We start from the raw sequence: 71057 nt of genomic DNA on the forward strand, positions 1-71057 counted from the left end.
GAGACTTGCGTAGAAACTAAGAAACAGCAGAAGTTGTAATATATGAAAAGGGGACTTTTCCCATGCTATTGGGAGGAATGACTTAAGATTGTAGCCAAGTATGTAAACAAATGTTGGCCTGACATCTGCACAGATTACAGAGAGGATTAATTAGACTAAAATAAAGCTAAAGATGGTACACCTTTTCTACTTCTGCTATTCACAGCATTCTTGTTCAACATCAATCAACCCCAATTATTTGCACTAGGCACATTTGTCATGTAGCAAACACTACCCATTTTCAAATTTCAAGTTGTACAATAAATCACTCTAAAACCAACTGACTCTTTCTCAAATGAACCTGCTTACGTGGGTCATAACCCATGTTTTAAATTGCGATTTGTGTTTGTGACATCTAGTGTTGTATGTGAACTACAAGAATTTTTTTCCCCTCCCAGTGAAGCTACCAGGTTTTCCTTCTCTAAAATGCAGAAGCAAGATTTACACAATTCAAAACTTGAAGCAAATTCTTTTTTTTTCCCCCCTCAATAAGCAAAGATGACAACTTGATTGAAATTGGACAATAGCTTAGTTGTTAAAAGTCCCGTTAAACAGGGTTTGGATTCTTTCCCTCATTGCACCCCTTCCCTGCTTCTTCCCTCTCCCCCCTCTCCCCACCCCACCAAAAAAAAAAATTAAAAAAACAAAACAAAAAATATAATAACAAAAAAGAAATCAACTTGATTGCAGATTAAGAATGGTAAGATTGATAACGCCAACTTTCATCACAAACATCGTTCTGGAAATATAAGAACTGAGCATTTAAATCAAGTGAAAAGCATACATAAAAAGAATAAATCAACTAAAAAGGATTACAGCTGAATGATTTTGGAATAATCGCGAGTAAGAATATTGTAGCCAGTAGACATTCGAGTATCGGCCGCAATCACACAGTAATCTGCACCTGCAATCGCCACACAAGTCCTGCACATATTCCAAATTCATCATCAGATAATCACAATTACTCTTGTAAATTCGACAAATTTGGGAAGATTGCCAGATTGGGTGGACTGGAGAAGTAGTACCCTCCATTGTTGTCGTACGGAGACCAGTTTGCTTGCTGAATCGGCATCGTCGAATCCAAGATATGAAAAGAAAAAAGCTGGGATTTTCAGAGAAATCTATGAACGATTGAATCGCTTAATCCAAGTTGTTCCTCCCTCTTTCTGCTGTTTTGCTGCTTCTGTTTATATAATCTATTATGGATTTTCTTTTCCTTTCTTTTCTTTTCTTTTTCCTCAAGACAAAGATGCAAAGAAAATTCGAGTTGGAAAAAATGAAACGAGGTCGTTTCGGTCTTTTGACACAATCCGTGGGGTAGAACAGGATTATTAGAGGATTGATGTAATTTTCGATCGTCTCCCCTCTAGTTCTTTAAATTACGTTGACCTCCACTCAAGTTTCATGTTCTACAAGTGTCTTTTAAGAATGGCAATTGGGACAGGTATCTGCAGGGGCTAATGAGGTGGGGGTGAGGGCGGCGCAGGGGGAATTTTTTCATCCATTTAGAAATGGGGCGGAGGGACGGGGATACCCCCGCCCCTCACCCGTTAAAAAATGTTAATAAATATGCAAATATATATAATATTTAAATTAATTAGTTACAATCTTATAATAATGATATTATTAGTTATATATATTATTTATTGTATATTAGCATATGTAATATAATTGATATTATTAATTATACTAATAATTATATATGTCTACTAATAGAAATTATTAATTAGTTATAATAAATTTACTAATATATTTATACTAAATTTCTAATAATACTTGATATAATAACATTTTTTTCTCAAAAAAATATAATAATAATTTAGTAATTGTATTTGTATCAAAAGCGAAAATTTAACTACTTTAGTTGTATTTGTTTTGTCATGTTAGATTGTATTCAAATAATTTTTATTTGATAGTTTTTATGAATTTTAATTGTAAAATTACATTGGGTAATAACTTTGTAATGTATTGATATTTTAGTGCTTGATTATTTACTAAAATTTGACTATAATAAAATTATATAACAAATTTTTATTAGTTTCGCGGGTGCATCCGTGGGAGAAGCTAGGCGGGTGAGGACTCCGCTCCCCGTTGCCATCCCTAGTATCTTTGCAAGCAGTACTCGAATAATTGTCTTGTTTGAAAAAAGTTTTTGGGTTTTTTTGAGATTATTCTTTTTTACATTTTTACCACTATTTATTTCACATACATGACATCTTAAAAAAAAATTGCTTTATTAATTTTTCTACAAAAACTCTCCAAAAAATCTAATCCAAACGCCCTCTAATTTGAAATTTAAATTTATCAACAGTACAAAATGAAAGGTAAAATATAATTATATCTCACTAGAAGAAGAAATTAGTTCTTCCATATAAAACGAACTATGAAGAGCCGGTATAATTGCAACTTAACCTTTGCAATTTGTCATAGTGAATTTCACGTATTTGTTATAAAGGATAGAAATTATAAAGAGTAGAATAATAAGAAAAAAAAAAGAGCAAATAAATTTGGCATTTAACTTTGTGGGAAATGGGTTCAAATCATTGATTTTGATTCCCATACCATAAGTTGTATTCTTCTATCAAAACTCTTATTATAATTTTGACTTTTCTTGTATCAATAGCAATGTATTGTTGCTATTGTGTTAAGTATAAACACACCATTATCATATTTCTCAAATTTTCTTGATTAATTTAGAAATTGGAGTAAGGATTTGAAAATATAAAATCTAATACAGCAAGTAATAATCAAAATTTTTATGAAAAGATAATGAATATAGAATCTTCATCAGTCACTTCTTGTCTCGTAGTATAAGACTAGGAGGGTGTGACCGCGCTACGCGCGGTGGATCAATGCAATTATGCCCGACGAAGAAACATGTAAACTGTATAGATTGTTGAGTTTGGATTAGGATAAATATGGAATTATTAAGGTGAGAGTTCAGTGGGGAAGTGAAATAAGATGAAATCATATAATGAAAAGTAAAAGCAAGAAAGGAGTAAATGTAGGAGAGTGGTGTATATCATAGCCGAAAAGTGTTAGAATGGTCCAAGCATTAAAAGTTATAAATGGAAAAGCGGTAGGAATGGTTTGTCAGTTGTTGATGTTTATTTCATTTATATCTAAATTTTTATTTATAAGGTAGAAGGTGATGATTTGATAAATTGGATATGAAATGCTGGATAATGGTAAAATATATTGCGGCAAATTTTTTGCTTTTGAATAAATAAATTTTTTCGTAAAATAAATGACGGTTATATATGAAGTTATTACTTGAGTTTGCCTTTTCAACTACCAAGGAATGAATATTCTCTTAAGTCACTATTCCAATGGAGCTAGTTGCCCCTGCAGAAGGGAGTTCTTCATTTTATTATTCCCAAGTGGAACTAAAAAGAAAAGATGCGAATGGTGGAGAACGGAGGTAGAATAAGACCACAATCTTGAGTAGGTTAGCTTTGAGTAATTTCCCGTTTGAAAGAATGCCATCACCAATTGAATACCTTCTTAACACGGTTAATTTATAATTGATTTTTATCTTTTTTTTTTAGTATTTTTAGCTATGAAACCATGTTTATTGATTAATCACAAAGCATTAATAAATAAGGATAACATAATTTATGAATAATGTTACAGATACAAAAAGTTAATGACTAATTATAATAATAAACTGGCTAATTATAGTAATGGATATGAAATACAGGGTACCAAGGGAACATTTTTTCATCTCCATTGCTGTCAAATATTAAAACAGTAAAGACGGTCTTCGATTCTGGAATGAAAATAAGGACGTCATTGTGTTGGAGTTGATGTTGAAGAATGAAAGCTTTCCAATTTTTTTTGAGCCGCTTGCCTTTCATTCCAATTTCTATTATGTTATCTCCAGTTTTGAGAGCTATAAATGTAGTTTTTTGTTCATTGAGAAAGTAGTCAACAAATCGTGGGATTTGCTGATTCAAAAAGTAAAAGTTAGGGAGCCGAGTTGAAGGAAATAAGTTAGGTAGAGAATAATTTTAAGGAAAATATGATAAGGGAGAATACGATAAGGATTTTTTTACCAACGTATACGGGTCGGCTGAGTGAAAGCTTTGATAGAAGCATACTGAAGTGGATGAGTCTTGTGAGAAATGAGGTTGAAGTGAAGATGTCACAACTATTTCTTCATGAGTTGGTGGATCGGCACGAGCTGCACATAAGAAATATTTTTGTTGGAATAAATAATGTAGGATTGAAACATTAGTATGAAATGGAAAGGATAAAGATGTATTATGAATGTATACAATCTTGCTGAAGATGAAGGTTTGTTAGGGGGACTGTCCAGCTGAGATTAACTTGTTGTTGCAATTCACAAAAATTAATAACATCAAAGAATAAATTCCCAATATGTCGAAGCAGTAGCATGTGATGTTCGTTAGTAATATTCTGTTCACAATATTCATCCCATCCTGCTCCAAGCTTGTCAAATTGCCAAATAGCTTTACCGGCAACGGTGGCTTGGGCAGAACAAAGAAATTGCGGTGGGTTGGACAGAACAAAAGAAATTGCCACAGTTATTCTTTCAACAGCCGTCGACAGTGAAGGAATGATGGTTTTTTACAAATGCAACCCAAGTGTAAATAAAAATTGACCTCTTGACAAGTGCAAACCAATTCGTTGTGGCTGGTAAGAAAAATATAATGGGAGGGCAAAACTGGAATACATTTGTTCTGATAGTCAACTAAACTGAGTTATTGCAATGATGACAATCACTTCCCAATACATATGGGAAAAGGCGGAACAGAAATGGTAAAGTGGTCCAATCGTATACCACCAAAATGAAGACAATAAATGTACCATTCATTTACAAAGACAACGGTCAAAAGAAGCCTAAAAATCTATTCTCTAACATTACAGTTGCCTCTCTAGTTGAGAGCTTCCCTCTCTAGTTTGAGAGCCTTGCCTCCTCTTCTGTAGGAGTAGAAGTCTTTGCGAGAATCTTAAACCCATTTCCTCCAGCCCCTGGACCTTTGTTTATAGTAGCTCCTCTCCAGTCTCGTCCCTCTCTCTTGGAAAAAACAACAAAAACATCCTTCTCTTGCTAAAATTCCGTTAATTCCTGCATTTTTTAAAAACTCTTGTTTTTTCTAATTTCTTGGCTCTGGGTTTTGTTCATGCGTCCATATTGAACAATTGAATTTGATTTCCTTTGTGCAGGTCGGTCAAGTAGCAACTCATCGTGGGTGGAGCCTGATATACCATTTAATATCTCCTCGAAACATGGCTGATGATCTCGTGGAAGTGTTCGACAGATTTGATCTATCCAACAAAGAAAGTTCAGGTATTACACTGGACGGGGTAGATGAGGATTTAGGCAAGGAAGAATGCAGGAAAAGCCTTTTTGGAAGAGTAATGGGAGATAGAAATGCCAACTTCACGGGAGTGAAGAACTTTGTCAATCAAGTGTGGGGTTTCCCAAAGAACATGGTGGCAGTTGAATTAGGGGCAAATCTATTCCAATTCAATTTCTCTGATGCGATGGATATGGAAAAGGTTCTGGTTGGAAGACCTTACACAATAGATAATCAGCTCCTCAATGTTAAGGTGTGGGAAGAAGGAATTGATCGCCGAATGGAGGCATTTCAAAGTGCGCACATTTGGGTTCAATTATGGAACTTGCCAGTTCATTGGATCACTAAAGAAATTGGGATAAAGATTGGTGGTATTTTTGAAGCTGTAGAGGACATTATCATCCCTTTGGGGGGAAGCAAAGAAGGGAGACATATAAAGCTGAAAGTTGTGTTTAATACTTCCCTTCCCCTGCTTAGAGGAACTGTGGTCAAGTTAAAAGGAACGAGTATATGGGTGGATTTCAAGTACGAAAAGTGCCCAGACTTCTGCTATGGATGCGGTTTGATTGGGCACAATGACAAAGTTTGTAGGTTCAAAGCAGGTACAAACAGGGGTAACTTCAAACCTCAATACGGGGCCTGGATGAGAGCTATGGCCAAAGGAACGTCCCCAAAAAAGAGAACAGAGTATCGATCAGATTTCTCTAGGGAGCCGAAAGAATCGATGACTCGGGCTGCTCAGAGGCTTCTATTTGATGGAGAATACATCGTTCAACAGTCTTGGGGCTTGGATTCCAGGCGAACTGAACAGGATGAACTGAAGACTGTTCGGAAAGAGCGGGAAGACGACTCAGTCTTGTCAGGGAAAGAGGGGGAACCAAAGATCCAAAGTCAAATTTCAAATACGGGCGGGGCGGACTTAAGGTCTGGTAAACCCGAATCTGAAAACTCGAAAAAACAAGATGAAAGCAGATGGGCCCTTGGGGAAGCCAAATGTTGCACTAGACCAGGCCCAATTAGCAGTCCAACTCTAAGAAGTCCTCAAACTAAGGAGGATGTCAAACAGGACCGGGTGGAACTAATGGAAATAACGGTTGAAAACATCAGAACAGAAGAGAACTTCTCCTCTCTCGGAGATTCCGTCGTAGTGCCAGCAGATGCAAACCAAGGAGTAAGCAGACTTAATCCTACGGGGAAGGCGATGGGTTTTAAAGGCGGGAAGCAGGTTAAGGTAGCCAGGAAAGATGGCAAAGGGCAACAAGGTCAGTTGGGTAGAATACCGCTATCAGATGTGGACATGAACATTGAAACTATTTCGGTGGCTGCAAAAAGGAAACCTTCAGAAGAGGAGGAAGAAGGCAACCTTATGCAAATTGATGAGGGCTTGGCGAAGAGGTGTAAGCGGAAGCAAGAGTACGACGAGCTGCCAATTTCTGAGGTCACGGAGGCCGGCCTTAAGTGGTCTCCCAAGATCACATGATAGTTGCGGCGTGGAATTGTCGAGGGGCAGGGAGCTCCTTGACTATTCCCTGCCTTAAGGAGGTAATCCACCTTCACTCCCCTAATATTATTTTTTTATGCGAAACTAAAAACCAAAAAATTTTTTGAATGGATTTAAAAAGAAAATAGGTTACGAGGAAATGGTTTTAGTGGACCCTGTAGGTAAAGCTGGTGGTCTCGCTGTTTTTTGGAAAAATGCTACCAATGTTTTGGATGTTTTATCAACCCCCTTTACTTTGGAACTTCTGTTGAAAACTGATAACGATGCTGAGACCTGGTGGTGCATTTTGTTTATGCTAGCACTGATGATAATATGAGGAAGAACCAATGGGATTTTTTGACTAATAGGAGCAGAACCTGGGGTAAAAATAAAGTCTTAATTGGGGATTTTAATGACATTATTTCCAATGATGAAAAATGGGGGGGCAGGGTGAGGCCTAATTGGACTTTCTCTGACTTTAAAGGATTCATTAACAACAATGAGCTCCTGGATATTGGTTTTGAGGGCCTCCCTTGGACTTGGAGTAACCTGTGGGAGGGGGATGGAGAAATTAAGCAGAGATTGGACAGAGCTCTTGCAAGTAAAGAGTGGTGTGAAGTATTCAAAGATGCAAGAGTGACCCATATTGAAGTGGAAGCATCTGATCACAACATCCTCCTCCTGGAGACAGAGCCTAGAATCAGAAAACCAAAAAGAAGATTCCACTTTGACTCCAGATGGTTGCAATACAGGGAAGTGGAGGGCATAATCCAAGAGGCGTGGGGTAAAAACCAAGTGGGGTCTAGAGGAGTGAGAATCAGCAGGAAGATCAAACAGTGCAGAATGAATCTGTCAGCCTGGAGTAGATCGCTAAAGCTAAATAGCAAAAAAGAAATCAAAAGGATCAAAGAGGAGATTCATGCTACAAGGTCCAGGAACGGTAACAATGCTAAAGAGGCCATTAAAATGCTTAGGAAGCAGCTTTCTGAAGCTTATAAACAAGAGGAACTTTATTGGAACCAGAGGGCTAGAATCAATTGGCTTCAAAGTGGGGATAAGAACACAGCTTATTTTCATGCTGTGGTGAATGGCCGAAGGAAGAGGAATAGAATTACCAGGCTTGAGAAGGAACAAGGAGGATGGTGCACAACAGAGGAGGAGTTTGGAGAGGAGATTACTCACTTCTACAATCAGCTTTTCACATCTTCGAAGCCATCAGACTTTGATGAGATATTAAATGGTATTCCGAGGACTATCACTGAACAGATGAATTTGCAACTTACCAGACCTGTTACTGAGAAGGAAATCAGAATTGCTGTGTTCTCCATGCACCCAAACAAATCCCCAGGGCCTGATGGTATGTCCCCTGTGTTTTTTCAAAGATTTTGGAATATTATCAAAGTTGATATTATTGATACTATCCAAGGTTTTTTTCATACTGGTTTCCTCTCCAAAGCTATCAATGAGACTCTGGTCACCCTTATTCCTAAAATAGACAACCCCCTCAATCTTGCTCACTTTAGGCCTATCAGTCTATGTAATGTTTTTTACAAAATAATTTCCAAAATTTTGGTGAACAGACTCAAACCTCTTCTTAACTCTTGCATTAGTTATTCTCAGGCAGCCTTTGTTCCAAATAGGCAAATTCTTGACAATGTCATGGTTGCTCACGAATATATGCACTGGCTGAAATTAAAAAGGAAGGGGAAGGAAGGGTACATGGCCATTAAGCTTGATCTTTCCAAAGCCTATGATAGAGTCGAGTGGAAATTCCTTTATGCCATTTTCTGTAAAATGGGATTTGCCCCTCTGTGGATTAGATGGATGCATAGCTGCCTTTCCTCTGTGTCCTATTCTTTCAATATTAATGGTGAGAAGCGAGGGTATGTTATCCCTTCTAGAGAAATTAGACAGGGAGATCCCCTTTCCCCGTACCTATTCCTGTTCTGTGCTGAAGGGCTTTCTAATCTCCTAAACAATGCTGTCAGTAACAAACAAATTTCAGGTGTCAAAATTGCCAGACAAGGCCCCAATGTATCCCATTTGTTTTTTGCTGACGACTCACTCATTTTTTGTAAAGCTAATGGTGATGAAGCAGGGCACATAAAAGAGATACTGGAATGCTATGGAAAGGCCTCAGGACAACAAGTCAACATCAACAAATCAGCAGTCATCTTCAGTAAAAACACAGGCAGCAGGGAGATGGAGGAGGTGCTACAGAAGTTAGGAGGAATCCAACAAGTTACACAAGGAAAGTACTTGGGCCTACCCCTAGTGGTTGGAAGATCGAAAAACAGTGTGTTCAGATTCATTAGAGAAAATTTGATGTCTAGAATGCAGAACTGGAAAGGGAAATTGCTGAGTAATGCAGGGAAAGATGTGCTACTCAAATCAGTTGCCACTGCTCTGCCATCCTATGCCATGTCCGTGTTCAGATTATCAAAGAACCTGTGCAAAGAGCTAAGTGGTTTAATGGCCAGATTTTGGTGGGGAAATGATCAAGGGGAAACAAGAATGCATTGGAAGAAATGGGAGGATATTGCTGATAGGAAAGAAAATGGTGGTCTTGGATTTAGGGATCTGCTCTGTTTTAATGAAGCTTTGCTTGCCAAACAAGTTTGGCGACTTATTACCTGTCCCAACTTGTTAGTAAGTAAAGTCATGAAAAACAGATATTTCCCTAATTCCAATATCTTTCAATCCAAAGTAAAAGCTGGAGCATCATGGATTTGGCAAAGTCTGCATAGCTCTTTAAAGTTGCTTGAAAGTGGAATCTGGAAGCAAGTTGGGGATGGATCAACAGTGGAAATATGGGAAGATAGATGGTTAGATATTTCAAAAAATGGAAGAGTCTCCTCCCCAAAACCAAATGGCTACCAACTAACCAAAGTTAGCAGTTTGATCAAGGGGAGGAAATGGAACAATGACATCATTCAAGGACTGTTTTCAAAGGAAGAGGCAGAGGCGATCATGGCTATTCCCCTCAGCGTATTCCAAAAGAATGACAGATTCAAATGGACATTTACTGATAATGGTTGCTACTCTTCTAAATCTGGGTATGCTAAGGCCAAGGAGAGATTCAAAGAGAGCAGTGAAAAGAATAAGGCAAAGGTAAACTCCAGTACAAACAAGGAAAGATCCAAGGTCTGGAATCAACTTTGGGGACTGAATATCAAACATAAAATTAAACATTTCTTGTGGAAATGTCTTCATTGTATCCTCCCAACCAATGAGGAAATTTTTAGAAGGACAGGCAAGGGTGATCCGATATGCAAATGCTGCGGGGAAGAATCAGAAACGACTGAACATGCACTTTTTCACTGCAAATCTAGAGGGCTAGCTTGGGCAACATTTCCTGTCTCTTGGGATGGCATTGAAGAACATAACTGGAACTTTTGGAAATGGTGGGAACATATGCAGGGTGCCAGAGCAAGGGAGGATGGGAATAAACACATTGAAATTACAGCAAATTTCCTCTGGCAAATTTGGAAGGCAAGAAACGGGTGGAACTTTAACCAGGATCTGAAAGGAAGTGACCTGATATCCAAAAAAGCAATGGAAGAATGGATAGAGTTTGATGAAGCAGGAAGGAATTCAGAGATGACCAATGGTACGGGTCCCCAACCAGAGGACAGACAGAGCATGTTAGTTGGACTAATGGAACAACATGTTTCCATTATGTATACGGATGCAGGAATGAATCAAACCAGAACGAAAGCAGGAGTTGGAATCATTGCTAAAACTAACAATGGCAGGATTCTGACGACTTGATCTATCCCGCAGCCAGGAGGTAGAGATGCAGCTGAAATGGAGGCTATCACTATTAGAACAGCATTGAGCAAGGCTATTGAGGAAGATATGACATCCTTATTGATCCTCTCGGACTGCAAAGCAGTGGTGGATAGAATCAATATAGGAGGCCAAGGTCTAACCTCTCTGGACATGCTCATTGAAGACATAAAGCAGTTGAGTCTTTCATTCTGGAAATGCTCCTTCTTTCACATAAGGAGGGAAATGAACCTGTGTAGCCATAGGCTAGCTAAGTTTGCTATTAACTTGGTACATGAAACTAGGTGGAAGCAATCCTTCCCTGTGTGGCTTAACAAAGAAGCCCACAATGATTTCCTGGCAGTTGCCAGCCTTTTGTAAATCTGCTATGCAGACTAATCATTGAATTATATAATACAGCTGAAGTTTGACAAAAAAAAAAAAAAAAATTTACAAAGACAACGGTCTTAGCATTTTGGATTTTTTTTTTTTTTGCACAAACACATTCAAGGACGACCACAAATTGTCCAATAACATTTTGCCACATCAGAAAAAAAAAGAACGGTCTCGGCAACACCCCCACACACTTAGTACATATGTGTTAATAAAGAGTAAAATTTTGTGAAACATCCCAAAAGTTTAGCTCAATTTCATTCCAACTTAGGGTCTTCATCTATTTTACCCAATTGCATAGCTGCCACGGCTAGTTTTCAAAACCAAAACATGAGGACTAATCCGGAACTGAAACAAAAACCTGGGGACTAAAAGCGGTAAATCCCGCAAAATATTAAACTTTGATGCCCCCGAATCTAAGCCCTGTCAGGTTGGAACTCAAAAGAAGTGGAGTTGTGAAGTACTCAAAGTTCTACAGCTTGTTTGAAGAGGAAAAGAGAGAGATAGATAGAAAATTCAATAGGAGAAAAAAAAAAGGGCCGGAGGATAGTAACTAAAGCATGGGTGATCTAATTGCTTGGTTATTATCCTTTTTCATCCTAATTGCTCTTCTTGGTATTATCCTCTATCAGGTAAATTATAAGCTCAGAAATATTTTTTTCTTGCATTTCTTTTGTATTTTTTACAATTTAAGATTCCCTTTGAGGTCATTATGAATAGGATGCAATAATTAGATTTCTAGAATGGGTTGCTGCACTCTTACCTGGGACGTCCTAGGTTGTAGAATTATGCAGTTAAACTTAGATAATTCTTTTTGAAATTAGCAGAATAAGAAAATAAAAGGGATTATTGACCATGCATATGATAATCTCTAGTTGTTTTGATTTGGGAGGTTAAAGATTTGATTTTTAACATAGCAGCCTTATGAATTAAGTTGGCCCCTTCGGTATGGAGCATTTTTTTTTTACCATAAACATGATCAATTAGAGCTGGAAATTTATAAAATGGACGTGTTCTTGGATCTTGAACTGTTCCAGAATTGACAAATGATTAATGCAGATGACGGGAACATGTTTAATGGTTAGCTATTAGTATGTTAGCCAACAAAAGGGGTATTAAATGACGGAATGATTTTGTGTGATGGGAATATTTAATTCTTGGCTACCTAAGCGATGAATGAGGAATTGAGGCGATGGAGATTATTAAGTCTGTGTCTTGAGTGTTCTTGTCATCTGTTGCAGCAACTTGCTCCTAAGACTATTCAAGGTGAGTCAGTTGGAAGAGTGCTGTCTGTACATTGTGTTTGCAGAGAGGCTTTAGAGATTTGTAAGGAGCTAAGTATGTGAGCTGTATTATGTAATGTTGGTCATCGTTTCTTCTTTATTGTCAATGGATATGCACATGCTTGTATTGAACTCAGAAGCTATCTCTGCATGGTTAGAACTTGAATTTACTAGGTGTATAATAATTGTGCTTCTGGGTTGAGTGGAGTGCGAGGGGGAGATATCAACAAGTGTGCTCTGTTATTTCCGCTTTTAAAGCATTTTTTATGGACTCCCACTGATTTGAAAGACTAGTAGTGTAACAGTGATTACTAAGGTTACATTTGCAACACAAGCTCGGCTGACGTCAACTATATGGACAACTCTTCTAGGCATACAGGTTTTAACATAAAATCTGGTTGATAATATGCTCCTATGGTATTATATGCCTTGCTATCTTTTGACAGGGTTTCTATCTTCTTCCTCCCCATGTGCTCACTATATATAGATTAGTTCATTGTTATTTGGTTTTAGAAGAATCTTACAAATGAACTTGTTTACTGCAGCTCATGTGCTTGGCAGACCTTGAGTTTGATTACATAAACCCATTTGATTCAGCATCTAAGATAAACAACGTTGTTTTGCCAGAGTTTATCACTCAGGGAGTTCTGTGTTTCCTCCATCTTGTGACAGCACACTGGATGATGTTTCTGCTATGTCTTCCATACTTGTATTACGACTTTAAATTGTAAGTTTTTACCTCTAGAAGGTAGAGAAGAATATAAGTTCAGTGTGAAAAATTTAACACTCTTAAGTTTTTCAGTTAGGGAATACATGATATCTTCATTAACGGTGTCTTATAATGAGCAATTTATGTTGATGAGGTAATTATTTCATAAAATTATCATATTGATGAGACTACTGCAGTTTAATACATGCAAGCTTATTATCAAAACCAGCACAATTGACTGGATTCAAGACTTGGATTTCTGTGAATCTTGTTAGCATTGTCAATTCAAAGTTGAAATTAATTGGTTACTGAATTTGTCGGACCATGGTTTGGTAGTTGAAGGTTGAAATTAGATTTCTTGATTTGGATTAATTTGATTCCCATTGGTTCTGGACAAAAAAGTTTAGTGGCAGAAACAAAGCTTATTATATTTGCTTCATTGTGTAGTGTATTTTTTCAGTATTCCTATGCTTTAATCCTCATGTAGTAATCTTGCCTTTGTCAGAATATACTTGTTTTTGTGGCTTAACATAGGAGACATTGTTGGTGCTTGATCTAATTGTGTAATTATGCATCTGAGTTTATCATGAGAAGTAATTGACTCTAACAATGCATTTTGTCTCAACAGTTTGAGTGCATTTAGTTTTTGCTTGTTAAGTTGGTATGTAACATATGTAAATTATTTACATTTTGGCATGGGCTGTACAACATAGCATTCTGAAAGTCCTTGTTATCGCAATCTAAAAGGACGTTAGATTGTGAATTTAGTGATCAATCTAACTGGTCAATTCCTGGAGAGGCAAAAAGTCATCTTGCAAAGAGTACTTGAAACATCATGCCGAGTAAAAATGGCCTTTCTTGATCTGTCATGGCTGATCCATGGTTAATACTTTCAGCAAATAGTTTCTTTTTCAACGTATTTGGATATGCAATCCTTGAGCAAAATTAGCAAATAAGCCACATGTTAGGACGCTCTTGGCAGGAACTCAAGGAGAAGGGGATTTTGTTAATTTTATCTCTAGTCTACTAATGCTTTGTCTAAGCAGAATGAGTACAAAGAAGAAACTACTATGGGGTTGGGATGATTTTCCTTCTGCTACTTAACAGTTATTAGATTGAAGAAATAGGAAGAATTTGCAGGGGCGGAAGATGTCTCTTAGAGATCATATAGAATTTGTGCCTTGCTGTGATAGAAGGAAAACTGCTTTGTTCTGACTTGACAGTTTCATATTCTTGTTTTGGCATTCAACTCATATAATAATCTGCGTCAATTTGCATGAAATGCGCACCTCCTCTTGATTGTTAAGTATTGATTTCCTAGAATAAATGATGGAAGATTATGATCCTTTTTAAAATATTGAGAGTGAACAGTGTGTCCAAGTTGCAAGCTAGGCCTCCCTCTACCTTCCCTATTGTGTTTTTCAATTTGGCAGGTGACAGTTTGTGCAGATGGCTGATGTTAACACATGATTAGGTACACTGAACGTCGCCACTTGGTAGATGTAACCGAGATCTTCAATCAGCTTCCCTGGGAGAAAAAGATACGATTGTATAAGCTGGGATATCTTATTGTCCTTATGGCATGTTCAATATTCTGGTATGCATTACGAGTCACACTGCCACTATGTATCATGTAGCACATGGTAAAGTATGATTTAATACTCATTTTCACCTTGTTCTCTGTCACTTTTAGGATGATTTGGAGCATTGTGGAAGATGAGCATTATTAAGGAGTCAGCTTGCAAGTCTACCCTATGTATGTGATACTGTGTTTTTATGGTCCGCTAGTTTTTCTCTGAAAGCGTAATGTCGGAGTTTCTTAGTTCTTAATTTGTTGCTTTTTCAGACACAACTATTAAAGGTCTAGCCTGTTAAATTCATTATCCTTTAAGTTGTCATCCTCTTCTCTGCAGTCACTGCTAATTAGTTTTATGTATGGTTTCTTTTCAGGTTCTTGGTCTGGATTATCTCTATGATTGAAGACTAATGTTTTGGCGTGACTGTAAGACCATCGAACTGCTGATTAGTGTTCTTTATCGTGGGCTTTATGTGCAGATCTTTCGGTTGGGACCTGGAGATGCAAGATAAAGCTTTCTGCTCATGACGGCCCTGATTGATGTATTTCACAGCCAGATTTAGGCGAATTTTATCTTTTCAAATTTAATTCTGCATAGCCACCTTGTATTTGTACCCTGTTTTGGGAACCAAATACTGTATAGCAGCAGGGAAACTTGCGAGTCTTCTTGCTTTGTGGATGTGACCCAAGACATCTTGAAGAGGGCAAACATTAATTATTTTTACCAAGTAATTAGCTCAAATCCATAATCAGAATTTTTCAGAAGATGGGCATAGTAATTTTCTCATATTGAAGAAGGTGAGTTGAAATATTTGTAGTCCTCGTAGGTTAGGTTGGTACTGGCACTTGATTCCTCTTCACTTTGAACTGGACAATTTTTTGTATAGATTTTTTCTTGCAGATCATTCACTAAAACAATCCTTACATCGACAATAATGAGATTTAAACATAATATAGGCCACACATTGATAGTGAGATTCAATTACACGACTTTTTTTTTTTTTTTTTGGTAAAAAAGTGATCTTTTCTTACCAACTTGGATTGGCGTCCATACAATAGACAAATGCATGAGTTCTTGCAGCATGCTAAGGTTAAAGTTGGACATTGGTGATTACAAATGCGAAATTACGTGAAGGTATTTGACTGTTCAACAATTTGTTTCTATTTTCTCCGGCATCAATAGGACCATCATTGGTTCTGCAGGAGGGTTTCGTTGTCATCCAAAAAAAATAAATAAATAATAAAAGATGGAATCTATGTTGGTATGGACACACAGCCAAACATGAGCAAATATCTTAGCTTGTTTCCCCACCTTTAAACTTGAGCGTCCTGTTCTTGAAGCTCAACCCAAAAATCCATACCTTATTCGGGAGGGAGCAAATTCCTAAACAATCCACACCCTAAAATCCAGTTAAATTAAACAGGGCTTTACACTATTACAGGCTACAAGTACAATCTGCTAACTAGAAGCTGAAGTGACCGTTAAAATTCTGCATTAAGTCGAGCTACAAGTGCAAAAAAGAAACACAAGAAAAAAGACGCAAGTGTATGGAGAGAGATTTGTTATCTTAACATTTTGGTTGCTTTCTAATTCTCACTAGACAACTAATTAAAAGAAAAACTAATAAATTGTAAATGCTTGTGTTAAGGGTTAAGGGTTAGGTTATTAGTTTCTTGGGTGGCCCTAAGAGTTGCCGGCTTTTGAGGTAAACACCTGGGATTAAGGGTTAGTAATTTAATTCTGATTTCTTCGTTGAAAAAAAAAAAGAAATGAATGAAGAGGTTTCCAAGAGTCTTGGGGGTTAGTACACCTTTAGTAGCAAAGGCCCTCCCTAGCCTTTCCACATCAAATCCCACATCGATCCTCGGGAGGTTAAGGGTTAGGTTATTAGTTCCCTGGGTGGTCTCAAGAGTTGCAGGCTTTTGAGATAAACACCTGGGATTCAGGGTTAGTAATTTAATTCTGATTTCTTCGTTGAAAGAAAAGGAAATGAATGGAGAGGTTTCCGAGAGTCTTGGGGGTTAGTACACCTTTAGTAGCAAAGGCCCTCCCTGGACTTTCCATATCAAATCCCACATCGATCCTTGGGGGGTTAAGGGTTAGGTTATTAGTTCCCTGGGTGGCCTCAAGAGTTGCCGGCTTTTGAAATAAACACATGGGATTCAGGATTAGTAATTTAATTCTGATTTCTTCATTGAAAAAAAAAAGAAATGAGTGGAGAGATTTCTGAGAGTCTTGGGGGTTAGTACACCTTTAGTAGCAGAGGCCCTCCCTGGCCTTTCTACACCAAATCCCACATCGATCCTTGGGAGAGTTAGGTTATTAGTTCCCTGGGTGACCTCAAGAGTTGCCAGCTTTTGAGGTAAACACCTGGGATTCAGGGTTAGTAATTTAATTCTGATTTCATCGTTGAAAGAAAAATAAATGAGTGGAGAGGTTTCCGAGAGTCTTGGGGGTTAGTACACCTTTAGTAGCAGAGGCCCTCCCTGGCCTTTCCACACCAAATCCCACATCGATCCTCGGAGAGGGGGTTAAGGGTTAAGTTATTAGTTCCCTGGTGGCCTCAAGAGTTGCTCCCTGGCCTTTCCACACCAAATCCCACATCGATCCTCGGGGGGGGGGGGGTTAAGGGTTAGGTTATTAGTTCCCTAGGTGGTCTTAAGAGTTGCAGGCTTTTGAGGTAAACACCTGGAATTCAGGGTTAGTAATTTAATTCTGATTTTTTCGTTGAAAGAAAAAGAAATGAGTGGAGAGGTTTCCAAGAGTCTTGGGGGTTAGTACACCTTTAGTAGCAGAGGCCCTCCCTGGCCTTTTCACACCAAATCCCACATCGATCCTTGGGGGGATTGAGGGTTAGGTTATTAGTTTCCTAGGTGACTTCAAGAGTTGCCGGCTTTTGAGGTAAACACTTGGGATTCAGGGTTAGTAATTTAATTCTGATTTCTTCTTTGAAAGATATATATATATATATATATATATACATACATATATACACTCTCTGGACATCACTGAAAGTGATTCCAAGAAAATGAAATTCAACAGCGACCTTTGTCCATACCTCAAGATGCAGTTACTTGGAAGTTTGTAAATCATTTTGTAAGATGCATTTCACACTCTTTTAATATACAGGCTTTTGCAGTTCATCGGTTTTTTTTATCCAATAATAGTAATAATAAAAGTCATCAGCCTTTCCTTTCTTGGAAGTTTGTGTCTGTCGTAGACTCGTATATGACAAAGATAACTTTCAAACTTCAGAAACAGGAGTAGTGCTGTCTTGAGTCTTCCTGAACAACTCTCATTAAAGAAATCAAAACTAAAATGAGAGCAATGACAAATGAAAACATCTACCAGAAGCACCACCTCGATGATCAATCATAGAATAGAACTCTTGATATCTAATGATAAGAGAATGAAAAAAAAGAGAGTGGTTGGCATTGGAATTATGTGATTAATAAAGGAAAAGGTGTGGATTAAAATCGTACTAAACATAAATTTATTATTTTTGTTGTTATAAACATGAAAAACATATATTCATAAGAAGGTCAAATCCCGTTTGATACATTAAGGGGAAGTATAGCATTTTCTTTAGTAAAAAAAAAAAAAATCTGCAGAAACTCAGTTAACTGAGCTTCTCCCTCCCTCCATAACATGAGAGTAGAATAGATTGTTTACGTTAGATTAAAAAAAAAAAATCCTTTATAATGAACTATTATTGCTGTACAGGGATGCCCGGCACAACAGATGTCCAATCATATTGCCCCGAGATACCTAGGGTTTTTTTTTTCCACTAAATGGTCCATCAGTTTTAGCCTTTAGGTTTCGATTATTAGATTAGACAATTATAATCTTGTATAAACGTATAAATTAGTGTTTCCTAAATCATATAGTAGTTCTTTATTCTTTGGCTTCGCCACTTCAAAAGAATCAAAACAAAGCCTTCCTGCCAAATCCAAACATTTATTTATTGAGTTTCTTATAGATGCCAAAAGGTTACTTCTGTCCATCATGCGTTTATATTTATTCCCTGCGAAAACCGACCCCATTTCCAGTTTTCTGGATTTTGAAGGTGACATATTGGTACCCCTTCATGGTAAAAACACATACACATAAATAAAATATTCGACACATTTGTCCAAACTGTTGTCCTTGGCACTGCCATTGATGGATCCAACTTCCAAGGCCTCTTCAACCCGAAAAGGTTTCTAACATATAATCATCAAGATTACAAGATTTACCTCAACTATTGCATGAGTTTTTGAATAGAAAAGATTCATACATAGACAGACAAATCTATATATTCTTTCAACAATACATAATAAAAGTAGAAGTTGCAGAAAAAGCTGATGAAAAAGCTATCTGAAATGAGTGAAGATTTTCTTAGAAACTAACTCTAACTCTATCCCATCATCCAAATAAACAAAGTCTTCTATGGCAGCCATGTTCGAGCAGGAGTGCCCGGCCTGGATTACCTCTTTTCTCCTGGAAAAGTCCCGAAGGATGATAATTTCCCTTTTTGCACGCAGCATATGCATGTGCTTGTTTTAGAATTACAGTATCAGTCTAGATCTTCTTGTCGACATAGCAAAATTTTATGAAATTATTTTACGTAAAAAAAGAAACAAAAGATTACAAGTGATAACATATTTAATTTAACTCCAGCTGAAAGATGGTTTGAAATGAAGATGTGAATGTCATGCGATGATGCAACAATGGCTGCGTCATAGGTGATGAAAGACCCAGTTCCACTTCTTTTTTTTTTTTTTTTTTTTTTTGTTACACCTATTCCTATTCTATCTTAGGGGAGGGAGACCCGAAGGAGTCAAGGGGTACCATGGTAGGGACCAGGGGCGGATTTAAGGTGGAGGCACTGGGGGAGATTTAAGGTGGGGGCACGGGAGGCATGGGCCCCACTGTCCCCGTTAAATTCCTATAATACTTATATAATTTTAAGTGTGTCCCTAGAGTTTTTTTAAAAAGGATGTGAAAGAATTATATAATTTTTTAAGTTAATTCATAAACTAAAATTCTAAAAAGATACGTGGGATACAAATTTCATTTGAAATAAGCTAAAAAAAATCTTTTCATTTTAACTAGCAAGTACCAATCATATCATTCACTTTTTTTTGGCCCCACTCCCCAATTTCCCTTCCCTCCTCTGGTTCACCATTTTCCCTCACAACCAAGACCCACTACCTTCCACAACTAAGCAGCTAGCTACTCTTTCTCTTGATCAATTCATCCAATCATATCATTCTCTTCCTTTGTCTCCACTTTCCAATTTCCCTTCCCTCCACTGGTCCCCCATTTTCCCTCCACAACCGAGGGCCATTCTTATTTCCACAATCAAATTAGTTATCAAAATATAAAAACTCGCAGTGAGCAATTGTAAATAGTTTAATTTGTTTTTGAAATAAAATTATTATTACATTACTAATTTTGAATTTGTCTTTTTATGTTTTTCATGGAATATATGCATTATTTGTATTTGTTGGTGAATTTTTTTTTTGTTTAAAAAACTAGAAAAAAAAAAGTAGGTAAGAAATTTTAGTGTTGCTTTTGCCGCCACTAAAAAATTTTTTTGGGTCCGCCCCTGGCAGGGACTAAACTAACACCGATTCAAACGGATACCTGCATCCACTGGCGGAGCATTCTAGGATATTCTGAATATTAGAATGTAGGTCAAAGGATTCAGGAAATCCTGAATATTAGAATGTAGATTAAGGGATTCGATCCCTTGAACTACACCCAAGTAGAGATTTAAAACTATCTTGGTAGCCAACTACTCTAAGAGTAGTGGTTCCTAGTTACTTTCGGCTTGACTAGGATTGGGAAATGGGAAACAAGGTTTAAAAAAAAAAAAGATTACTACAACTTAAAGGTTAAAGCATTAGCCTTTGAAATTGGCATTGGCATTTCTTCTTCATATTGTAGAATAATTATACTACCTCTTATCTTGCGTGGAGCATTCGTCATGTAAATATCTCCTTCAGCTCAGATAATTTTATGAAATTATTAATACGTATCAAGAAAAAAAAAATTTTCTAAAAGAAATCATACTTCAAAATACTACAGATCAGTGGCGATCGGGTTGCTCAAGAAATTTGAAACGACTTAACTTTGAGGCAAGATTAACAAGTTAAAGAAACTTTAGATTTCTTTTTTTTTTTCTCTCTTTTTTTTTTTTAACCTATCTGGTTGATAGAAACTTTAGGGTGTGTTTGGATTGCATGCTACGTTTTCCGTGGACACATTTTTTCAATCAACTTTTTACCTCATATATATTAAATCGCTACAGTAATTTTTCTACAAAAAATTCAATCCAAACAAAGCCTAGGTTTTATGAGTCCTTCAACTTAGTAGGTCATTATTAGGACTACAAACGAGTTAAGTTGAGTCAAACTTTGATCTAATCAAGTCGAATTTCGACTTAATTTTATCAAGATCGATCTCAACGAGTTCTTAATGTATAGCTCAAACTCGAGCTCGACCTCAAATTCGAGTCGAGTCAAGCTCGAGTTTTAGCTTCAAAAAAGTAAAAATTAATTATTTTATTTTTTAAAAAATGAATAAAATAGTAGTTTTTCTCCATTGTCACAGTTCAGTGCGCACAAAAGAATTTAATTACTAGCTGAATGAAAAGTTGGAAAACTTGGCTCCTGAACTTTAATTATAATGTATTTAATTTCTTTTTCCCAATACAATGGGAACTCAAGTCGATGTCCTCCTCAGCCCTGAAGAAATTTGGCAAGCATATTTTCTGATATCAAATTAGTCAGATCAAAAAAAGGTTAAGTTTGCCGTTAAAAAAAACCATATAGCAGTACTATAGAGATGCAGAACAGTTCATGAAATGGTCATATTACATGCATACATGGGGGAAGACAAATAGAAAATAAACTCTCTGACCTAAAAGAAAAGAGGGAAAAAAAATGGGAAAAGCATAATCCGGGATGGATTTCTTGGGAGCGTAGGGCTTACAAACACTAAAAATTACAAAAAAAAAAAAAAAAAAAGTATATAAAAAAAAATCTAACCAATTGTGTACAAGAAATTAGACTGCAGATGTGTGCATGCTTTATCTGGAGCTGCCTGTCTCTGCAACATATATATATACATATAAAGGACTGTAATACATTAGCAGACGATGCTATCCACATAGATCAGCTTTTCATTCTGCAACTCCTCTCTCCATTTCTTGTTATTCTCATCTGTGAACTCTTCAATCCTCTTGTTGAAATCATCATCATCTAATTCACTATAACTATCATCTTCACTCATTTCTTCATCATAGTCACAGTAACCATAACCCGTCAAAATCTGATCCTTGTGTTCCTCCTCCTCATCATCTCTGCCGTGGCTCTGATGATCTTGAGCTGTGTTGCTTATAATAATCTCGTCCTTGTTATAGCAGTAATCATCATCATCATCATAACTTTGATCATGATGAACTTCGAACTTCTCTTCTTTGTATTCAACGTGCACTATTCGCGGCAGAAAATCACCGTGGTGGTATTCACCATCCTCTTCATCTTTTGTGCTCTTAAGACCTTCATCCAAAAAACCGATAAACGACAAGATTGAAACTTCTGGAGATGATGATGATGATGAAGACAAGCTAGAAAACTGTGCAGAAACTCTCACCAGGAGAGCTACGACAATCATGTTAAAAGTGAAAAATACTACTAAATAACTAGGCTTTCCAGAGACGAAAATTTTGGAAACAAAAGAAATTTCATCATGTTGCTCATGCTGGGGAATTGATGAGGAAAATTTAGAAGAGAAGAAGAAGTATTCTCGGATTGTTAGATACAAGAGAAGAACTATTGGTGTAGCCCCTCCAACAATTTTCATCTGCTCCATTAAATGTAGAAATTTCTCAATATCTCTTCTTCTTTTTTTTTGGGGGGGGCCGAGATCAAATTGGTTTCAGTAGCTAGTTGCAAAAGTTCATGTGGAGGGAGCTAGGCCGACTAACACCATTTTCAGGGATTGAAATATATAGCCGTGTTGAAGATTATAGAAGTGGGAGGTGACAGTGAAAGAAACAAACTTTTAGATCCTAGAAAAATTATTGGCTGTTTGGATGTTTTCGGTATTCTCAATACTAGCGCACGGTTGCTTTTTTTTTTTTTTTTTTTGGTTTGTTCATACTCACTTGGTGAAAGGTATTTTATTTAGTTTATTGTAGGTTAAAATATATCATGGAGAGAGCCGGACAAGATGCTTGGGAATAATTACTACTCGTCTTGAGCGAAGCCAGAGCCAGAAAGAATATACTCTTGCATTAACCCTCGTTTTACGCACTTTAATTAGGTAACTATTTTCCGCGTAATTAAATTTAAAATCCTCAAGTGAACAATGGGAAAATGGATTGTTCAAGTCTTACAACTTTTTTCACAAAACAAATATAGTTTCTAAAATTTTGTTTTAGCCAATTTAGACCCTAAACTTTGGGCAACAAATCTCGACGACTATTAAATTATTTCCTGTGTCTATTTTTTGTCATCAAATTATTTTTCAATCGAACTATTTTTCGTCTCGATTTAGCCGGTCAACTAACTAATTGGTACACCATAACCATTTCGTCGGACTATGCTCTTAATCTACAAAATATACCGAACACGTGCAAATTACGTATGAAAACTTAAGGGTAAATATGTCCATTGACCGTGACACTAAATTGTTTTAATCGTACACTTTTAACCATCCAATTACTTTTTGCTTAAGATGGTCACTGAACATACAAATATGCATATTAGTTGCCATTTTATCCAATAAGTTGCATGTGCACTGCACACGCCAGAGATCACGGGTAAATTCATCCAAATAGGTGAAACAAAAATCCTAAATAGCCATGAAACCATACAAACAACATATTTTTACTGATCTTTCTTTCAAACTGGCCACCCAATTCACCAAAATAGTAAATTAGCAAGCTTGCATTAAAATTTTGTCATTAGATCTATTATTTTCATTTAATTTCAAGGTTCTTGGAAATAATTCCGCAAGAGCTTCAGCATATAATATAGATTTTTTTGTCAAAATTTATAAAATAGAATATATTAAAGCAACTATTATAGATTTTTAATTAAAATATAAACCTCTCGATGGGAAAGAAATTCTAAAAAATTGACCTTACAAAATTGTCCTCGTTTTTGGTACATGAAATGCACATGGAGCTCAATAGCATTAACATAAATATTTGATGGAATGACCACTAGTATACCGATTTAAGGGTTCAGTGATTACATTGAAATAAAAAAATATTTGAGCGGCCAAAAGTGTATGAGCGGAATAGCGTAGTTGCTGCTGGAGGTTTTAGGTTCGGATTGAAAATTTCAAAGGACATATTTGCCTTTGGATTTTTGATACATGAGTTGCACACGTTCAGTTTATTTTGTAGATTAAAAGCAAAATCTGATGAAATAGCCACAGATAATCAAATACATTGATTAGTCAGTTGAGTGGCTGAATTGAAATGATAAACTTTTTTACATTTTAGCCGATCGAATTACCTTTTTGAACCAAAGTCCCACGGAGTAAACTTTTGCGTCCCTCAAATTAAATTAACCATCCCAACTACTCCCTCCGTCCCACTTTGATAGTCCTGTTTTCCTTTTTTGTCTGTCCCAAATTGCAGTCCACTTTCCAATTGAAGAATGTAGTTGTATTTTCATTTTCCTAAAATACCCTTATTCAATACAAGTTGTTGTTGCTATTAACCTACCCCATTTAATGAGAGTTGATTCTTTTTTTACCATTAATTCAAGTTCCCATAAAGTTGTACTCTATTTAATGTGAGGGTATTTTAGGAAAATAGCAATCTAAATTTACTTTTCCAACAAAGTTAACTACTTTTTCTTAAACTGTGTGAAAAAAGAAACAGGACTATCAAAGTGGGACGGAGGGAGTATATTATTGAGTGGTTAGGTTACTTTCAACTAAAAACTAGTATGAAATGACATGGGAGCACCAACCAATCATTAGCCAGTCTAAGGAGCTAGTCTTAGGGATGCCTAGTCTTCATACATCATTATACACTAACGAACATATTATTATAATCAGAAGTACTTTCTACGCCATTAAGATGATGATATTTCTTAAAACCCCACGCCCACCAATTTGTTCATCCAACAAACAGTCGATTCTCCGAAGCTTGGAGTTGTTTTAGGGACCGGAAAATGCTAAACAAAGGAACTGGATCAGCATGGTTATCATTTAATAATTTGCTGACAAAAGCTTGAGTTAGTCAAATTTCATAAACATACTATCATATGTTTAAGATTAGAAGCGGCAATTTGGATTGAAATCCATTTATTCATCCATATAATCCATAATTAAATGGATAATGGATTATCCATTTATAGTATTGGTTTTAAATGGTTGATCAAAGTAAAACCATTAAATTAAATGGATTTATATGGATTATCCACTAAAACCATATATATCCATTTACTTAAAAACCAAATAAAAGAGAGGGAAAGGAAATGACTAAAAAAGGAGCCATCCTAAAATTGCAATTGGGGTGTGAAAATTTTGCTTACATGAACTAGTAACTAGAACAAGAAAAATATAGTTATTCATTTAAATGCATTTTTGAATAAGGTGAGTTACTAGTTTATTTTAATTCTTCACTTAGTGAAATCTAATTCATTTGCTAAGAAAGTGGGTCAACATCAGACCATGAGAGGATTTTGAATTAGGAGGGGTAAATTTGATCATTTTCTTTTTGGTAACAAACACATTAATAAGTTTACAAATCGGTTAATTAATCCACTTGAATCATATATCTATGAAATTTTACTTGTTCTAAGATCTCTCTTATTTTTTAAAGTACAACAGAAAACTGGTATCTGTTCTTGGACTTAATTAATTGAGAGGGAAATGCCGAATTTGAGATAAATTTAAATGCAGTCAAGGCTAAAAGTAGAAGATAATATGTGCCATAATTAAATTCCATGGATGCCGAATTTGTAGATACCCTACGTACGGTCTATGCAGGACTTCTATTGTTTGGGCTAGTTTGCAATATATGGCTACTCTGTAATATGTAATATATATATACATATATAATAATAAAAATAAAAATAATAATAATAATAATAATAATTTCAGATAGTTTTTTAGTGAAATGAAGGTTCATTTTGCTTGAATTTACATCCGTGGTATTTTGTGGCTTGAATTTACAAGAAATGGTAATACAAAAAAAAAGTAACAAAAATATTTAAATGGATTATAAATGGATAATTGGTTTTTATTTAATCCATTTAGATCCATCCATTTAGATCCATTTATTAAATGGATCTAAATGGATTGGATAAATTTTATCCACCATCCATTAAGTCAAAACCAATTATGAACCATTTATCCATATTGCCACCTCTATTTAAGATTATTTTGTCATTTGCTTCTCAAATCACGTACTATTCCCTATCCCATCCATTAGTGGCCAAATCAAATCTCCCTTCAGGCCCACCAAAATCTCCATCTTCCTAAACTTGACGCCTAACTAAACTGCTATTTCAGGTTGAAATGATTTCCAAATTCCTTTTTTTTTTTTTGGGGGGGGGGGGGGGGGGGGTTTGTAAGACACCCGCTAAGATATAAGAACATTAATGAGCATTAATGAGCTTGAACACTGCTGGTGCATAAATACTGTGGATTAAGGCCCTCGCAACAAATAGCATAAGAACATTAGTACCAGACTTCCTACAACTGAGTGACAAAGTTCCCAGATAGCATCAGTCAGTTATTAGGGATTTCTTACTAATTAACGTTAACATAACTATGAGTTAATTAATCCTGCATTGACTAAAGCTGATTAATTCCGGTCCAGGCTGGGATTAAGAAATCATAAACCCCTTCAAGATGTGGACCTCCATGGGGACATGAAAATTACTGCCCTTGCAAGGAAATGTTGATGTCAGTGTTGGACTTTCTCGAGTCTTCCATGGAAGAAATATTTGCCCAATTAGCTGTTTGGAGGGTTGAGGATGCAACCATGCCTTGATTATCAGATATGACATTGTTCAGGCCTTGTACGGTAGAGATCCTGTGCTCAACAAGCATGTTATTAGTACGAGGAGCAGCGGCAGCAGATCCTGCAGCAGCAAGTGATTTGTGCTCGTATTTATGCTTCTTGGGCTTCAGTTCATTGTGGTTGCTTGGTAGGAAACTGCCAACAACAACCTGGTACAGTTTTATTGAGGGAATTATTGACCATCGCTGCGATAAATCATTCTTCAATTCATGACGAAAACGTCATTACAAGCCATAAAAGTAGCAGTTGGAAGGTGAGAAAAGTGAAAAAGGGTAAGCAAGCTAGAAAGAGACGAAAACATACTGAATTTAAGGAACCTGATTTTTTGAAAGAAGAGCAAAATAGATACCTGTACTGGACTGGCCGCAACCAGCAGTCCGGCAAGTGTACCACCCACAACACGGCCATCGGGACTTGCCAAAGAAATGCTCATACCACCAGTTCGGGCAACTCGAGAACCCCCTAATTCTGTAGGGGTGAAGGATCCAGATAAAGAAAGAATTTCAAATCGGCCCTACAAAAACAGACCAGGCGACGAGATGAGGTTTTTGAATATATCTAAATTAAGATTATAACATAGTGCATGCGCAAGTGGCTTTAATTGTCAACGGTTCAAAATCATGAGGTGAAGCCATATTAGAATTGTTCCTGAGCTCCACTATCCTAAAGATTAACAACTCTCACGATGCAACAATACTCAGTCCACAAGACTCAAAAAAACTTTCAAGCATCTTCTTCAAGCTTCCGGAGAACTCATTCCCGATAGCCCGAGCTCCACTTCTTGGAGCATTCTATACTTAAAACTACCAAAGGTATGAGAACAACTGCAAAAACAAGGACTTTGTTCCATGCCTCAATCAGTCAGAATGGAAAGACAGACTAGTTTGGTATAACAGAACTATCATCCCAACAAGTTCCTGAATCATTGACAGACTTCCCAGAAGAAGTGCTGAGAAAGCTCACTACTAACAAAGAACTAATTCAGTTTGTTCTCTCAATAACAACTGGTAGCAGCATCTAGTTGGATAAGTCACTAATATATCCATCTGTAGGCATGCTACAGAATATTGAAATAGAAATATGAAGCAGAATTAAGAAGAAACATTTCTCCACAATTGAACAGCTATGCAAAATGCAGCAAAAGTAAGAATTTCAATTATCAAATTCATCATACTATTACTTATGAAAAGATGACATACCTCATAAGTTAGAGTACCCCCAGAAGAATTTGGCTGCCTAAGAGTAACATTTGAAATCAAACCAACAGCAGAAATTACACAAATAGCACGGGGCCCATTTTGACAGAATGAGACGATCTTCTTTGAAACATCCTGTACATCAGCGCAAACAACTAAATGGATTTCTTTTCAGAATAAACAGTTTTGCAGCTATTTCATCTTTATGTTGGGGTTGGAGAGGGATTTCATGAGGCAAACTTTATGGTAAATCTTTTAGCAAGCCTTAGATTGACATTCATCTTTCCTGATGATATATGGATTCTTATCCTTTTTATTTTCAAGGAAAGCATGCTAGAAATCTTTGGGAGACTGAAGTACAATCATCATATTTGGAGTTGCATTTGCATAACATGGAGATTGAACTTGTGACCAGAACACTCTAGACTGACAACACCTTTTTTTATTTTTTTTCTAGCAGGGGAGAAAACGATTTAAGAAGCGGGAAGGCGGCAAGAGAATTAGAACCCAGGACACCTAATTCTTGGGGCCTCAACCTTAGCCACTAGACCATGGTCTTCTCGGTCCTAAACAAACAATACCTATTTAAAATGAAGCACTCTAGAAAACTCTACAAACAATTGTCGATATCTTACACAAATTTATAAAAGAGGACAATGTTTAACAGCAAGACACAACAGATTAGAGTATCAGATGACATTTTCATCATCTTCACTAATGTCTTAGCATTCATCTAACAAGAGTCCTGTGCTAGGATTTAAACGATATGCCAATTAATATTCTATTCAGTAAACAAGTAGGGTGATATTGGCAGGGAACTTAAGTTCCTGCTCAAACGGTCAACTCTAAAACTGCAAATAAAATCATAACCGTACAGCATTAATTACTGAAAATTGTCAGCACAGAAGTACGCCCTATCTCCAGCTTGAATATTAAAGGCAGGCTTTATCCCCAGCATGGACATGACCTATAAAATGGGGAGAAGCTTTATTCCTTGGGCAAGCTCTCATATCAGTTTTTAGTGAGCAACTTCTAGTGAAAGAAACTCTCAAAATCATAATTTTTTTGAAATACTAATCGAGAAAACTGCCTTGGGCCATATTAATTTGGATCTAGGTAGGGGCAAGCTCCAATAAAAGGCTTTAGACAGAGAAAATTTTAAAGGGAGAAGCTCCTAACTGATTGAATGAAAATCAAATGGTAACCTAGAGAGACAAAAAAAAAACCTCAAGAATTCTGTTGGGCCTTAATGGGCATGACTAATGTCTTCCGACCTGGATATTCATTTGGACCTAGGCCCAAGCCAAATGAAAATAATTTATTATGAGGTGAAACCTTGTCATTTGACCTTAATCTAGTAGGTGAATAATTTTGGATCTAACAGTCGCCCCCCAGCCTTGGATCTAGACTAGGTCAAGGATAACAAGTGAAAGTTTTGTATGTATATAACTCCTTGTTCGCAGCAAAATATGAACTTTCCTTAGGTAATATAGTAGATTAGATTCTAGGAATCACTCTTTGATATTTGTGTTCTCCATTGATTGTAATCCAATGTAATAATATTCCTACTCTAGAACTGCTTCCTCATTAATTCCCAATCAGTTTTGAAGATGACTCGGTCAGTCGCCCTAGAGTAAGATTTTTTTTAAAATAAATTCCTACAGATTTGCGCCTAGATCGAGTCTACGTGCCACAAGCATGGCGCCTTGAAAATTTCATCAAATGACAAGGTTCCAGCCCAAGATAATTTCATCAAATCTTGATTCTTGAAAATACTTGTGCCATAGTCCAAATCAATATCCAGATCCAAAGACATAGCTCAAGCCCATTTCTCTATGCAAAGGAGGTTAGCAATTCATTCTCATCCAATCACTTTTTATTCATTCAATGACTTTAGTTTGAGAGCTTCTCTCTCTAGAATTTTCTCTCTTTCCAAAATGTTTACTAATTTAAGTATCCGAGATTCTCCGGGGGATAACGCCCCATCCAGAGGTCATATTCAAGTTGGAGATAGGTCGAATGACATTACATTGGGTTGGCTTTCAAGTTGGAGATAATTCGAATGACATTACATTGGGTTGAGTCAATTTTTTGGCATCAACAAGGGGACAATTATTATCTTTTTTGTTTTTAATTCTTAATTTTAAACTTTTTTTTTTAACAAGGGGACAATTCTTACCTAGGGATTTCACATTTCTGACCATGGGCAAATGGCAGCTATGAGTAACATGGAAATGTTACAAATAATAAGCACCAACCCATGAATTTAGACACATGGACAGAGGATATGGAGAGCTCCTTATGTAAGAAGTTTCCCTTATTAAGGTAATTGTCAAATCCAAATCTTATTCGTCTTGAAGCAAACAGTAACTGTGCAGTACTCTATTACCAAGGTAATTTTAGCTCCAATGTCATGTTGTAAACAAAACTGAAAAGCTTGGTTACTTGTGCATTCCAATCTTACAATTATTTGGTTCTACCACATTTGAAGTAAGGTCCTAGGTGAGAGTGTCAAATGGTGGGAAATTTTACCCACGGCATCCCTTTTGTCGAGGGGCAATGACTGACAGACCATGCAATAGCAGGGGGTAGTGTATCAGATAAATTGCTCCCCAGCTGTTGGATTGCAGGTGCTTGCCATCAAACGGTCCTCGCTAATAAGGTATGTCTGGAAAAAGTTTCCCCAAAACAGTACCCCATAGAAGCCTAAAGATTTTCTTCTAAGGATAAACTACATTCTATCAACAGAGGGAAATTACTTGCATTGACTACATTCTCTGTGTTGGTACACAATTGTATGCAGGGTACTAACTGACAAACCACATGAAAACCCCTAAGGCACCATTGGCCAAGACAAGAGGTTAAGATTTGAGGGAGCAAGACTAGTAAAGATATATACATACTCAAGGGCACCATTAAAATCTCGTAAAGAGCTTTGGGGGTAAAATCTAATATTTATAAGGGTATAAGTGAAAATTTAACAATCTAAGGGAATATGAAAGTATTTGTAATATCTTGGGGAAGCAAAGTCTAATTTCTACAAGGATATAAACCAAAAGATTTAATTGAGTGTGTGAAATGATATCTAAATTCTTGGGTGGCCTCCAACTCTCTTGCCTCATGCCCCCATGAATTAGGTGCATGGTGCCTCATTGTCATGCATACAGAACGGATTTAGGCTGTTGCCTGTATATATTATTTTCAACCTTCCCATTTAGGGATACCAGACTGTATATCTTGAATATACACAGAAAAGGATCCCCGTACAGTCTTTTAAAATCTTAAGTTATTCTTCTTATGACAATTGCAGTCCTCAAACATCAGAATCATAATTTGATAATGAAGGAAGGGTTAATGGTAATGATGCTATCTGTCTTTCTTGCATTCACCTCTGGCAAGAGAGCCTTTAATAAATTTGTTGCAGTACCATTTATAACTGCTTTATTAGAAATCAGCATATATGGGGAGAGTGTGTGAAAACCTTCAGATTCTGTTTGCAATTATTTTCTGGGCAAAAGGATAAAAGCTGATAGGAGAATTCTTTTAAAAACTTGAATTTAGGGGCTCAATGAGCACAATTTTGAATTTCAGAGACAAGTACTGTCCTCTACAAGCAAAATGAGGAAAATTTCAAAAGCTTGTGTTTCAACTAAGAAACTCATTCCATTTCTGATCAAACGTACCTCCCCAGCATTAACAGTGATCATGTGGGGCAAAAAGCTTCCACCAGTGGAACATGCAACCCATTCACCTACAAGACAACTCAAACAGTTAAAATGTGAAATACAAAATTGCAATTACATTGATAATTAATCTACTCAAACTTATTTGGAAAAAGTATGAAACAAATTTCATGCCAACCATCAAGCAGATCGAGAATAAACAACGAGGCATGTAGATTGAAGTTCTCAGACAGCAGAAACTAGTATGTTTGGGAGTACATATCAATTTAACCAAAGTCAAACAAAGACAAGAACTAGAAGCCATGTTGAGATTTGTATATTCCAAACTTAACCATAAGCTAAACATCAAAGTGCAAATAACATTAACTCTCACAGCACAGAGTCACAGAAAATAATAAGAAAATTTGCAAGTTAGCGGCATCTTTTGTCTGATTGCTAAGTTTTAAAAAATGCAGTATTGAGAATACTAATAATGAGACACTAAGAATTCGACACAGACACTTAATCATCCCAGCATTTTCTTCTTTTGTTCACTCAGCATTCCTGGAATGAAAGACCAGTGCATTGAATTCATCTAGAATGTAAAAGCATTGAATTCAGCATTTGGAAGGACTCTAATTTCCACAAGTTGCCCTCTTAATCAAACAATACGTTTCATACTTTTCTAAGGATCACTGAGGAGGATTTTTCACCAAGACATGGTAATAATTCACCACTGAGGGAATTGTAAATACCAGTGCATAACGAATATCCCGGAAAATTCTAATGCATTAAAAGAATCCTCAGTAACTTTTCCTTCTTAAAAGAATCAGTGCATGTAGAGTAACTATCAAGGTAATAAAGCTAAAAAAGCCAGATTGTTCCCAACTTGCTCAGATTTTGACCTCTAGATGGCAAAGAAACACAACAACAACTATCACTGAGTCAACAGAAGCTGTCAGTCTTCAGCACCAGATTTTAGTATTCATGGTTGTTGCATTTCCTTCACAGGACTGGCAACATCTGAAAACATTCAATAAATAAATAAATAAACAAAAACCTCTCGCAATCTTGACTGCACTGGGACAAGTTTCTCCATCCTACCACAATCTGCATCTCATGATTTGGTACATCATGATGTTCAGTTACAAGCGCTAACAGACAACATAAAATCAACTTTTGCTCCCAATAACAATTTTTTTCATTTAAACTTTGGTTCTGTTTTGCTAGTTAGTAGATAAACGTGTAGGATCTGGTTTGAAAAATATTCATTACCTAAGTTCTCAACTTTAGGCTTGTGCTTTTTCTCTGAAGTGTACGGCCTCCTACCAGCAGATGCTTTGTCAGCCAAGAAGTTGCCAGCTACAGCTGGAGCAGAAGATGATATTGGCATTGGGGACAGAGGCCTGGAATTTGGCCCATCAGCACTGTACTTCCGTGGTCTGCCTCTCTTTTTCTTCTCAGAGGTACCAAACAAGACTGCACTAGCCGGGGATGGAAGTGCCGGTGGTGTTACTGCAATTGGGGTTGAATTTTCAGTCCTAGGTGCCACATGATAGCTTGACGGAGCCTCAGGAGCTATAACTGTCACCCCCGTATTCATTCCTTCCCTAGATTCCATGATTTGCCGAGATTGTTGCGCCTACAATAGTATATGCTCAGATTCCTGCTAACTCCCAGAATCAAGAAAGCACCTAGTTAGAGACATGCATCAAAGATCTTCATTACACAGTGTAACCTTAAAAAGGTTATTCTCCATAAAAGATCTCAATAGTTTGTTCTCCAGCGGTGAAGTTTCAAAAAAGATGGACAAACAACAAGAGCTTTGGGACAGGACAAAAGCAAACAGAACCAAGACAGGGAAACAAACAGGACTAACCACCACTGTCCACCAACACAATCACATAACAGATTCGGAAAACAGGACAATAAGTGAAAACCAAGAAAATAAATGTAGCCAAAGCTCATTAGAAACTTTGCATTAAGATAATACTCAATACATCATATTTTCAAAGATCAAAGTTTAACCACTCGAGGATGCCACAAGAAATGAAAAAAGCAGCCGACTTATCGACCTAAATAGCAACCAATCTTTCACAACTTTCCATTTATAGCATAATTCCGGAGCAGCATTTTATACTACCAACTTCAGACATGATGATAAAAAAAAATGATCAACCATTGAAAAAGAAAAAAAGAACAACCACAGCCTGAAACTTTCCTGATAAAGAAAAATGTATTATCAGAGGGGAATAGAAGAAAAAGAAAATGAGAAAAAAAAAAAAAAAGAGAGACAGTTAACTTCTGCTTACACTGTCTTAAGGAACTGCTCTGCCCAAGATATGTTCAAAAAAATCCACCTTGCAGTGACCCAAGTGAGTGAAAAAGACAATCAAATGGGAAAAAAGAGGAAAATCCGATTCTCAGCCCAAAAGCAACAGTTTTCAGGCTAAAAACCGGATTTCAGGTGAGAAAACCGGTTTTTCTTGGTTTTCAGGAGAAACTAGAAAGAGTGATGCTTTAGTAGAAAACTGGGAAGACAGTAAAAATTTGTGGGGGTTTTACTCAGCATGCATATGCAGTCGAAAAAATTGGAAAATGAAAAGGATTAAAAGGGCATGAAATTACTAGGAAAGGGAAAAGTTGTCACAAAGATAATAATAATAAATTGCTAAATTGCTAAAACCGAAAAAAATGAAATTTGATTAAGAAGAAAGTTCAAGTCCGGGCGAGAAAAATGAAATTAAAATGTTGAAATGATATTTTTTTAAGAGGTGATTAAGTAATTTTATTGAGATTAATTTAATGGGATTTGTGAAGGAAAAAAAAAAAGGTAAAGTCTCTTTTGAAAATTTAATCTGATCATTTTCTATATAGAGCTATAAAGTAATACTATGTGTTTTGTGGGGACGTATAGTGGGGTGGTTACAGTGGTCAACCTTTTTCCTCACCGCTGACCTGCTTTTTGTCTTTTTCAGAGTGTACATGTACCAAACTTGTTGCAATGCCCTTTTGTGAGAGGTTTTTTCACTAATTTGAGAAGCTAAGCTAGCCCCTTTGGATTGTTATTTTTTAGGTTTTCAAAGAAAAAGTATTGTAATGATTCAACGTGTGTGTGTGTTTCGTAGATAAAAATGACGGTTGAAAAATACGTTCTTCGTTCAATTATAACTATAGTATAATGAGTGCGTTTAATAAGATTTTTTTTGGTAGATAAGATCGTACAATTTACAATTATATGATCCGTTTGAAAAACGTAAAAATTTTAAAAGGAAAAAAAATGACAATCCAACTAGCAAGACTATTATTGGGTAATTTAGGTAGTGTGGTTATGGTTCATTAAATGGCTTGAAAAAAATATCAAAAACATTTCTAATTAGTAGTTATCAACGGGCTTTATTGATTAATATCGAAAGAGTCCAATTATTATCCCATTCCAAGAAAATTTTTCACTCACCGTTTTATTTGCTGCTCTTTTAAAATTTCAATGAACGACCAAGCAAAGCTTTACATATATCTTGTTTTTTTTTTCTCATTATTGTTTTCAAAATTTCCTTAACACCTATTCTTTCTTCTTCTTCTTTTTTTTTTACACTAAAAATATGACCTTTTATTTTTGAATTGAGGGATTACAGTTACACAGCATCCTGTGGAAAGGGCAAAAAAATTGCAAATTACAATCTAGTTAGTAGATGTAAATGTAATGGCATTGTGGAAATATTTTTCATCTTTGGAAAGCAAAATTGTCCCACGTGGTATCCATGCAGGTGCAATGGGACTTCTACCACCCACCCCCTGTCCCCAACAAAAATCCATGGAAAGCAATTTCAGGTGCACCCGCAAATGTGTGTGTTTAGCAGTTTATTCTACTTTATACATACACACAGAGTGTCCTGCAGCCCGCTGAAGTCCGAGGCGCGGCCCCCGAAGGGAGTTCGTTCGATGGGGCATGAAAGGGACAGGTCAAACACTCTCTTTTTCTTGTTTATAATTATATATTACGTACCATTTTCATTGTTTTTCATGGCTATTGTTTAGAATTTTTTTAATATATATATATATATATATGTACATATATATTATAACAATTTGATGTACGTCAAATAAAATAATAACGATGTCTCTGAGATTCCGCTCCAAAGGGAGTTCATTCAATAGCGAATGAAAGGGACATGTCAAACACCTGGTTTTTCTTGTTTATAATTATATCGTGTACTATTGCCTTTATTTAGAGTTTTTTGTTTTAAAAAAATATTACAACGATTTAATGTATATAAAATAAAATAGTAACAAAAAAATGTATTTAAAAAGAAACTGCAATGGGAAGCCATTCTTTATCTGAATTTTTTTTTTCTTTTTGTTATAAAGATAACATTTTTATAATCTAATCTATCTCATTTTATATAGAGGGAAAGCTAAAGAGACTGTATAAGAGACTAGTAGACAAACAAAATCAATTAGATCAAAAGAGTGTTGTGATACCGTTTTTTGAATTTTTTTCATTATAAATGGTGTTTGATTCACTGATCTACCCTATCGTCCAAAGAGAAATTGCCTTGTTTGAATTGCTGTTTTCTGTTGAAAAATTACGTCGTTTTTCGTAATCACATTTTTCTATTATCTTTTTTTCTTACATACATCAAATCACTGCAGTAAAAGCTCGGTGATTTCCGGTAATCAAGAATCACACTTCATTCGAAGGCCAGTTCCCGGTGGGGGCCAACTGCTCAGTACTGGCAACTATTATTGATTCACGCTGAATTAATTAATTCAGCCATGTACTGGTTTTGATCCTTAGTCAAACTCCAAACTGGAAAGTACCCGTCTATGGACCCATCCTTAAAGAAGCGTCTGACAGCGCGATCCCCACGCAATCGTCACTTTCTTATATAATCTTTGGCTCCCATAATTTAAGTTTTTTTTTTTTTTTTTTGAGAAAACTACCAGTAATATTTTTAAGCTTTATTCCACAGAATAAGAAAATGATTGTTCATGGTTTTTTTTTTTTTTTTTTTTTGTGGAGCAAGCCAAACCAAAAAATTTTTTAAAAATGAACTAAAAGTATTGGAAGATTAGTAGTGCTATTTCGTTTTCCAGATGTCTTTGCAACTACGAGTACAGCCTAAAGTGTTAGAGTCCATAGTTCTATTAAAAGTGTTAATAAGATTTAAGTGACATGTAAGATTAAATCCACTCTATTTTGCCCGAAAGTCTTCTGACTGCATTAGCCTGTGATTATAAATATGTTACAGAATTTTACTTAGCATTTGATACTTGGGTACAGTAGTCTTTTGGGTTATTAGTCACCATCAAAATATTAAAATCTTGGTGGGAGTGGGAAGTCAAGGATTCAATCTTTGTCTCCCACCGTATAATTGTCACTTAATTGTGACTGTCATTTCAAATGTCTTCCTTCGACGGGATTCTCTGTCAGCTTCCTCTCTCTCTGACCTTTCCATAAATTAGACTAGAGTTCAAATGCCTTCCTTCGACGGGATTCTCTGTCAGCTTCCTCTCTCTCTCTGACCTTTCCATAAATTAGACTAGAGTAAATTTTACAAATGTTATATAGTTATAAAATATTAAAATGTATATAACACTTTTACTTTTGTAATAAAATGTATATTTTGGATCCTCTGTTAAAGTGGACACGTTGGTTATATTATTGGATTTAGAGCTGCCATTATCATCAAAAACCTAACTTCAAATCTAAGGAACCTTTAGCTTGACTTTGAGAACAAAATTAACAATCCTAAGGTGGTTAAGCTTAACCTTGACTTGAGATATGTGTCCGAAGTTTAATTAGTCATCTTATCTTTAGACTACAGTCCTGCGATCCTATCTAATGTTTAGACTAATAGTCTAATACAAGCGAAGGATCCTGACCAACATTTTAAGCGTCCTAGTCCTGACTCCAGTTATAAATACTTGGTTCTATTTGCATGAACATACCCTGTTGTCCAGCTTTATTTTATCCTCAAAAAAAATAAACAAAACCAGTTTCATATTATCCAGCTTGTCTTTCTATAGAACCAAAAAGAAAAACTAAAATACACCTTAAAGGTTTCAAATTAGAATTGGGGTCTCGCTTGTGCTATGGTGATCAGACAAGAATGCCTCAATCTAGTTATAGACAATCAAAGGCTACTTAAAAGTGTACAACTCAAAGCATGTGTCAATCCTGTCAAAAGTTGCGAAAAACATGAATGTAAAATATTGCCATTCTAACAGAGGGATGTTGTTTCTCTTTCAAACTGCAAAAGTTCCACATCTTGTCATGCTGAATCACACATGTCAAGTAGACTATCTACACCAGGAAGCAAGCAAGGGGATGAATGCAGTTTTTATACAGGTGACTATCTAATTGAGAAGAGCTAAAGATTAACCCTTAATCCAAGCCTAAAATTAATGGCCGGTGAGAAACTGAAGTTTAACTTCATGGAATCCAGCAAAAAACAATTGCCTTCACCACTGAACAGCACGGACACTCAGAAGATACCATCAGAAGGCTAGAACAAAAGGTTCCAAATATTCAATTCCAGTAGTTCATATGACTAATATTGACCTTGAATGTCACATTGAGACTTTGGAAGGATAAAGCCAGCTCTTCTCTCTTCAAAAGAATATTCTATGCCTCCATTACCAGGAGGAACACAAGGTGTAGCAGGGGTCATGGCCATGCGCATGGTACTGGATACTGTTGAAGGAGTCAATGGCATTGGAATCGGCATACATTTTGGGGTCTCATTCCCTTCAAAAGCAGGAATCCTCTTATTTGGCGTTACCATGTCAGCTTTGTTGCTGGGAAGTGTATCCACTAATTCTTGGTTTCTATTCTTCTCGTCTTGAAGATTAGCATAGTTGGCATTGGATGAAAATGAAGAATATAGAGGGGAAAGGGGCTTTCTTATCGATCTAAGTTCAGTTTGACGTTGATCTGATCCATAAGAGGAAGGCTTCTTTGATTGGACCCCAGAAATGTGTCTCTTACCTACAGCAATGACAAAAACAACGAGACATAGCTAGACAGACAGACTCTTGTAAATATTTATTGAAATAGGAGATGGAGAACGTGTCAAAGGTTAACATAAAACTACTTGCTGATTTCACAATAGCTACAAACTAATTTCACAAAACGTCTCATAAGTCTCAAAGAGTGTCAAGGAATACTGGTAATATCAATTGAGATAGGCAAAGGAGTAGTAGTAAATTGGGAACAAGTTTTGAAGAAAGTACCTGAAGATAAGATTGTACCTCCATGAGGCTGAAAGTTTTGCAAAACATGCAGCTTTGAAGTGTTACTCTTGTTAGAAAACTGAGAAGTGTGGACTGCTTTTTCTGGATAAGAATTTTGAAGCATCATTCCCCCAACAGAAAATCTCTTATTACTTGAACCACCACCAGCTGAAGTCCCAAAAATCTTCCTACTACTTTTTGTTGGACTTGGTTTTGATCCAAAAAGTGCTTCCTTCTCTACCATCAACTGTCCTTGGAGCTTCTTCTGGTCCTGGAATACAGAATATATAAGCTCTATCAACACTAAAGAACCCTTTTTTAGGCACGTAACTCAAAAATGATGCAAAAGCATTGTTTAGCAATAAGAGATTGTATACCCTCTGTCTTTGACGCTCTTGTTCCTTCTCCTCCTTTAAGATGCGATATTGATCAAGCATAGAAAGAAGGCTAACCTGGATAAAAACCAAAAAGAATAAAAGACCGAGAATCACAATTCAACATGGCATACTAATGGCAAGAAAAGTGTTAGATATTGAAGCTGATGATAGGTCAAAAGCCTAAATGAGATGGCTAATCAAACTGATCAGCTGGTCTGTATAAATATGATTTGAATTGTGATATAGGTGTTTACCCCGTCATACAAAAATTCAACTCCTCTCTGTTTCTCCCATGCTTTAGCCTTTGACGTCAATACTTCAATCATTGCTGCTCCAAAACCAACCATATGGATATGGAACATGGAAATATATTAGACAACAGGTAAAGAGCAAATATCACAGTTCCAAGTATCTACAAAGATGTGAATTGGTAACAAAATCTGCTTTACCATAACAGTGTAATAAATTATGCTTTATTTCTGCAGAAAAGATCCCACAAGATCCTAATAGTAATCTTTGCATTCTAGACAGAGCTAATCTCAGGGATACAACTTCAATGTAGATATTAAAATTTGTATTACAAAACACCAAAAAAAAGGGTAACGAATTGACATGATTAGACTTCTCAAACACCTAAAGGATCATGATACTGTTGATAATCTTTAGATTGAAAGCTACTCAGAGAAAGGATAGTATACCAGGAATTTTGTTAACCAGACCTCGAGCTTTCTCAGCACGCTTCAGAATAAGATGTGCACCTCTTCCAGCATTATAACGATTATCATCCTGTAAACAAAGGCTTTAGTAAAAGAACCCAGAAGGAAATTTCAATATAAATATAAAGATAATGTCCAACCCTGTTATACTCTTCCAGCCAGCGCTCCTCTTCACAAGCAACAAGCCACTTCTCAACCTTTTCAAGTATTTCTTTCCGACTAAAGGCTTCCTCTTTAATCTTAGAAATCTGAACCTCAATTTGCTCTAGTAGATAAGAAGGATCAATTGCCCCTGAAAGATTGCAATTAATATTACTGAGAGAAAATAATATGATATCCATCAATAGTAATGAGAAAAACAAGTTTAGTAACAACCATAGAAAGAAAATGAGAAGAAACTAAACAAGCATATAGCGGTAGCAGTAAAGGATTTAAATGTAAGGCTGTCTTTTCCTTGGGAGTCAAAGACCCCATGAATGTTAAAATATGTTTTGCACTTCAGAATACGTAAAACATACTCCAAGAATGTTACCAGATTCTATCGTCTCAATGGAAAAATCTATTGAGTTATGATCTTCCACGACCATGTGAGCACCCCTGCATATTTCCTCTAGCTGCAACCTCTTTTTGAAGAGAACCTCCTTAATTTTGCTTGATTTCATCTGTTGCAGCCTTAACACTTCTGCTTCAGCCTGCAAGCAAAAAATGCAATTATGAACCACCTAGAAAGCTTTGTAGTTCAAACCAATGGAACATGCACACTGACAGGAATTCCGACTTTAGAGGAAGTCTGAATACATACATATTCTAGGAAATCCAGGGAGAGAGTGTTAGGCTGAGTTATTTCATTTACTGAAGCAGCTATGTTGCATGTGACATTCTGGAACCTTTGATGTTCCTCAACTGGTGTATCCATCAAACACCAGAGCTCCACCATGGTTGCGGCAAGATCTTGAAGCTGTGAAAACATACACATTCAACAGGAAACGCACAACCATTTTGCACATTGCACATAGGTCAAGACTAAGAATAACAGACCTTTTGCACCCTTTGTATCTTGAGGTCTTTCAGTCTCCTGATTGCGATAGACAATCTCTCAATTGTTTGCACGCTAATGCTTCTTACACTAGAAGAATCATCCAGTGTGGGATGAATTTCACTGACAGTGAGTTTAAAATCCAAACCAAGAACCAAGCACAGTGAATTGAGTGTATTCAAATGGTCAAGCACCTGCTTCAGACGGTTACTCTGCATATGAGTTGATGGCATTCATTAATAAAGAAATAATCTCGAATGACATAGGTGTCATTGAAATCATTATGCATTGTTAAAGTTGACTAATCCCTCAAAAAATAATATTCAATAACTTCAACATCCAAACTATTTTCAGGTTCATGCTTCCAAAATTAAGATTTTCAAACTTGTCCTCTCACTTTCATTCTTATAACACCACATATTAATATAAACAAGTAAAGTCAACTTTGATGATAGTACAACAATAATCAAGAAACAAGAAATCAAGTCAGACTACCAAATGCCAAACTATCAAACCTTCTCTTTTTCTAGAGCAAGCAACTGAGTTTTCAGATCTTCTAGTCTTTTCAATGACAGATCACTATCATCAACGATGGTCATGGACAGAGTTTCTTCAGAAGATACTGACAGCTCCTTTGAGATATTATCTATTTGCTCCACAACTTCTATAAAGTGATTCTTTCTCTCCATTTTTCTCTTCCGCATCTGTTCCAGTTCAGAAGTGACAGCCTGAAGTTCCACCTTTAGACTTCCAGAAGTCTATCCAACATGCAGGTTTAAAAAATCAGAATTACCCCTGCTACATGGTGAAATTCTCCTAAACACGAAACAGAGTTTCATTTCCTGGGATCTTACCTGCCTGACATGCATTGGGCGTTCTCCTAGTGCTGCATAGATGAATGCAAGCTCAGAGTCAGAGTCAGCTACTGCTTGTTGCAGCTGAGCTCGGCATTGGCTTGCTTGGTCCACTTTTCTCCTATACGCCTGCAGACACTCTTGTTCGAGTTCAAAAATCATTTTGTCCCTTTCCGTCTCAGGTTCTCCAACTTCGTCCCATATTTTCTGATTCCATAATACAAGGCAAAAAATTCAACTTGAAGGAAAAAAGCAAGATTCATATATTTTAAATGAATGTACGATTAAATGAGAATTTTATAATCGCAGATTAACAGTAAACATGTTCTTCTATGAGCCAAAGAAAGGACATCCTGTTTGCGCATACCTGCAGCTCAGAGAGTAGAGAACCACAAGTTGTTTCCATCTGCAAAGCCTGATCGTGAAAATGGCTATACACGATGCAATGGCAATTGCTATATTAGGGGAAAGGATTGAACAGAAAAGGAAAGGCATGAGAAACAATAAACAGGGGACAAATAAACACATGCAATCCCAAGTATCATGATAATGCTAATTCTCAATGAATTTATCTGTTCATGACAATGCTCTCTAATACCGCATGGTAGATCCATTCCGAACATTGATTTAGAAGGAAATAGATAATGCACAGTACAAAAATCGACCCACAGGTTCCTTTTGGCCTTCTGGTTACCAATTAAATCAACAATCTTTTCTTCATCAAGTGACGCAAAGCATCAACGTAGCCACCAATTCCCGAAGTAAAACAGAAAAGAAGAACAAGGCCGAAAGACACATGCGTAGAGTTTACAATACCAACTGAAAAGAACCAGTGAAAAGCATAAAACTTGTTAGTTCTCATTTTCTTACATTCACAAAATTAACGAGGAACTACCTCGAAAACATATGAAATTACCGTCCAATGCAACCCTAAATATCAAGTGCGCTCACGTTCCAGCAGCGAAAGGAATCAGAATCCAAAACCTATAAGCGTTTGTTCTTCTTCCTTTACTCCTAGAAAACAACAAGTTACCAAAAACAAGGTTGTTCTCTCTGTTCTTACACCAATGTCGACGATGACGACGAATCTTCGTTTCCACGGTTTCTTAGCATGCAATCAAAGAGAAAAAAAAAAAACAGAGCACCAGTAATTGAGATTAAAAATGAAATAGGAAAAACCTGAGAGTGATAACCTTGAAATGATCGACCGAGTAGCGAAGTTGAAGGTTATTGCCGCCGGAGAGATTAATTTTCCGGGGAAGAGTAAAATCTGTACTGGAAAATGAGACAATATCCTGTATGGTACTAGTAGTATTAAAACAGAGTTACTATATCCATCTATCTAAATTATGGAGGATTAGTATGTGATGAATGGAGAATCTGTAACGCATATTAGTAGTACTATTTATGACCTTTTTTCAAAAGCAAAAAAAAAAAAAAAAAAAAATTTTGAAATGAAAGGCGTAATGATGAGTTTATGAGCGTCTACTTTAGAGTTTAGAGCGGGGGAGGGGAGGGGAGGGGCGGAGCGAGGCGCGAGGGAGGGAAGGAGGGAAGGGAGTTTAATATTTTTTTAATTTTTGAGAGAGGGAAAAGAAGGAAAGGAAAAGGCAAAAGGCGTCAACGGGGAAGAAGCGCTGGAGAGCGTTTTTATTTATTATATATATATTTATTTTTTTTTATTTTTTTTTTAGTTTTTGGTGCCTTTGGTTTTCTTTTCTGTTTCAGTGCTCCCTTCCTGTTTGGAAGGAGATGGGTCCCAAGTTTTTGAATTTCAAAAAAGATTTTATTCTTCATGCCTTGTGTCTACTCTCCTCTTTTTAAGATATTGATTTCTTTCCTCGTTTTTTTTTTCTTTCCTTTCGATGAACTTAAATTACTTTTTTATCCTTTTTTTTCTTTGGATAAAAAGCACTTTTTTTTTTCTCTTTTCTTTTTTGGGTTCAATCAACCTTAAATGAGTTCTTGTCGAGCAGAAACATGATATTGAAAAATATCAAACTTAAGCACTTTTTTTTGTTATTTTAAACAATTTTGTTCAACATAATCCACTATGGAATTTGACAAGTAGTACACCATGAGATATGGTAGCTCTACAGCCTCCTCAACCAAGTTTTGAATGACTTCGACTCAATGTTATGTATAAGTAAAATTTAGGTCTAGATAACCGTTTAAAGAGTGCAGTTTCATATTTTACTAACCATTTGTCGCTTAGTGGCCGAATATTGTTTGGACTGTCAACTTCTTTTCCAAAAATTTTTACATTTTTCAGTCACTTTTTTTTTCCTCACATGCATTAAATCATTTTTTTTTAACAAAAACTCCAAAAAAATAACGATCCAAACAAGCAATTGTCTTGATCACATTTCCTCTCAAACATGGTCATTTCGTTGTCTATTTATGCAGTATATTCATAAAGAAATACATTTTCATTCATGAAATCGTTCCAAACCTAAATATTGTTCTTTTTTTTTATTTCTTTTAGAACCGTGGCCCCATTTGGCAAATGAATTTTTTAAATATTTGTCTAAAATTTCATTGTACCTTATTGTAAAAATTGAAGGAAAAATTTTAAAGTGTGTAAAATTTTAAATATTTGAAGTGTATAATTTAAAATTTTTAAAAATTTTTTTAAGATTATTGTAATTAAAGTTGTTAAAAAAACTTATATATAGCAGACAAACTTGGTCAATGACTTGCTTGCCAAAAGGGCAGCATAATTCCGTGCTTTCTCCTATGTGAGTGTTGAAAAAGGGAGGTAAATTTGATTTTGGAATCCCCGAAATACAACGGTAATTGTGTTAATGAGCCTGTTGGAAGCTTTGACGTTCCATTTTGCAGAGAATGCGCCTTCTCGACAAGCCTGTAAATGAGCGCTACTGAAAGAATTACGTGAACTTTACACGCTTTCGAAGTGGGAGGAGAACGTACTTCTCTGAAGCCAGCGATCAAGAACCCACGCTACCTTCCGGCCAGGTAGCCAACTAGACATTATGAGGTTTCTTTCAGCGTCATCTGGGTTCTTCATCGGTCATACTGACAATAAACAACAAAGACAGGTTATGTGATTACCTAAACACCCGTGCTTCCGGGATCAATCTCAATTGATAAACCTAGATAAAGCAAATGATAGGGTAAGCACGTTGTCTCCTTTCACAATCTGCTGCTGCCTATTGTTCAAAGATTAATCATGCTGACAAAACAGCTTAGCAGAACTAACAACAGTTAAGCAGGAAGAAAGGTGTGCATCCTGCACTTTCCAGTTCCATTCACCAGCCAAATCAAATTCTTATTAACATTTCCTTGTTGGATGATGTGGATGCACCCTATGATGGGCAGAGCAATTACTCGGCATTAGCAACATTCAAGCATCAAAATGCGGAAGAACTGCCGTAGGTAGGCCATGGCTGCTAGTAATAATATAGCCCAGACGGGACAGTGCAGCCTTCAGGACCTTTTTATTCATTTTTTTTTTCACAGGGCTTACTATTTTTATCACAGCTCCGATTGCCAATCCCATCTTTACATATCAAGAGTTATATGCAGACAAGAACAAGGCATCCTTTGAAATTGATGGAGGAGATGATCAAAAAGCAGCCAGTTGCAGCCTGCAATTAGTAGACTAACAGCGGAGAGCCCCACCTTTTACTGTTTCACTACCACAAGTGTCCTGCTCCAAGAATATCAAAACTACACCAGTGAAAGCTAATATGTCTTGATACAGGAAACAATGACTCAGACACGCATAACCATCACATGCTCATGTGCAAGGCTTGAAGGATGCCATGCGTGGAGGTAAAAATGCTTATGAGAACCTATAAAAGAGGCAAACCAGAACACACTGGCAATGGTGCGTGCTGTGTTCCTTTGTCTTCAGGTATCAGAAGATTGATGCATCTGCAACTTAATATCGGTTGTACTTCACCCAAAAAATGAAAGGCAGCTGTATGGAACATTTGAATAAAATCAAATAGAAAGTTTAAAATATTGCAATAGTTTAGCTCAACCTGGGAAAAAAGAACAAAAGATAGATTTAAAACCAATAATCATTAGTCAAAGACAAACCCAATGAGTTTGAACTATACTTCAGAAAATGCGACAATACATAGGCCCAGTTCAGAGTCAGTGTAGCAGCATGGCAAGAAGCATGCAAACGAAGTGCATAATCTTAAATGGCCACAGTTCACCCATTTGAACCAAATGCTGAGATCAGAAATCTAGAACACTACCAACAACCAGGTCCGATATGTGCAAAGTGGATATACATGGTTTGTCAATTTTTCCCATGGAGAGGTGTGCATTTAGGGTTCACAAAATATAGGTACTGTGAGCTTAAAAATAAATCCTGAATTTTTCCCCAATAAAATATTAAAAATCACAGACCCACAGTCACCATCTTCGTCATTTGGATTCCTGCATGTGTTTTGGAGTATGAAAGCTACACACAGATATAGGAATTCAGACTTTAATGCACCCCCAGCATCTTGTGGCCAACAAAAAAAAGAGGGGGGGGGGGGGGGGGGGGAGAGAGACAGAGAGAGAGAGAAGTGAATAAACAGAAATTTTTTCAACAAAAGCAGCTTTCTCCTGGGACCCGCCTTACCTTTGGTACTCTGTATAGGTAATACTTGATCCCCGAAAAGGGTCAAGGGATAGGCTTGATGCCAGATCTGCTCTTACAGCTGACTCAGCAGTTGAAGAAGGTTGTAGTTTTACTAGCTGTTCTCTCTTTCCCGTGCTCTCTAGACGCTTTAATCTGTGATAATTTACTAAAGTGTGTCAGGTGCTATCTACGAACAAAGCACCTAACTTCTTTCAGCTGTTGCATGGTATTTTCCAGTCAAAGCATTCCCCCAAGTACAAATGCCACAGTGAAACTTCAGAAACATGACCTGGCAACAAACTGTAGAGTCTCCAAACTGAACATTGTCGCTGCACGTTAACAACCAGGATATAGAGCCAAGTGAAATATGTTAATAAAAGCCTCAAAACATGGTGGAACAGCAAGGAGACTAAACACAGATAAGCAGAGACAAGTGAAAGCAACTAAGAATGAATATTTGCAATTTCAGAAACCAAAAGGAGAAAAGAGAACCAGTTGAACATACTAATATAACACAGAATAAACGAGCCAAACTTAAAGATAAAAAATGAAACACAAACATTTCTGAAGGGACCAAAAACCAGATCCAAACCCTTGCTTAAGCAAAAGTGTATAAAGATAAGGAAAAGAATAGACAGTGGAATATAAAGGAACACGTTGTACCTTACAACTTAAAAAAAAAAAAAGTGCCACAACCTCAGTAACAATCTCCGAGTAAACCAAGCAACAGAAAAGGTCAAACATGCAACACTGCACTAAACTATGCAACTTAATTGACATCTACAAAAACAGAAGAAAACATACAACAATGAATGACATAATGAGAAGTATAAGCCTGGGAGTCTGGTATAATGAATTCTTCCCCTAACATCATAGTGGCATTTCAAGGGAGAAAGTTTAGGAAGACACTCACCATAAAATTTGACCATGTGCAACTAAACATACTTAATATTTGATCTAATAATCATAACAGTCATTAGGGTGATGATCAACATCACGTCAATGCTGAAGAAAAAGTCAACGAATGATTTGATTGGCTCTTACCCAGAGCTTGCAATTTGCTGATAGGCAACTGATGGATTTCTTGCCATTCTTGTCCATTTTATACCCACTCTGCATAGCACCCTCATGTTGCAGTCCTCACAACACATCGTGCTGTCTAATATTGACCAGGACAGGAAATCTGTTTGTGACCTGCTTCCAGAACATGGAGCCGTTCCCATATGATGTAACAAGCCCGAAAGACAGAATTTATAGCTGTCAAACAACTGATCTAACAAGGCCAATGAAAGAATTTTCCATTTAGTTTCTTTAGACTTCACTAGTCATAAGCAGATGCACGTGCTACAAGGTTTAGGCACCGCTAGAAGTAGTGATCAACAGCATCCTAAATAATCAGATACACATCATGCACCAGAAATCATACTTGCAGCATTTGTTAATCACTTAGTGAGCCAGAACATCCCAGAGCCCGCATCTTCACAAAACTTTCTAGACAAGACCTTCTATAGTGCATTCTTGATCCTTGTGTTGCACAGACTTCATCTGAACACCTTTGCCAGACTTAAGGTTACAAGCATGCTTGCTCAAGAAAAAATAGACATGGGGTCAACACAAAGAAAGTAACGCAATGGTATTAAGGACATTTTGTTTACCAGGAGGAGGAAAACCAACAAAGGACTTCTTTTTTTGGCTACATCTTAATAAATTAGCAAAGAAGTAAAAATGTGCTAGTAAAGCACTTGCAACACAAATAGGACTGCTCCCCAATCCATACTGCAGAAAGCCATCAAAAGCATAAGAAATTCTGATTCTCAAAACAATGGGTAGGCTTAACATTTGCAGTTGTGACAACAGCATAATAATACATTTTTTATGTAGCCAGTCTAGCATTAATGCTATGAGCAGGATGAGATACTAAAGTTACACAATCTGCAGCATTGATCATTTCCCAAGATGCCTCATGAGTATATGGTGCAGCACATAGTGTGACCCTGAATTTGTTTTGAATTCTCTCACATTATAGTGTTTAAATGCTTACTGTAGTTGCATACGCACAAAGGTCAAACAGATCCAAGTACATTTCTGTTTTTGGAATATTCAAATAAATGTGCCATTGTGTAGCAGGATAAATGAAGAACAAGGAATACATAGGTTTTTTGATGAGCAGTTAACAGGAAGAACATCCGCTCTAACAATTCCGTCACTGTCCACCAAAACAACCGGATATGTTTCAAAAAGTAGGCATACCATGTACAAAAAGTTCCCGCTGTTCTTTATCTCTAAATATGCGGTGTCCTAACCATCCAATTGTTCCCCGTCATCCATCGAGCCTGCCCTGAATAATCCCCCTTTTTCCGGATCTATCTGGTGTCCGCCATTCTTTATCTCTAAATATTTGGTGTCCTAACCTCTTCCTCATAATCTATGGGTAGATTACACTAACCTCTCACTTAATGCATAAATGTATAATCCTTCACATTAGTTTATAAAGTTACCATTAAAACTCCACCATTACTATTTTGTATTGCACAATAAACAAGTTTACCACTCTGTCCCTCAAACATGATATTCATTTCCAAATTTTAAACTTAATTTATTAAGAAAGCATGAATTGAGCTGCTGATACATTACTTTTTCTTTGCAAGTGGACAAGGTGAAATAATTTAGATGAGTGTAAATATGAAAACCATGACAAATGAAAGAAAAATTACGAAACAAAGGCAAAATGGTCGCCTTTAGGACTCTATAAGTAACAGTTATAGAAACACAACAATAACTAATAGTCATCTGTGCTTCGATTGTATTCTGGCATCCCCACCAAAACCCTAAACCGCCTCATAATTCAGTCCTTAGCAAAAAGGTAAAACGACTTCCATAAGTATTAGTGTATCAGCAATTTAGGTGCTGATATACCATGTCTTACTGAGCAACATAATAACATTATCTGTAAGAGAAACATATAAAGAAACATTCACAACAGAAATAAAACAACAATTACTGGTAACAGAAGGACCAACACACATGTACCTACTAGTTTGTGCATGCATGTACACGTGTATCAAAGAACAATAACGCCATTGGAAAGCACCGACAAAAAAAAAAAAAAAAAAAGCATCAGTAATGAACCCATGAAGTCCTCAAACACTTAAAAGACTCCATAACAAGAGAAGTATAAGAGAAACTGAGTTTTAGATTTGAAATCTCCGCAAAAGAACTTAAAGCCAAGTTAAGAAGAGTCATTAAAGGTATGTGCAAAGAAGCCTAATGGCTATACTTTACAGAATTACATGAAGCACAGACCCAGAAGGCTGTGAGAAGCTTCAATCTTCAGTCTACACAACTATACAACCCACTTCCAAGGATGAGAGATGGATGAATGGCACCCGAAAACTCAAATAAGTTGGGAGTAAGTTTCACCAGATGAATAAATTCTACACAATCCCCCCAGGCCTGAATTCTCCATCGCCACAATCTGCACCAGAGTCCAAGCCACAAGGGGAGTCAAACCACTTCGGATTTTCAGGATAGAAGTTGTCTACCTGTAAAGCAAGACCTACATCCGGATCTATAGTCTCATCATGCCTTAAGGGCTTAGTCAGCTTGGAATCCCCGCAGTCAAGGATACTCTTCTCGTCAAACTCACCTGGATTCAACCATTTTTCCGCTTTACAAGTTTCACTGAGCAGATCCTTCTCAGTCCTACAGTCAGTCCTCATTGGATCCCAAGGAACAACATCACCAAGGGTTCTCCCAAAGCTGTCCTCATCGTCATCAAGTAGATCCACATCCTTGCCATCCCCATAGAGCCTCTGGTGGTGATGTTCAGTCCACTCGGCCAAATCATTCTCTCCCACCAGCACACCATCTGAATCATGTTTGTCTGAAAGCAAATCTAGTGATTTAGGGCCATAGTCCCCAACATTTCTAAGCTTGTGCACAATATCAAACAAATCACGAGATACAGAAGACAATAATTCAGCTGGTAATTTCCCAATTTTTGCCTCAAGCAACCCAACCTCGTTTCTTAATTCCTGCGCCTGCTGAAAAACAGCTTGCTGCAGATCACCATCATCCTTGCCCAAAAAACCAAAAGTCTCATTCTCTGCTTCCTCACCCATCCCGTACACTGCATCCTGATCCATCATAACTCCCCCTTTATGCCCCACAACACGATGCATAATCCTCGCGTTCCCATCAAGTGGGCCAGGCTCGTGTCCAGAATGCTTTGCATACAACTTAAATACAGCCGTTCCCTCTTCCTCATAAACAAATGTCTTATCCTTCTCATTGTAATTTGAAATTGGCACGATGGCCCTTATCCGAAACCCACATCCACAACGCTTAGACGCATACGGCTCTCGCTTCAAGATCCTGGATTTCTTTGATGATGCTGGCTCACCAGCCCTATGACATGCGTAATCTTTCACCTCTGCCATAAATGGCTTATACCTTATATATTTCTGTCTTATACACAACACAACTTTATGTTTAGCGGCTAACTGTTGCAGCCGAGCGGGTACTTCCTTAGCTGGTACCTCAAATGACTCTGTATACTCAAATCTACGCCTTTTATTACGCGGTGCGCACCCTGATGACTCATCCGAGCAGATGGGGCATGCAGAAACACACGTCCTAATATAACTCTCAGGAATTCCATAAAACTTAGCACCTACAGTCCAGGTTTGTTTAATTCGGTCTACAGTTTCCTTTAACCCTAGGTGTTTAAAATCCGCATCGCAGTGAAAGTTCATAACAATGTCCTGCCACTGATCAACATGGGAAACGAATTGATTCGAATTATTCTTGAAGCAGAGAAATTCATTACCGTTGGTAGGATTGACATGAATATTGAGCTTGTCCTGAATCCTCTTCCACGCAGTGAGGTACGCCGTGTCCTCATTCCGGTCCTTCCAGACCGACCGCCAGCTGGAAAGCACAGGAACTGGCGTAGCGGCGCGGATCTCCTCGGGCGTAGCTGGGCGGCCTTCGCGGAGACATTGCAGCATCAAAGCATGAGACTCCTTGTTGAAAGTGTAGAATTGGGAGGAAATATGAGGCTCGGGGCTAATGTACGTCGCCGGCGGGGCATGATGATCACGACTATGGTTATGGTTATGATGATTCACCTTTCCGACGCCGTTGGTATTGCTGCCACTAGGGTTATTAGGGTTAGGGTTTGGAGAAAGGGGCGGAGGTGGAGTGGGTAAATTAGGGTTAAGGGAAGGTTGAATTTGGGGAATTTCGGCGTCGGATGAGTTCTGGCTGATGTCATCCTCGTCGTCCTCGCGGAAGAGACCCATTTCAAAGTGAAAAGCTTCATCGTCGGGTTGTTCGCCGTCGAATACCGATACCGACGGCTGAGATTGGCCATGATGATGGTGGTGATGATCTACTATAATATGATGCGGGGGCCCCAAGTGACTGTGGTGGTGGTGATGGTTGAAGATTTCATCTTCCACTTTGCTTGGATTCATGTCAGGACAGCAAATCGTCAGCAGCAGAAGCAGAAAGTTGAAGAATCAGCAGCAGCAGCAGCAGCAGCAGAAGTAGGATGAGGAGAAATTTTTACACTTTACCGTGTGAGTGCGCGTTTTTCTTTTTTCTTTTTTTTTTTAATTTCGAATTTTTTTGGCAAGCGATTTTCGGACAGGGGGAAGTTCAAACTTCCAGCTCAACTCGATTTGAGAATTCTTTTTTACTTTTCTCTAATTTTTCGTTGGAATTACTTACAGTAACTTTTTTATGTCCGGGGGACGGGGGATTGACCTGACAAGAAGCAATTTCACGAGGGAAAGTGGAGAGGTGCAACCGTGCAAGTGTTTTGACTCGTGTCCTACACGCACTCTTGTCTTGTATTGCAATTTTGGATAGGGGATTATTTTAAAAAAAAAAAAATTTACTGTAATACTTTTTTGATATAATATATGTAAAATAAAAAATATATTTATGATACAAATAGGTAAATTTGTATAAGTAATTTGCTATCCAAACACACTTACGTCCCATGGCATTAAATTTGAAATTTTTTATTTTATGATTTTTTTTCTTTTTACTAAGTATTAATGCGAAATTAAGTGTCAAGTCATTAGAAGATTTTTCCTAAATTTGATTTTCTAATAAATCTCTTCAAAAAAAATTTTTCTAACCAAAACTTCTCTACTAGTTTTCTGTTCCTGTGAGGAGTCTTCTCTCTAATTTCTTTTAATATATGTGAATAAGGTTTTTCATAAGATTTTTTAATGACTGATGTTTCTCTTCTAGGGTTGCTTGGTGTGAGCTTTCTTCCCTATATTTTTGTAGTGAGAGTTTTCTTCTATTTTAAAGATTTCTAGTGAGAGTTTTAGATAGTTTTTTTCATTATTCTTTTATTAGATCTAAATTTTTTTAAATTTTAATTATTAGATTTTGAAGTTTTTTGATCTATTCAATAGATCTCATCATAATATCTGGATTTCAAGTAGTTAATATGTAGATCCATCGATTAAAAACATGCACGGATATTCGTGTTGGCAATTAAAAACATTCAAAGATGTTCGTGAGGTCACTGTTATTTTATCTTATTTTTTTAAATTTTTTGGAACCTTGCAGTATAACTTTTATATGAATGTATAGTATCTATTTTTCAAATATATTCTTTACATCTGTGTATGTTTGATGATATAAACTCTATCATTAGTATAGATTTTAATGACATTATGATGTTTTATTAAAAAAAAAATTCTATGTCAAATAATTAATTAAACCATATCTTTAATGCTACACAATCTATTGGATTGATTGCAATGAGCTTTAGGGGATGCCAAAAACCTTCAAATTGACATGATACATCATAATATTAAATGTGAATGGATTAAATTGATTGGTTTGAATATAAAAAGAATGAAGGATTTTATTTTATAAAATATCATAATTTCATTAAAATCTGTACTAATGCAGAAATTACATTATCAAACATACATAGATATCAAAGAACAAATATGAAGAAATGATACTTAGATACGAAGAACAATTAAAATTACATTATAAATCTTCAAATTTAAAAAATGAGATAAAGATAACTCTACGAACATGTGTGCATGCTTTCAATCATTAGATATGCTGATTAAATACTTTAAGTCCAAATATTATGATAAGATCTATCGAATAGATATAAGAAATTTCAGATCTGATAATCAAAATTTAAAAAAACTCTGATCTAATAAAAGAAAAATGAAAAAATTATCAAAAACTATCACTAGGAATTCCTAGGAGAGAATAAAACTCTCATTAAAAAAATTTAAGAGAGAAAAAAACTCTCACTAGACAACACTAAGAGAGAAGAAATTTTCGCTAGAAAATTTTAGAAAAGATTTTATTTATACAGATTTAAAAAAAAAACTATATAGAGGGCTCCTTCCGTGGAAAAGTATCAAAAAAAAAATCTAATCTTTCTCTCATGGGAGAGTTGAAGGGAGTTTTAATTAGAGAATTTTTTTCTAGAGAGAAGGACGAGGGAGAAGAAATAACAGTGGGAAAATAACCTACAGAGCTAATTAGAATAGATTATAGTGGTTGTTGGTGCAATGGGAGAAGGAAAGATTTTAAATGAATGGAATCAAGATAAATTCATTTCAAATCCACACTAATCTAATTACCTTGTCTGGATAACAACGAGAATTTCTTATTGACAAAAAGATTGGAACAAAAAGTGAAGAACATGAGAAGTTTAGGGGTTAAATGATGAATACTCTATTTTTCTTATTCTCGTCTAACGTATGCTGCTTCTGTTCGGATTTCCAGCGCAGTAGTTCTCGTTCTAGTCGACGATACCCAGCCACTCTTTTGCACATTCTCACATTAAAACTCTTAAACACCACGCTTGCACAATCCTTATATCACTCTCTTTAATACCCAAAAAAAAAAAAAAAAAATTTCTGTTAATGATCTTTACCTTGTGTTAGTGATTTCCCTCCCAAGTGAAAGGGTACACAAAGAAATCTTGCTTACGTCTCTGAAACTCATTTTAACTGATGTCGTAGTTGGAGCTTCCAATAGTTTTTTTTTTTTTTTTTCTGGGATCAAGGAATTGAAGATTTGTTTTATTCCAGTAGTTTATCGCGTGGGTGATTGACACTTGCATGTCCTCCTTCGGTATATTATTTCATTCTATACATTTTTTTCTGGAAGCGAGGATGGTTATTCCGGCTCGGGTATCCCGAGGCCTCGCCCAGTAATACCTCGTGAATCACCATCTCGGCGGTTACCAGTTGAGGTGACGTCCACCTCTTTACCGTCTCGGCTAACATCCTTAGCCGAGGTGATACCAGGGCATCCGACAGTTGTGAAGAGGTGAGATGTGACATCTGACACCTCTGACGCCTCCGACGCCGGACAGAAAGCTGCTCTGACACGTCGTTTGAACCTGACGAATGTCCCATCACGTCCTTTCATAGAGATCAGTCAAGTCCATCAGATGCACTGACCATATTAGATCTTTAGGGACCCGTGCTGGCAGTCCCTCTCTCCTATCCGTCTTCTATAAATACTCAACACCTCTACTGAAAATAGGGGATGACCAATTTTCTGGTAAAGCATACTCGTCTTCTCTACTCTTATATTACTCTTTCACTACCGAGCTGACTTGAGCTTCGGAGTTATACCGGGGGATTCAGCCCCTCTCACAACCTAAGCAGGTGATCTCGTCCAAGAGAGCTGCCCAAGATAAGAACACTTATCCAGTTAGTGCAACCCACTTCAGCAGGACTAAAATCACCTCCTCAGGAAGCAAATGTCATAACTGTTTGAAAAATAATTGCACTCTAATGCTACACAAAAAAGTCTCTTACATATTGAAGTGACAAGTGAATTAGTACATTAGCCGAGACAATTTAGCCACAAAGAGAGGAGGGCGGGTGGGGGAGATAAAATTAGAAATATCCATGCATTGTTTGCCGTTTTGGGAGTGTGTACAAACAGCAAATTGACATAATTCTTGAACCATTATAGCATTAATAGAAAATTTGGTCCAGCAAAAATACTTGATGGGAAGGGAATTCCCTTTCATTTTTGCTGTCCGAAAGAATTCAAAACTGGACGAGGCTGATGTTGATATTTGCAGTTTCAAACACAGTTTTTTAAGGTTCAGAAATGCCTTCCGGTTACATTTAAATTACATACAAAAAACTGCTTGAAACTCAACCCCAAAACAACAAAAACGTTGCAAGTCTGTTGGAATTTCAAGGGGAGGTACAAGGCTTGAATTTGACTTCAGGCAAGTATCTAGAAACAAAACCCTGAGCAAATGCATGAAGGTCGTCTCCACCTCCCAAGTCCCGATCATTTACTGGGTTGGAAAAGCCCTCCATATCCATGGAAGTTTGCTCCGATGGCAATGGAGGTTCAAGATTGTGGATTGAGGATGCATTGGCAGTACAAGATTGGAAATTGCCCGGCGAGGGACCCTGAGCTGGTGGAGGCAGCATCGAAGGTAGCCGCTGCTGTGTGGAAAGTCGGGCTTGAGCACAAGCCAACTCCGCCTGCAGATTCACAACCTATACATAACATGCAACAATGCAGATCCAAATTATCAGCTTTCCCAGGCTTATGATACAAACATGTCATTTGATGAACTTTGCTTAGGTAGAAAGAACCACATGCAACAACAACTTTTTTTTTTTTGTCATAACGGCAACTTGTATTTATAAAGACGGTCATTGCATCAACAGTTGTACTGAACAAATGCCCAAAAAAGCTAAAAATAATTAACAAGTAAAAGAAATGATTAATAATTAATAAGATGCTTGATGTGACTACGAATTTGATATGTCATATCGGACACTAAAAATAATTTTTTGGCCCACTTTTTGAAGAATAATCAAGGGCTTGAGTTGAATTTGGCATATAAAAGGTCAATCATCATACTAATTAATATCTAGTCGATAAGAATTTTGCAGCAATTAGATTTTTTTTCCTTTTTTAATTAAGTATAAGTGTATATAGGTTGATAAATTTGTGATGTTTGTCTTCAAAGAAGTATGAAAATTTTCTAGGACACACTTCATATAGCTTCCAAATAACAAACTCTCAAAACTATAGAGGAACCGTATATTTCCTCCCTAGACATAGTGCTTCATCTGTGATCTAATCAATTGGTGGAGGAACCTTGGCATATTACAACAAGACTGGATATGAAATGTCCCAACTCTCAACCCTCTAGCATCAGCTTGGAGGGTAATTAATCCTGTCAAATAAGTGAAACTTTTATCTTGTTTTCTCAATGAGTCCATCCTAGGCTAGGCTCCTGTGGTGTATCGTGGAGTCAACTATAAGTGGTATTGCCATCTTACCTAATTAAAGCCACGAGCAGTCCTAATTTCATCTGCAAATCCGGACACCACTGAATATTATAGTAGTGTATTCAACCATTCTAGAAAAGGAATACAGATCGACTTGCAACTTTCTCTTCTCTTCTCTAGATATAAATTCATCAAGATGCTACTATAGGACAGGATGCAAGAAAGTTACCTATTCTGCAAGTAGTATAATTTGCTTCGGACTAGAAATGTCTTGGAAATCACCATGCTCAATTGTTGGATGTCAATCAAAGACGACATTATGCATTAGTTGGCCAATAATGTATGGTTTGTAGTATATATTTTACTTGAAGTTAAAGATAACTACTCGAAAGAGTGCAGGAAAGTCAAAACATCCGACAATTGTATATTTCTCGAGCTGCAAATTGCAGTTTAGTTTGGCCACTCCGGCAAGCAAGAGAAATGGAACTCACAAATCCACAGGTATCCCTATCACTAGTCGACCATCCCCACTCCCCCTTGGGGACCCCAATAAAATACTCCCATCTTTTTCTAGAGTCCTCTCAATGAATTGAAGTTGCAGTTCAAACTAGTTAACGTGACTTTGATTGAACATGAGAAGAATTATTATAACAAAGAAAGAAAGAAAGACAGACAGAAAGAGGAAATGAGCTCAATACCCTGGCTAAGTAGATTATCACAAATGGAGAAAATTAAAGTAACATGACAACTAACAAGAGGAAGCTTTCTTAATGAAACAAATCATGTTTAACTACTAAACATAAACGAGTATGAAATTCTCAACAATCAGATCCATAGTAACATCACCCATGATTAAAATCTTAAGCATTTCCAGTGTTCTTCGATTTCACAATCCCAAAGTCAAACAGCTATGAACTTAGTGGCCTCATCATGGCTAAAAATAGAAAATCTACAAGAAAACTAGTGACCACATTCACCATCGAATCATAGTTCCCATAAAACTAGTTTATATACTTAAAGGAAGAAAAAAGCGAAGAAAAGAAGAAAGAAACAGGACTCCTCCATATATGGCAGGGATGGAGGTAGATAATTAGATAAGAAAATTAAGTTCGAAGTGAGATGGATAAGGAATATATACCTGCTGTTGAAGAGTAAATAAGTGGCCAACACAGCCATAGACAGGGTCTCTAATCCTAGCCAAAGCCTCATAACAAAGTGTAACCACGGCATCCAGACGCTTATGAGCCGGAACTCTCAGCAGCATCTTGGAAGCGTTGCTAGCTCCGAACACTTTGTGGACTGCAGCAAAGTGAGCTGTACCTTGTTCCGGGTCAAAATAGGGTGCAAATATGCATCCCTTTAAGCATTTTCGCCTGAGAAACTTGCAGGCACCACAAGGACCACTTCCATTATGCCCGGTACCACTCATCTTTCTTTCTCTCCAGTCCCGCCTGATACAACTAATTTTCTTTCTTCTGTGGGGTCTTCAAAGTTGCACAAGGGGGAAAGAACAAAAGATTTGGAGAGAGAGAAGAAGAGCTTTGTAGCAAAAGAAAAGAGGGTTTTCTGTCTCTGTTTGAGGCTCATAATAGTTTCCTAGAAAAAAAAATTATTGTGAAGCTTTTGGTGCTGGGTCAGTTCACGGACCCGGACCATTTTATAATGCGTATCTAACTAAATAATGAAAATTAATTTATCTCCACGTAGAGTAATTATCAACAAGGGTATTCTTAGATTTTAACGAAATTTTTTTATTTGCTAATTATGTGTTACACGTGACTAATGAGTTATTATGCGTAACCGACAATGAAATGCCCGCTGTCACGCTTTATTTCAGGTCACAAGTTCGAGTCATCAATTACTTTAATGATTACGCGTAACTGATGTGTCGTCTAAAAGAATTAAAATTAAGAGATTTTTAGAGTTTTAAATTTTAATTGCTTATATATATATGTCTATATATTTCTATTTTAGAAAACAAATATTGAGTATATAATAAATTTTAATCATGGAAACCATAATATACTATATAGCTTCATCTATTGTTTAACACTACAATTACTTAGGTAAATTTCACTTTAGACTCTTAAAATATAAATGTGCCTTTTCAATTTTAGACACTTGAGTTCCTAATTATTAAAGTATGACACGTGTCATAGTTCATCAGTACAATCACCGATGGAGTTGCCAAAAATAATGGACTAATTGGCAAGTGATGTTGAAAGCATGACAAAATATTCCTTCTGTTTTGATAATTTCATCAATGATCATTATGAAATGATATGGATATCATACTTTTGAAGGTAAAGTATCGAATATTAAAGTTTAAGAATCAAAATGAAAGTGCAAATGAAATTTATGCTGATCACCTTGTACTAGGGATGGCAATGAGGCGGGGTTCCTTCCCCCATCCCCCGCCCCATTTCCCTGGCGGTCCCTCGCGCTTCCCCGCGAGAAAAGAAATCAACTTATCATAAAATGTTCATTTACAATAATTCACTGAATTTTTTATTAGGTTACACTTGATTGCCCCTCTATATATATCTGACTTTTTAGTTACCAACCCCATCTCCTGACCGAAATATATCATTTGAAGTTATTTCAGCATTATACATATATCCATGGCTATCTTTTTTTTTTTTTTTTGTAATACTAAAATCTTAAACCTTTTAATTGCCGTAAAACGAGTATTAGTACATAAGATGCCAGAGATTCATATCCAAAACCACAGCATAGCTTTACAACAACATAGAGCTTTTCCCATTAAGTAATAGCATTCACAGGTCTCTTGAACTAATTAGCTAAAGATGATCCCCACCATAATAAGTTATATCCATGGCTATCTAAAAGGATTGAACAATTTAGAAATTTATGCACACAAAAGCCTAGTACATGAAGGAAAAAAAAAAAATCAAAAGCAAGCCTATATGAAAAGCAAAACTCTCTTCGTATGTCCAAGCATTTTTGAGAACTAACAGGAGAGAGGAAGAATTTCCAAACACTAACTAAAAATACCTTGAACAGTTAGAGGTTTTGTTACTTTTGTGTATTTATATATATATTTTTTATGCGGGGGACGGGGCGGGTGTATGTTGCCCCATCCCCCGCCCCGTTTTAAGGCGGGGGTAAATATTTTGCCCCCGCCCCATCCCCCGCATTTACCCCTGCCCTGCCCCGCCCCATTTGTACCCCGGCGAGGCGGGTGTCCGCAGGTGCCCGCCCCCATTGTCATCCCCACTCTGTACCTTAATTACCTACTCCTTATGTCGACGAATGGAACATAGGATGAAGGGAAGGAATGTTATGCGTCACACCTCACTCTTCTCAAGGTTCAAGGTCAAAAGCGAAACAAAATTTTATTTTCAAGGATGTGCAGCTTTGATCCCAAATAGAGCTCAAAATTTGCTGCTCCAATTTTATAGATCATGCCTTATTTGGATTGTCATTTTTTTTCAAAAAAATTTTAATGCTTTTTATGAATTCATTTATCAATCACCTTTTTAATCTCATATGCATTAAATCAATACAGTACACTTTTCTACAAAAACTTCATAAAATAGCAATATAAACTGGCTGTCTTCTCCATGATTCAAATTGAGAGTTAGTTTTCTATTATTGGCCTTGTTTGTAAACAAGTTTTTGGTTAAATTTATCTGCTACAAGTTTTTTAATAATTTTATCTACAGTAATCTAAAAAAACTCCTCAAAATTTTTAAATTACACATTTCAAAATATTAAAAAATGTACACACTTTAAAAAAAATTTATAACTGTTACAATAAATTATCGTAAAATTTTAAATAAATACTCAAAAAGCTCACTTGCCAAGTGGACCGTTATCTTATCAAAAAAACAATCCCCAAACAACGGAAAGCATAATTAGCAGTAGCGAGTAGTTAAGGTGGTGGTGGAAGCTAGCTGCCAAGTGGAGACTTTAAAGCCACGGCAAGGGGCATGAAAGAGAAGAAATGGATGAAGGAATGGGGGCCGGGGTGCAAAGATTGCGTGAAGCAAGCACACAGACATGCGATGACAGAAAGTTGGAGCAGCAGCAGCAGTGGCAGCAGCAGCAGCAGCGGCCGGGGACTGGTTTCAACATTCATTCAATTGATTCATCCAAGTCCAAGCCAAGTCAGTACTTAGTACTTAGTAGTAGTAATTTCCATCAACCGCCACACAGCCATGCTAACTTCTTGATGATTATGAGTGTCTACCCACGTGCGAACCCCACGTGGGACAAACATCCCATCTTATCATCTTCTCAGTTCTCACTTGTCACTTCCATCGAATCACTATCAAACACAAAATTACACAAAGGGGTGACAGGGAAGAGAGGGAGAACACGTAGTAGTAGCAGTAACAGTAGTACTGCATGATAAAGAAGGCTCAAGGTCAGGGAGAGAGACCCCTAGTTGCATGTCTGTGGTCCTTTGCACTTTGCAGTATTGTACGTACGTACTAGTGCTACTCTAGGTCGTCTAGGATAGTGAGAGAGCTAGCGCTGTTTTCTTTACAGTCGTTGCCATTCTTGGAGCTGCATCTGGATGTCTGTCTCCATCCCGCTCACTCTTTTCATCTTCTGAATAAATTACTAGTAGTTCATGGAACGAGTAACAAAATGATTAGAGCCAGGGAAAATTGTTGCAGGCCATTATTAGTTGGTTTACTGGCAGATAACTAGTCAAGATTACTTCTTGTTTCAATTATGTGTATATGTGGTATAACTTAAGCCTGTCTCACGATCGTAGTCACTTCTAGTCTTCTACTACTAGATTTCGAGTTCACCATCTAGGTAGATAGCATAGTGTAAATGCAATATTATTAAGGTAGATAGCATGAGTAAATGCAATATTTTTGTTGATGGATTGTTATGTAGGTCATTTTTTTATTGGAAAATAATTAATTGAGTGTACTTGGATAGTGTGTTATCTGAAATAATTATTATAATATTTTTTTATGATGTGATATATATGAAATAAAAAAATAATTAAAAATATAAATAATTAGTTAAAAAATGTTTTTATAGTACAAATAAATTAATATTTTTAAAAAAATATAATATCCAACACATTGATTTGAAAAGCACATGGGTATTAGTCCATGAAAGATTACTGTATCTGCCCGTCTAGGAACTTGAATAACTCTTTAGTAGGTAAAATTATTTATCTTTTTTACAAAAAAGATAATTTCCTTCCAATATCTGCACTAGTGACAGTGTGAATATCAAACATGATACAGATATATAGATATGAAAATTATTTGATACAACAAATTAAAAAATAAAAAACATGATCACAATATGGAAACTCCAAAAATATTTTGTCATATGAATATCATAGCAATCCAATCAATCTATATGCATAAAAATTGCTTCAAGAGCAAAGAAAAATTTTAATTTGATTTCTAGATTTGGTTTTGACATCTACCTAATCTCTAATCAAACCCATTGAAAAAAAAAACTCTCAGAGGGATATTCAAAGAGAGAATAAACTTTCGCTAGAAAAATTTAAGGGAGAAGAACTTCTTACTAGAAAATCTTAGAAGAAGACAATCTTCATTAAGAAAGTTTAAGAGAATTTATTCAAACAAAGAAAGTAAATTTAGGGAAAGGCCCTCCCACAGACGAGATCATTTGGTCTCTCTCTTATAGAAGAGTCAATTGAGATTTTAATTGAAGGAATTCTAAAGAGAAGAGCGAGAAAATGAGTTATAGAGAGATGAATTCTTGGCACATCCTTTTATCTTTTTTCTTTGTAAATGAAAGATCTTGGATCGAGGATCTTCTACTTATAATCTCCCTCCCTTCTTACCAAACTTAACCCTTCGCCGCACATTCAATTATCTTGAACAACTCTTTTCTAAACAAAATCGTTTACCTCACCGTGCATTGGCTATTTTGTTGCACTATCCACATTGTCATTTAAACCTTTTACTTATTGGAAGTTATTAAGCCCTAAAGACTAGGTCACGCCCCTAGGGCATATGGCGCCGCGGTTGATGAGTCGGCCTTGAGTTGCTGCCTTTCTCACTGACCAAGGTTCGATTCGTGCCCGCTGCGCTGCACATCCTGACTCGCCTGAGAAAGCTGTATGGGGCTATCGACTTCCCTCCGATTTGGTGTGCCGGCTCGTGTCCTAATGATTCGGGTCGGGGCATGTTCCGGGTTAAAAAAAAAATGATTAGGTCACAAAAAAACATATGTAAACTTGATTCAAATGGCAATTACAATATGGTCAATTGCTCCTTTCTTTTTTTCTTGAATGTCAATATGATTAATTGCTAAATACATCCTTAAACTATTATCAATTGCTAACTCGCACTTAAAACTGTGAATTGTGATAGTGTAGTATTTTCATCTATGAATTTTTGGCACAGTATTTAATTATCATTAATTTGCTGTGTGTTTGGATTAATATTTTCCAGAGTTTTTGTACAAAAAAAATTATAGTAATTTGATGTATATAAGATGAAAAAAAGTAATTAAAAATATATTTACAAAAAATGTAAAAAATTTTCGATGAAAAACCACAATCATCACCATGACCACGACTTACCCCACGCTGCTTTTCCACCGCTAATACCACCACCATTCAGGGACCTGTGCGGCCTTCAAGACCACACAGAGAAGACAAAATCCCCAAGTTCGTTGTCATCCAATTTACGTCCGCAAAAATCAATAGCTTTTCGCCGCCAAGAGAAAACCAAAAAGGAAAATTGGTGTTTCCATACTTGAGTTTGTATCAACAGCTCTCAATTAATTGTACAAGGATTACAGTTTGGACTCGATGCACACTCTCAACCTATGACAAAATCACATTAAAATGCATCTTATTCAAATCTAAGAACAAACGTACGAAATCTTGGATGTAAGAGGCTTGCTAAGCTTGTTTGGATCGTTATTTTCTAAAATTTTTATTAAAAAAAGTATACTGAATAATGATTTGATATATATAAATTAAAAAAGTATTAATTAAGAAATTGGTTTACAAAAACGTAAAATTTTGTTTAAAAAAAAAAAGGCAATTCAAACAAATTGTTATGAGAATGGTAAATGCTTTTAATCCTTTTGCTTTTCTTTTTTTTTTAATGAAAAATCGAGCCTTGAGCTCAAATTGTATAGACCTTTGTATGATCTTGGAGCACGAGGATAATCTACACGAGCCAACTGCAAAATTTCTGTTCAAGTGATTGACTGAAGCATATGAATGAAGAGTGGCTTTACCGAGGTAGCTAGTGGACACCTTAGTGACCAATAATGGATCCATACGTCCATTACAGTACATTTACCACTTTTTGCCAATGAACAACTGATGATTGTTCTCTTACTTTTTGTGCTAATGCTAACGAGACTTTGGCTGAATAGTGGTTTTTTGTGAGTCTCTTTTAGATTGCTTTCGAGCCGTTTTTCGATTAATTCCTGCGTCTGTTTAACTTAGGTGGGTGGATGTGGGTTATTTATCGATTTTGATAAAAAAAAACTTCTGGGTAATTCCGATTGCATGAAAAAACCAAAAAAAAAAAAATATGGGTTAATCCCGGAGCACATAGAAGGTAATTCATTCTACACAACATACCATGCTTTCTCCTACTTCGAGAAAAAAAAATTTAATATTATTTTATTTATATTATAAACATATTTTTAATTAATTTTTTTATTTTTTTGATTATATTTTCATTTCCAGTACATTACATTATAAAAAATTTTACAATAAATATTTTAAATAATCTTCTATCCAAATACGCATAAATTTTACTAACGGATATGCATGATTTATCAGAGTATTATCCTGTGCTTTTCCCCTGTCTCGACTATTAGTCCTAAGGGAGTAACGATAAAACACCAAATTGTATGCACAGAGGGGTGTTTTTATTGCTTGGATGAGTTTTTTTTTTTTTTTTTTTTGGTCAAAAACAAATACTACATGCAAATTCTTTCTTTTTAATTTGGATTTGAGAAACTTTGGATGATTTGGCTATGCTGCACGCAACTTTATTGGGGCTGAGGATCATGGTTCTCATTGTGTCTGGACAGGAAATTATTTAAAAATTATTTGAGATAACATTATAGCATTTTTTTATAATATGATTTATATAAAATAAATGTGTGGTTGAAAATAAAAAAAATATGTTTGAAAAATGTGTTTATGATATAAGCAAAAAAATTTTTGATAAATAAGATGATATCCAAACAACCCAATTGAATTGTAAATTTTTAAAATTTCTATAAAAATAAAATTTTTCATACTATATTAGGTAAAAAATAATTAATAGATATGTGAAGAGAATTTTCTTGCGAAAACTCGGAATCCAAAGAAGTCCAGCATTTGGGGACTTGTTTCACGAATCCAAATGGCAAACACTTTCTTTTGTCACAGGATACATTAATGCTGGGGCTGGGGTGAAGGAAACCAATCCAGACTTCTAGTCAACAAACCCGCACTGAATCGCACGGCAATCAAAGTTGGAAATTTTATTTTCTTCTGTGACTGCACAATCCCCCACGTTAACGTTAGGGCATCCAAATGGTTTACTTTCTTTTCTTTTATTATACTTTCACTCATAATAGATTATACTCCATAAAATATAATAGCATAGATCCACAATTAAATCAAATATTTATTTTAATAATGCATAACTCATATCCCATAACTAAATAAAGGAATTTTTAAAAATAATTTTGTTATTTTTAAAAAATAAAGTATTAACTTTCATTAAATTTTTTACCTTTTGAATTCTTTATTTTCTAAAAATAATATTATTAATTTCTAAGTTTGAACAATATATCTTTTTTTATCTCTCAAAAATAATATATTGTTATTTTTTGAAAAATAATTATGCAGAACATTAAACAAATATGTGATACCTCAAATGCGAAGATATCATAATAATCCATACTTAATTAATAATTCTTTATGTAATTAGTTGAACTCGATAACATAATATTACATAATTTAAATCAAATCAAATACAAATAATTAAATTCAAACCTTCAAATAAAATACAAATAATGATATTGCAAAAAATGAATGTTGAAACCTTCAAGATTGCTGGGCAAAATTTCGTCAGACTGCTAAATTTGGACCCTGGCTAGCCCACCCATTACGCGGATCATCAAAATAATGCATGTAATGGGCATTACACGGCCACCCATTGTGGCCATGTAATGGACCCATATTTTATCAGGCATTACACTCCTTATATTATACTCCGTTGGAGATGCTCTTATACGTAGCAATTCTTAATTAAGTAAGCGGGACCCAGGTTACTGCCGGTAGGAAGGCCTGCAACTTCTTCTCGTTCCTTCTTCCCTTTTCATATTGCTTCAATTGCAAGGAAAAATTTCAACAAATGTTCTTTCTGTTCAACTTGGTCGGAAAATCTTCGACAAATGTTTGTGTTTAGTTCCAACTTCCACATGCAACTAACTATACAAGAGAAAGATGTCCTCAAATGGAGATAGATGTCCTCAAATGTTTAGGGAAACATATATATATATATATACACACACATATACATATACTTTAGTTGTAACGATACAGAATTTGTTTGGACAGTGAATTATTTATGCAAATTTATTTACTTGTATCATAAACACATTTTCGATCTCTTTATAAAGAGGGGACCGTCGAATTCTTACTGAGCAAATGTTCCAAGAACCCTGCTTTGCATTTTCATGCATGCTATTAAGAATCACACTGTGGACTTCGAATGTCTTATTTTGTACTGTTAAGGCACCAAATATACAAACCCGTGTGAATTTAACAGCTTACGAGAAAGCAAAAATATCAACTTTGTTTTTTGATTTGGATTTGCATGATTTCATCTCAGCACAGGATGCGAAAAAAGCAGAGAACTGCAGAAAGGGTTCGAGTACGGTACTCGTCCACGCCGTCCGGCATGCTGCTGGAGTGGAGACTCACGTTCAAAGATGAAACTGAAGTGATTGCTCCTCGATCTCTTTCACTTGCATTCGCAAGACTACCCTATACCCGCTAGAGTACAGTGGGTTTTCAGTTCATAGGCTTGGATTTGGACCTGGACCAAAGTTAATCAACCAATAATTACTCCGCTGAGTGTAAATTCAAATCCAAACAAATTCTAGCATTTTACTTAGTTTGAAACTTTCTATGTATGTGTATGAGTGCGCGGATGTAGATACATATAGATATAGATATAAATTTCCTATCAGTACAAGTATTTGAATTCCGCTCAAAGCCTCAAAGCATTTCATACAAATATAAATTCTATCAATTAATAATTTTAAAAATGTGTGATCATGAAAATATTGAGTCGAAGCTGTCGAACTCTGAACGTTGGCCTCGTTTGGCACTTGAATTTTTTGCCAAGTTTGTCTGCTACAAGTTTTTTAAAAATTTTTATAGTTACAGTAATCTCAAAAAATTTCTCAAAGTTTTTAAACTATACACTTCAAAATTTTTTTTAAAAACTTCTACAGTAAGCTACAGTAAAATTTTAGACAAACATCCAAAAAATCACTTGCCAAACGGGGACTTCAGTTCACCATGATATCTCATAAGCTTTTTATTGGCCCATTGGTTGCATAAAGTTTTTCGATTGATCTTGATATATCCATATATAACCTGAAAAACTGCTCGAACTTTCTCTCTCTAATGTACCAGTTAACCAGATTGCGAGCATTATAGATCACCAGATTAGGGTTACTTGAACTTTTGTACTTTGAAATACACCGGATTAATTAGGTGTAATTATTGAAACTTCAGGAGTACTAGGTGCAATTATTAAAACCTTAAGGGAAGTTTCTAGAAATTTTCTTTTATCTTTTGGGATTTCACAAGGAGAGAACTAAAATAAAATCTACAATAAACTTTAGATAAGCCTCAAAGTTATTGCAAACTGCAATTCTTCCTAATCGAGAAAATAGTGCATCTGACCTTGGCCCGAAGGCGATACTATTGATGCCCAAAAATGTTCGCTCTACTCTTTTAGGTCCATTTCACAAGACACTTGTACTGCCGATGACACTAGCTAGCATACGAGTTTGTCGGGTTAAATTGGATGGTAAGATGAAAGGGATATAAAATAAGAAATTCTGATTCAAAACCTCCTCTTATGTCTATATACATATAAGTGTGTGTATACACATACAGACACATAGTCTGTCCAAAATATAAAAAAATATGCCAGAGTTTTCTTCTTTTGTTCTTAAATATAACAAGAAGGCATTAATCTAAATCCAGGGTTTGTATGCTGACCTAAAATCCCTATTAATTTCTCGGTGTATCTTGCTTCAATACTATATTTAGAATGGTTTAACTTTTTTTTTTTTTTGACCTGGATAACCATATGTTAAAGAGTCCAGAATAATTTTACGTAATTTTTCAGCATGAAGTGTGTGTGTGTGTGAGAGAGAGAGAGAGATTGCTATTTGAGTTAAATTATTTTCCTCTTTCAGTCAATTTAATGATTACTTGATTGAATTTTATCAATTTAGTATTCAAGTCTTTCTCTTAAGTAGCCGTTTAAATTAATGCTAGATCATATTCTTTCTTCTCAAACAATATATATATATATATTTTTTTTACTATTTAGCATTGTTGTAACAATATTTTATTTTATTTTTCTTACGTGTCTTTTTAAGCATATGAAGTAATTAACTTTGTACAGTAAATCGTGTAATAGTAAATATCTTGATAAATACACAAAAAAAATTTCTAACAAGTGCCAAATGAACAGGTATTAATTAGTACACCTAAATTAATTATACCAAACTAACGATGTGAATATATGCATTTACATCTGCATCTATATTTAGAAACTTTTCTAAATTAATTTTATTTTATTTTTAAAAAAAATTATACTTGAAATCTCTTTTAACGATCGAGCACCCACGTATTATCACTTGTTAGCCAAACCCTTATACAATTGCTCTACAAAATTAAACAGTGAATATTTATTGAATATCTATTTTGTCTTTAAAGGGGGTTTTTTTTTAAAAAAAAAAACTAAAATTCCTCTAATTCTTAAGATAATAAATCTAACCAACTGGGAAAGAAAGCAAATTAACGAGGAAGAAAGGGCATGTCAATACCTCCAGAAATCAACTGCAATAGATTATTAGTATGAGGAGCCACCAAAAAAGGCTTGCTGCTGGATCACTCCATGTCAACATGATTATCGACTCTCCATGGATTAGTCTATGCCTAAACTAAACTGATCGATCTGTTGGATTGACCAATTCTACGTACCTTCAATCTCATGATGATTAAATTAATCCTTGGAATCTATTATTAATTAGCTTCTTTCAAATTAAGTTCATGCTGCTTGACTACTACTTACTACTGCTAATACTTTGACTCTACTTTTAATTTGGGGTTCCCTTTTCATTAGTAGTACTATTTAATTAATACTGACTGGATTAATTGGTCTCTATGCTTAGCTCTCTTCTTAAAGCTAAATCCAGCCAATTGACTATAATCCAGAGCTATCTTTGCCTAATGTCGGGGCGACATCCTGAAATTAAAAACAGATAGTATAAAGTTTCCTTTCCTTCTTCAATTTGTAAGCAATTTTTATGATTCCTAGGATTTGACCACACGAGTGGGAGAAAAGGAAAACCTTGTAGCTAGGCCCCAAATCAACGACCAATCTGTCTGTATTTGTTTTTATTAATTGTGTTATATATATATATATATATATATTGGCAATTAATAATACTTAATCACCTCCGTTTTTTATATTAATTATTACAACTTGCTCTTAGGCAGTGAACTGTAGAGGATGAATTATAAACACCTTGGTTGTTACAAAAAGTTGGGACAATTTACACAAGTTTAGTTGCCCTTTTTACTACATATATGCAATTCAATAATATGGATGGTCACACACACACACACACATATATATATAGGGAAACTTGCTTTCCAAATGGACAAGAATTTTATGCATTTTCTGAATTCAAATATTCACATTGCATAATTCAGAATATATAGGGAAATGATATTAATACTCTTCAAAAAAAACCTCAGTCACTTCTTAAATTTCATCTAATGCAAAAGAAGGGAAAGAATGCTTGAGATTTTCTAAGAAATGCTAGTGATATTTCCTTTCATGATATGTATTCTGATGTTAATATATATCTAGTCTTGAATGGGCTACCTCCCAAAAAAAAAAAAAAAACGCTAGAAACCAATGAAGAGAAAGGTATTTCTTTTTTGAGTATGTAGGGGATTCCTTGAGCCCCTATCCAAATAATTAGATATTTCTAAGTGGTGCTTAATCGAGCAGTCGTTAGCCGACCTAAACCACACTTAATCTATCATATAAATACACACATTAACAATTATTACGTTACTTACAATTAGGTATTTTTTTTTCTAGTTAACTCTATTTTTTCGAAATATCAACGCTCGAACTTCATCTGTAGACATCGTTAGACAAATCCCTAAATAATTAACTAATCAAGCTACAAGCCAACAAAGCTAGCTTTATGATAATATATCTCACTAATTGTTAGTAATTAAACATTTAAAAGTGTCAATTTTTCTCTTACCTTAGAGTGTACGTTTTGACAAATGCACTTCTCATCGTTGCTAAAACAAGAGACAGGACGTTGGCTAGCTAGCTACTCCTTCATTTCTGTTTCTTCGTGGAAATTTTCTTGTCCAATCTTCTTCTTATTATTATTGTGAATAAGATCTCGGTTTAGCTAGCTAGCTAGTAGTAATATAAGACAAAGCTTAAGCAACCTACAAACTAGTACTTAAATATGTTAATTCTTACCATTAATTTGAACAACTTCCACGAGCTAAATATATATGCATCATATTCTACGAAACCAGGAGTCCCATTATTGAATTCTTGTTCGTGCTTAATTATGAGTCGGTGGGTGGTCTGATGAGATGCTAAACACCTAAATTTGGCTAATGATTTTGCTAAATTTTGACGAGTACACTCATCACAGTTGATGATACATAGCATGGCTCTATACAAACTAGCCTAAAAGGATGCAGATTTGGCCCCAGTTTTACATTTCTTCTAAATTCAAGGTAATCGATCAACATGGTGGAAACAAAGTGGCAAGAATAAAGGACATATTTTTCAAAAGGAAAAAAGAAAAAGAAAGAAAATTATGTAATTGTCATCATACTTGACCATCTATTTCAAGCACAGGAATGTTGGGTGTAACTCCTTTTTTTTTTTTTTTTAAGTCAAAGGTAACTCGTGTAACTTACTGAACTAATTAACTTGTATGGCTTGCTATACTTTACCATAGTTAACATTAAATTCATACAAAAGCATATATATATATATATATATGTCCATAATAAATATTAATTGCACTTCATATTTTTATAGTGGCACTTTTAGTATTTTTAAATATATATATAGTCTAATAAATAAAATTCATATAATAAAAATGTCACTCTAAAAAATAAAGTGCATGCAATTAACATTTGCTAATTTTCTAATATTTACCTCTAACGGTAATAAATATTCTGGGACGAGA

At 36.0% G+C, this 71057-nt stretch overlaps 7 protein-coding genes across 15 annotated transcripts in view; 2 read left to right on the plus strand and 5 right to left on the minus strand.

The window, feature by feature from the left end:
- Positions 1-1245, minus strand: part of LOC113727715 (proteasome subunit beta type-1) — a 3440-nt gene extending 2195 nt beyond the window's left edge. Inside the window, exons 1-2 of the mRNA XM_027252029.2 lie at positions 1065-1245; positions 856-963 (exon numbers count right to left, since the gene is read on the minus strand). Coding sequence (XP_027107830.2) covers positions 856-963; positions 1065-1111 — 155 coding nt within the window. The 5' untranslated portion in view covers positions 1112-1245. The remainder of the gene's footprint in view (positions 1-855; positions 964-1064) is intronic.
- A 5178-nt stretch (positions 1246-6423) lies between these two features.
- On the plus strand, positions 6424-10851 carry LOC140035432 (uncharacterized). Its single transcript, XM_072076427.1, has 2 exons — positions 6424-8200; positions 8924-10851. The coding sequence occupies exons 1-2, from the start codon at positions 7177-7179 to the stop codon at positions 10612-10614; spliced, it is 2715 nt and encodes a 904-aa protein (XP_071932528.1). The 5' UTR covers positions 6424-7176; the 3' UTR covers positions 10615-10851.
- A 406-nt stretch (positions 10852-11257) lies between these two features.
- On the plus strand, positions 11258-15337 carry LOC113727710 (protein cornichon homolog 4-like). Its single transcript, XM_027252024.2, has 5 exons — positions 11258-11636; positions 12833-13014; positions 14471-14593; positions 14690-14752; positions 14947-15337. The coding sequence occupies exons 1-4, from the start codon at positions 11565-11567 to the stop codon at positions 14724-14726; spliced, it is 414 nt and encodes a 137-aa protein (XP_027107825.1). The 5' UTR covers positions 11258-11564; the 3' UTR covers positions 14727-14752; positions 14947-15337.
- Positions 15338-26117: 10780 nt separating this feature from the next.
- Positions 26118-34011, minus strand: LOC113727709 (AT-hook motif nuclear-localized protein 1). Of its 5 annotated transcripts, none has more exons than XM_027252022.2 (6): positions 33784-34011; positions 32747-33137; positions 31493-31560; positions 27813-27944; positions 26963-27127; positions 26118-26762 (listed from the first exon to the last, which is right to left on the minus strand). In XM_027252022.2, exons 2-6 carry the CDS (start codon positions 33090-33092, stop codon positions 26469-26471), a joined length of 1005 nt encoding a protein of 334 aa, XP_027107823.2. In that variant the 5' UTR covers positions 33093-33137; positions 33784-34011; the 3' UTR covers positions 26118-26468. The 5 variants fall into 5 exon arrangements, with proteins under 5 accessions (XP_027107823.2, XP_071932530.1, XP_071932529.1 ...); XM_072076429.1 differs by having other exon boundaries at positions 32747-33144; XM_072076428.1 differs by having other exon boundaries at positions 32747-33165.
- A 3676-nt stretch (positions 34012-37687) lies between these two features.
- On the minus strand, positions 37688-43127 carry LOC113727708 (65-kDa microtubule-associated protein 3-like). Of its 4 annotated transcripts, none has more exons than XM_027252016.2 (13): positions 42884-43127; positions 42058-42105; positions 41691-41897; positions 41352-41594; positions 40839-41048; positions 40603-40758; positions 40333-40492; positions 39941-40092; positions 39783-39870; positions 39339-39412; positions 39085-39159; positions 38708-38978; positions 37688-38462 (listed from the first exon to the last, which is right to left on the minus strand). In XM_027252016.2, the coding sequence occupies exons 2-13, from the start codon at positions 42094-42096 to the stop codon at positions 38026-38028; spliced, it is 2112 nt and encodes a 703-aa protein (XP_027107817.2). In that variant the 5' UTR covers positions 42097-42105; positions 42884-43127; the 3' UTR covers positions 37688-38025. The 4 variants fall into 4 exon arrangements, with proteins under 4 accessions (XP_027107817.2, XP_027107814.2, XP_027107815.2 ...); XM_027252013.2 differs by having other exon boundaries at positions 42058-42121; XM_027252014.2 differs by having other exon boundaries at positions 42870-43127.
- A 6341-nt stretch (positions 43128-49468) lies between these two features.
- On the minus strand, positions 49469-51945 carry LOC113727705 (uncharacterized). The gene has a single exon (XM_027252010.2). The coding sequence runs from the start codon at positions 51768-51770 to the stop codon at positions 49728-49730; it is 2043 nt and encodes a 680-aa protein (XP_027107811.2). The 5' UTR covers positions 51771-51945; the 3' UTR covers positions 49469-49727.
- Positions 51946-55357: 3412 nt separating this feature from the next.
- On the minus strand, positions 55358-58188 carry LOC113727707 (LOB domain-containing protein 19-like). Of its 2 annotated transcripts, none has more exons than XM_027252012.2 (2): positions 57709-58188; positions 55358-55811 (listed from the first exon to the last, which is right to left on the minus strand). In XM_027252012.2, the coding sequence occupies exons 1-2, from the start codon at positions 57997-57999 to the stop codon at positions 55512-55514; spliced, it is 591 nt and encodes a 196-aa protein (XP_027107813.2). In that variant the 5' UTR covers positions 58000-58188; the 3' UTR covers positions 55358-55511. The 2 variants fall into 2 exon arrangements, with proteins under 2 accessions (XP_027107813.2, XP_027107812.2); XM_027252011.2 differs by having other exon boundaries at positions 55358-55826.
- Between the last annotated feature and the right edge of the window lie 12869 nt (positions 58189-71057).

The sequence above is a fragment of the Coffea arabica genome, chromosome 2c (assembly GCF_036785885.1).
Source record: "Coffea arabica cultivar ET-39 chromosome 2c, Coffea Arabica ET-39 HiFi, whole genome shotgun sequence".
Classification (NCBI taxonomy): domain Eukaryota; kingdom Viridiplantae; phylum Streptophyta; class Magnoliopsida; order Gentianales; family Rubiaceae; genus Coffea; species Coffea arabica.

Coding starts and splice junctions, on each gene's coding strand:
- LOC113727710 (XM_027252024.2), top strand. CDS start 11,565: ATGGGTGATCTAATTGCTTGGTTATTATCCTTTTTCATCCTAATTGCT. Junction 11,637..12,832: donor TTGGTATTATCCTCTATCAG/GTAAATTATAAG, acceptor TGTTTACTGCAG/CTCATGTGCTTGGCAGACCT. Junction 13,015..14,470: donor TTGTATTACGACTTTAAATT/GTAAGTTTTTAC, acceptor ACACATGATTAG/GTACACTGAACGTCGCCACT.
- LOC113727707 (XM_027252011.2), bottom strand. CDS start 57,999: ATGAGTGGTACCGGGCATAATGGAAGTGGTCCTTGTGGTGCCTGCAAG. Junction 55,827..57,708: donor TATTTACTCTTCAACAGCAG/GTATATATTCCT, acceptor TGTTATGTATAG/GTTGTGAATCTGCAGGCGGA.
- LOC113727708 (XM_027252016.2), bottom strand. CDS start 42,096: ATGGAAACAACTTGTGGTTCTCTACTCTCTGAGCTGCAG. Junction 39,413..39,782: donor TCTGGTTAACAAAATTCCTG/GTATACTATCCT, acceptor GTTTTGGAGCAG/CAATGATTGAAGTATTGACG. Junction 38,463..38,707: donor AGGTACAATCTTATCTTCAG/GTACTTTCTTCA, acceptor TCATTGCTGTAG/GTAAGAGACACATTTCTGGG.
- LOC113727709 (XM_027252022.2), bottom strand. CDS start 33,092: ATGGAATCTAGGGAAGGAATGAATACGGGGGTGACAGTTATAGCTCCT. Junction 31,561..32,746: donor GCCTAAAGTTGAGAACTTAG/GTAATGAATATT, acceptor GTTGTCTTGTAG/GTGAATGGGTTGCATGTTCC. Junction 27,945..31,492: donor TCACTGTTAATGCTGGGGAG/GTACGTTTGATC, acceptor GCTGATGTACAG/GATGTTTCAAAGAAGATCGT.
- LOC140035432 (XM_072076427.1), top strand. CDS start 7,177: ATGAGGAAGAACCAATGGGATTTTTTGACTAATAGGAGCAGAACCTGG. Junction 8,201..8,923: donor CAAATCCCCAGGGCCTGATG/GTATGTCCCCTG, acceptor TTTTTTGTAAAG/CTAATGGTGATGAAGCAGGG.
- LOC113727705 (XM_027252010.2), bottom strand. CDS start 51,770: ATGAATCCAAGCAAAGTGGAAGATGAAATCTTCAACCATCACCACCAC.